At 38.1% G+C, this 72089-nt stretch overlaps 2 long non-coding RNA genes across 2 annotated transcripts; both read left to right on the top strand.

The window, feature by feature from the left end:
* Positions 1-2793: 2793 nt before the first annotated feature.
* LOC113186847 (uncharacterized) lies at positions 2794-39487 on the top strand. The gene is made up of 3 exons (XR_003301337.2): positions 2794-2970; positions 37634-37757; positions 38507-39487. It is a non-coding gene; the product is annotated as an uncharacterized LOC113186847 (long non-coding RNA).
* Positions 39488-42672: 3185 nt separating this feature from the next.
* LOC144255956 (uncharacterized) lies at positions 42673-45951 on the top strand. The gene is made up of 3 exons (XR_013344009.1): positions 42673-43173; positions 43374-43501; positions 45391-45951. It is a non-coding gene; the product is annotated as an uncharacterized LOC144255956 (long non-coding RNA).
* The last annotated feature ends 26138 nt before the right edge of the window (positions 45952-72089 follow it).

The following is a 72089-nucleotide window of genomic DNA, read 5'->3' on the forward strand; positions in this document are numbered from 1 at the left end:
GCCACTGAAGAACTTTCTCGGGGCGCTGACTACTGCAAGCTAGAGGTACTTACCCAAAATAGTTCACATTAGCCGCTAAGCATCGGTTCTATTCTCTCTCAAATCACATCTTTATTATAGAAGGCAAGGATATTTCAGTGCTGGATGAACTTGCTTCATTCCAAGGGATTGTACGGGTGCCTTCTGCAAATGTATTTTTTTCTAAGGCAGAAAGATAGTGTTCAAAATAAACGAATACAAACTCTCCCCAAGGACTCACCTTACTTGCATAGTATTAAAAATGTTATGTCCAAGGTAAATTCTACTATTTAAAACAAGATTTAAATAAGGAATGACGTTCATTCTCCAATGGTCCATCACCCTGAAGAAATTTAAAGTTTTTATTCATGATAAATAAACCCTTGAAAATTTTCAAATTAAAATGTGTAAGATACATTTAACAAAACTGTTTCTCATGCGTTTCATAAGTTAGATTTCTATAATGGAAAGACTTGCACGGGGCCCTAGGTTCGATTCTCTGTACCACAAAAAAAAAAATTAAATAAAGGTAAAATATAAAGACAACAACAATATTTGTCTTTAAGTGCCCAAATTTATTAAGGGAAAGAGAGCAATACTTTGAGCGGTAAAATAGCTAAATCTCTTAGTATCTAAGATGGCTACCCAGGCAGATAATTTTCCTAAAAAGGAAATGTGAATGATTATTAAACTTGTGTTTAGACCTGAAAAAGGTTTTCTTTGGGATTTTTAAACAAACCTTTATATAGCAATTATATATGACATTCAGTATTCTTATTGCCTCCAAACCTTATCGAACTAGTTTATCTTCCAATGAACTGTATTAGTTAGACACTTATAGCTTAACCAGAAGGGAAACTGAGGTGCAAGACAGGTCTTTTAAAAAGGTGCCTGGAGATCAGAGTGTTGGGATGGTGAAGTTTGCACCTGGCAGTTGACCTTCAGAGCAGGAGCCAAGATACCCCCTCCCACACTTGCCAGTTGTGTTTATGTATTTGTATTGTTTTCCACCAGTAACCAACAGGGCCACCTCTGCATACATTTGGGAAAAAGAAAAATCAATATATCAATCTCCAGAATAGATTTTCACAGTTTGCTATGAAGGGGTGATGAAAGTAGTATCAATTACATCCTGGATCTGAGAGGTAAAATGTTATAGCTTTCTGTGTGATATTTCAGTGACAAAGTCATTTATCATGTCTGGCTCATTAAAGGCATCCTTAAAAACACAGGGCTTTTGCTAAATCCTGACCTTTAGTTTCTCTGTCATTGCTTTGTATCAAAAAAAAAAAAAAAAACAAACAAAACGATATACAACTGTTTAAAACCTTTACCAGGGATGTGTGGACTTAGTTCCCTTGGCTCACCTTTCCTTTAGCACCCAGTCCTCCTATAGGGACTGTAAGACTCTAGTTCTAGTTTACAAGTAGCTATGGTTCAAAAAAGAAAAAAATTAATTAATTAATTTGCTTAAAGAAATCATAGTGGAATGTTTTTAATTGATAGTTTAAAGCAGTTTATCTTAAATTTCATGGTGATTTTCCCTTTAAAGTTTTATTTGTTCCAGAAGAAAAAAAAATGGCTTGAAAATAAAGCAAAAATGCATTGGAAATGGTCATAAATAAGGAAACTATAGGAGTAGAAACAGCAATGTTAGCCTATATTCCCAGCTACTCAGGAGGCTGAGAAAATATGGAAAATTTGAAGACAGGGTCAGCAATTTAGGGAGACTCTTTGACTCAAAACAAACAAACAAAAAAAAAGATCTGGAGTTGTACTCACTGGTGAAGCACCCCTGGGTTTGATCCCCAGTATCATAAATTTAAAAAAAAAAAATTTAAAAAAGAGGGACAGCAAAGTTACCAGTTAATCCCTTAGCACCTTGCTCCTTGCTGGTTTTTAAAACACATTGTCTAACTTTTTTTTAGATTGTAATAAATATGTTTTCAAAAATCTCAAAGCAGAATTTTCTCTTAACTGCAAAAGCTTTTATGAACTAAGAGTTTTTTAGAATGGAGACTGAGCCTGTGCTAGAATCCATCTCTAGATTAATCTATTTGACTAATTTCTCCAAAGATAAATTGGAGTATAGAAAATATAATCCAGGTGTGGTTCCAGAAAAAGTACAAGAGCAGTTTTGTCCTTGTTCACCCTCCTGGATCTTAAAGTTGGGAAACTGATGGAAGAAGAAAATCTAAAGGTTTCCATCATTATTTGTACCCGATCCTGGAGAGTAACCAGTGATTTTTGACAGATAAGGTTACTGGGAAAGCAGGTGAGAGAACACATCCCTAAAATGGAGTTGGAGCTTCAGATTTGGGCGCTTTCTTTATTTCTTAACACACCCTCCTTGGGAGTCATAACGTAGCAGTTTACTTAAATTTACCAAAAAAGAATTGTGGTGCCTTTCCAAGACCAGTCGCCTTTTACATACTAGTTACCTAGGTTTGATTTCTTTTCATCATTCTCTTGACATATTTTTGGGGGGGTGCAGGGGAGTACTGGCGACTGCGGCGCCCCAAACTGGTGCGCATTGTGTGCGGACTCGTATTTCAATCTCTTCACTAAACGCAGTGTTAGAAGCCAAGCTCTGGACGTTATCGGAGCCAGCCACAAATGCCACATGTAAAGAAGCAAACATCCGGAGTGGCTTCCTGCAAGCCTTGCTTTTCTCAACCCGAGAGATATACTGGGGCGGGGGTGGGGGCGGGTAGAGGGACAAGTTTCACGAGTGAGAGCCTTGTACACCACCAGCTCTGGAGCCGGCAGTGAACATTTGCAATGCACAGTGCTGGAATTCTGGGCTCCAGGCTACTGATTGCTCTTATACTCCCCGGCTTCGCCGGCCGGACTCCAGTTCCAAAGGCTGGGCGAGGAAGCAACTAATGTAGCAAGAAGCTGTGCCTGTTACCACTTGGGGTCTTTGGCCAGCGGGCGCAGAAATTAATTCGGGTAGGTGACAAACGGTGGCTCAGACCTGGAGGAATCAGGGCCAAGCTTTTCCTAGGGCCTCTGAGTGAACAGGCAAAGGCTGGGTGATTTCCGGTAGTCTTTTGTGTTTTTGATGCTCGGGAAGCGGGAGCCGGACAAAGGACACTCGAGTCATTCGGGAAGGATCCCTGAGCACCCAGGCAGATCTGAGGTGGCTCTAAAGAGCAAGCTCGTGGGGGAGGGGAGGAGAGTGCGCGCAGCAAACCCAGGAAAAACTCAGGTGCGACCCTCGGATGAATAGACATTGGTATCCCTAGGGGGAAAAAAAAAAACATTAAGGCCTTTGCATTTATAAATCGTTCAGGATCGGCTGCCTCCCAGAACCCAGAGGGAGGTGGTCTGCGGCGGCGGAGCACAGTCCAGGGCTCAGCCCAACGACGCCGATGGGCACCTTGTGCCTCGGCGCCCACTGGGGCGGAGGCGCCGCTCCCGCTTGCTACCTTTCGCGTCTCCTCCCTGTCCCGTGGCCAGTACACCGGGGGTCCAGGATGGAGGTCGAAGGTCGCGGGCGGGAGGGGATTGGTGAGGAGGAAGGAGTGGCCGGGAAGATAGCGGTCACCCGTCCAGCCGTGGCCGGCGCCGCGCGCCCCCGGCCCGGGAGGTGCGACCCAGACCTTGCAACTTCTGCTACACCGGCTCTCCTTCCGAAAAGCGAGACTGCGAGAGTGGCTCCGGGACGTTCGTTCTCCGCCACAATGGAACATTAATTTTACTTTCACACCCCCTGTCTTTCCCTCCGCCGGCATCCCTTCCTGGTGCCCAGTACTCCCCTCGTGGCGGTCTCCGAACCCCGCCCTGGTACCCGGCGGCGACTCCTCGTCGGTATCCTCGTTCCCGCTTGGCCCCGCCTGGGGTTTGCACGGGCGAAGCAGGAAATGCGCTGTTCCCGGTCCACTTTCCTGCTCAGAAACTGGTCCGCGGGGGTGTTTCTTAAGATCCCCCACCCCCAACGGTAACCTCCCGGTTGATGGGTGGGCTCCTTCCCGTTATGGCTTGGCGTTTGGAACCTCAGGTTACCTTGGGGGAAGTGGCATTGGGGTGAAGGAGAGGGCTCATCTGTGGAACGCGGGACAAGTTACACATACACACAGCCTTGCTGTCCTGTCCCTTTCATGTCCGCCTCCTACTTTAAAGGGAATTTCAAATACAACTTGGTTTCTATGCAAGGCTGAGGCTACTGCGGCTGATCTACTAGCCCTCGGCATCAACCCACACCCTGGAAGAGGCCAGGGATTCCACGGAGGGTTGTATCTTAGAACTGACCAGTTTTATCAGTAGCAAGTTCCCTGCTAGCAGAACACTTTCACTCCCACCTAAAGGAGAATCGATGCGGCCTCTGCCTCGAAGGAATGTACAATACAGTGTCCTTAGGCTTCTTCCCTGATTTATTAATGTCCAGCTGGGTGTTCTGGGTCTATACCCTGTAATGATTTGTTCCTGGCCTGTGAAGGTGATGCTGATATCAGTACGACAAGTGCTGTGAGGTTTTTTCGTTTTTTTCCCCCCAGTGGAGGTAATAGGTTGCCTTTCCACCCTGAAAACTCTGCCAAGTTTCCCTAGGAAACAGAGCCGGCCTGTGCCAGATGGTTGGTTAGGGCAAGGTGCGCATTCTGTGATCATGGAAGTGATCAAAGTTAAACAGGTCATAAGACAGGCCACTCCTGACAGCACTGATTACCTGCTCTTCTGTGCACTTTAGCCACAGCATATCAGATTTTAAAACAGTACCAGGGTAGCTGAGTTGACTTCCAAAGTTTCTAAACAGGAGGGAAAATACTAGGGATCCTTGCTGGATTCTATTGCTGTTAAGTTTCAGTTGATGTTTGTCATCAAAATTGTATTTTCTGTCCATTTGCTGGACCTTGCTAACAACTTTGCCTTTGTTTCATTTAACAGTAACACAGGGCCTTTGGACCATTTCATTTTTATGTTCCCAGAGCACATACAATTTATAGTCTCTAACAAATGCTTGTGGATAGATAGTATGATGGCTTTCCTTCCAGATTGAATCATTGGGTGCCCTCCCTTCTAGACAAGGCATGGAGAACCATCTCTGTAGACCTCAGCAAAAGATTCTGTTCTTATTGCAAGCATATCTATGTAGACCTATGGTCAGATGCCCTCAAGCCAATAATATTATCTCTCACCCTTTCCTTTCGCCAGGAGTTCAGTATTTCAGCATCTGAAATCCCACCCCTCCCAAGGATTAACTCAAAGTCTGTTGCTTTTCAGAACTTATTTGACTTGGAAGTATAGCCAAGAATGTACATGGGTAATTTTACCTATGGATATAATGCAAAAGCAACTGTCTATCTTCAGAAGTTTTTTCAATATTAATTTCTCCATAGTCATGAAGTATAGTTTACAAAGTGGTTTCTCTGACTCATTTGACTCTCTGAATAGTCCTGTAGGTGAGCTGGACAGCTAGGCCCTCTCTCACTCCTTCTTTTGTTTTTTTTTTTTGGTAGTGGCACTGACTGGAAGTTGAGCCAGGGGAATTACCACTGAGTTATACACCAAGCCCTTTTTATTATTTATTTTGAGATGGGGTCTCACTAAATTGTCTATACTGGAACTTATGATCTGTCTGCCTCAGCCTCCCAAGTAGCTGGGAATAAAGATATGGGCCACTTCACTGCGCTAAAGCCTCATATTTTTGAGGAGCCTGAGACTAAGAGGATCAATGACTCAAGGTCATATGACAAGGTGCTTGGACCATTTATCAGCCCTTGCTGTTAACAAGAGTTGATCTTGTTTTGAATTTCTTCCCTTGCCATGTTTCTAGCTAATAAAGTGGCCCATGGAATTTGTGGGAACTAAATAAAGACAGCAGATAAGTAAGGACTGATCAAGAAACCTTGCCACAGAAACTTCTAATGTTTTCCCTAACTGGGTCATGATAAATTTTTAAGCCAGAGAACTATAAGGAAAAAAAAAAGTCATTTTCATTTATAGTATTTATAATTAGATTATTTTACTGGTACTAGTGATTGGACCCAGGAGCACTTTCCTACTGAGTTACATCCCTAGCTCTTTCTATTTTTGTTTTCTCAATTTTGAGACAGTGTCTTGACGAGTTGCTAAGGGCCTTGAGCTTGAGATCCTCCTGCCTCAGCCTCTGGGATTACAGGAGTGAGCCACCATGCTGAGCTATATGTAGATCTTTTAAGATCACATAATCTAAGCCTTGGATGACATCTCATTTATTCTTTTTTCATAAAACCTTCTAATTTAGCTTTATTTTAATAAAAAGAAAATAATTCAAAGTTAAATGGACATAAAGGTCTAATTTAAGAAAATTTAAGTCTTCAAAGATTTGTCCTTGCACATCATACTCTTTCAGACTGTAAAAACCTTCATTTTCCTAAATTGTTGAGCTCTCTTTCATGCTGTTGGCTGCCTTGATACCCATTATGGACCCAGTCTTGAAAACATAAAATAACCGGCAGGATGACACATACCTGTAATCCCAGTGACTCTGGAGGCTGAGGCTGGAGGATCACATAACCTTGGCAATTTACAAAACCCTGTATCAACATAAAAAAAGGATTGGAGATGGGCTGAGACTGTGGCTCAGTGGCATAGCTAGCGCTTGCCTGCACAGGTGAAGGACTGGGTTTGATCCTCAACACCACATACAAATAAATAAACAAAATAAAGATATTGTGTTCATGTATAACTAAAAAATATTTTTTAAAAAGGGGGATTGGAGGTGTAACTCAGTGGTAAAACGCCCCTGGGTTCAATCCCCAGTACCAAAAAATAAAAATAAAAAATAAAAACATACAGCAGCTAGATAAAGTAAATTCTATTGTTAGGAATAGAAATAAATAGCAAGTATTATAATTCTTTTTTACAAAATGGGAAAATAAGCCACAGAGAAACTGGAAAATTTGCTTAATGCTTTCGAATCATGCTGTGACAAGAGAATAATCTATTCATTTAATCAACAAATAATTAACTGTGAGTGCAAGGCTTAGCACTGCATAGCATGTTGATAATGAGCACAAACTTGGGAGTTGGAATGGGTAAGTTTGAATTCTAGTCACAGCTTATAAGTGGTATTTTTGGACATGTGACTAAACCTCTTTATACCTCATCTGTAAATTGGAGGATAAGAGTAGGAATGACCTAAGAGATTCATGAGGATAAAATGAGTTAACTATTCATAAACTCCTTAATATAGGGCCAGGCACATAGTTAATGCTACATAGATGTTTGATAAATACAATAAAATTTAAGTTGATGCATGTTAGCATATGAAAACATGCTTAAAGAAGAAGTAAGAAAAAGTTACAGTAGTACTGAGGGTAAATACATTTTAACAACTAAACAAACAATTTCGAGACGGTGTTGATATCTATGCTAGTAATAATTAACATTGTTGTACTTTAATCACAATTGTCTGTTACACTTACAAATTGTGTAGGGAGGTTTCTGTAAACTATTGGGCATTTCTGATTACATCTGAATGTGACCATTTTTACTCTGATAGTTTTAAAAAATTTATTTAGTGCATGTTAACCTGAAGTCTTAAGACTAGAAGGGACAAAAATACATGGAATTGTAAAACATTCGGCATTCTTAGAAAATTTTGGGAATACAAAGACACAACTTCCAAGTTAACTTTTACTTGGGTAGGCTAAATTATTTTCCTAAAGATATATAAGCAAAATTTAACTTCAGTAACTGCTTAGTACATTCATATTTCAAAGGAAGAAATACACACACACACACACACACACACCCTCAACTCTAACCAAACTTTTCTGTGTAGAATAGTAGAAAGTTCCTAAACTCTAGTCTTGAGTCCTCAGTAACTTGTTATCAAGAAAACAGCAAGTCAGTTAAACTGCCTAATATTTAATTTTTTCAAAAAAAGTGGGAGGCAGGTATCTGATCTCTTCCCAACTTTTTCAGATAAAGAAATAAACAAATAATTGCTACATTTCTGCAAAGTGAAAGTACTGATAAAATGATACTACTGTGTGTATATGTGACTTTATGTGGCTGTAGGTGTCTGGCATTATATGTTTAGTGCAGATTCTTTGTACATAAAAATAGCCAACTGGGATGAAATGGAATTCAGGGATTATAATGAAGATTTACTGCTTTGGGTTATAATAGAATGTTATTGTATATAGAGGAGAAGCTCTCTCTCTTTTATTTTTATTTTTATTTATTTTATTTATTTTTTAGTTTTAGGTGGACACAACATCGTTATTTTATTTTTATGTGGTACTGAGAATCGAACCCAGTGCCTCACGCATGCTAGGTGAACACTCTACCATTTGAGCCACATCCCCAGCCCCCCCCTTTTTTTTTAGATGGACACAATACCTTTATTTTATTTACTTATTTTTATGTGGTGCTAAGGATCAAACCCAGTGCATGGTACGTGCTAGGCAAGTGCTCTACCACTGAGCTACAACCCCAGTCCCGAGAAGTTTTTGTGTGTGTTTTTTTTTTTTTTAAAGCTGGGAATTGAGTTGAACCTGAGGGAGAGGGGCTTTACCACTGAGCTATATCCCCAGCCCTTTTTATTTTTTATTTGGAGACAGGGTCTGGCTAAGTGGCCCAGACCACCTCAAACTTGGGATCCTCCTTCCTCAGCCTCCCAGATTTCGAAGACTACACACGTGCATCACAGTGGCTGACCAGTTCTTCTTTTAAAATTACTTATTTTAAAATAATTTAAAACTTGCAGAAAAGTTGCAAGAATAAAACAAAGAACTATGTTACCCTCACAGACTCTCTAGTTAGTTAGCATTTTATTTTTTTGACCCAACTCTCCTTACATATATAAACATAAACACTTCCCCACATTTGTGCCATCTGGTTTTCCCTTTCTTAATATATATAAATGTACAGAACAATATAAATATATATTACATTAGTATGTAATACATAGGCTGTCCTATAACATTAGCATATACACATAGATGTATGTAATACAAATACATAGATATATATTGTTATATAGCACAAAATATATTGTTATTATTTTATATATTGTTATGTATAAGGTTGTATAATTGTTATATAAAATAATATATCGTGATTGTAATATATACATAATGTATTGTTATACATTAAGTTGTGTGTATGCTATCAGTCATTTTCTGAACCGTATGACAGCAAGCTTTAGTGCAATGTCTCATCACTCACTTGACTTTCTAAAATTAGGACACTGTTCCAATACCCACCAAATAATCATACAAATCAGGAAAGGAAGCATTACCACCTCATGTCACTACCCTCTTAGCCACATATCAAAGCCTGCAAACTGCTCTGACAGAGGCTGTTTTCTCTTTCTGCTCCAATACTCAGTCTGGGATCACATGTTACTTTTTGCTATCAAAGCTCCTCAATCATTTTCTGTCTCTCTTACAACTTTCACAGCTTTGAAGTGTGCAGGCCTTTCATTCCAAGGATGTCCCCCACAGGGTCAGGCTGGTAGAGCTTACACGTTCTTCACAGAAAACCAACTGTGCTCCTACCAGGGAACCAAGGGAGGCAGGAAGTCACCATCTCATCTTCACTAGTGATGTCAATCTGGATCACCTGGTTGGTTGGTGTCTTAGTGTCTCCATCTGTAAGTTACCACTTTCCCCTTAATAACTGAGAAATATTTTCCCATTATACTAATAATCCTGCTTCTCATCAAACCTCCACTCACCTGCCTTGGCATTCACTGGAGGGATGACATGTGATAAGTGCTGACTTTCCATTCCCATAATTTCTTCTGTATTCATGTATTTTATTTATTATATAGCAGTTTCCCCTTCTTTTATTTGTTGTTTGTTTGTTTATATCAGTATGTACTTATGAGTTCTTTCTCTATCCAGTGGTTTATCTTCCTTAGCTGATATTATGAGTTTGGTGCTCCTATTGCTACAAATTTGGCCACCAGGTCACCTTCAAGTGGCTCCTGTAACCTTTTGATATGTCCTTCCATGCACTTTGGCATAACAAGATATTTAGGCTCACCTTATACCCTCCCTACTTCTGCCCTGTATCTAGCTATTTCTCTGAGGAGGCAGGAGCATCTTTCAGTGGTGTAAGGCATTTAGAAGCAAAGGTTTTGGGCTCTCCTGGATTCTGGGGTATCACAGCTTCTAGGCATCTGCAGCAGACAGAGCTAGGAAATATGTACACAGTGTGTAATGTTGTCCCCCTTATCCATGGTTTCACTTTCCAGTTTCAGTTACCCAAGATCAGTCACAGATTGGAAGTATTAAATGGAAATTTCTAGAAGTAAATAATTTGCACATTTTAAACTTTTATTGTAGTATATTGCTATATTTGTTTTATTTTATTATTAGTTGTGATTGCTAAAATCTCTTACTGTGCCTTCTAATTTATAAATTAAGCTTTATCAAAGGTATGTATCTATAGGAACAATATAGAATATATTATACAGAGTTCAGTACTGTCTTTGGTTTCAGGTGTCCACTGGAGGGTCTTTTAATGTATCCCCTCTAGATAAGGGGGGATGGTCATATATGTGTTCAAGTCCACATACAACCTTGTCTATCAACTTTTTCTACTTACAACTATTTCTACATACACACATGTATAGACACATATATGCCTTGAGCTAACTGAAGATACTTCCAATTGCAATTCAATACCTTACAGTACTTCCTAGCCTGCCACCTTTTCTTATATGTAAATCAATTTTCCGTGGCAAGAAACATGGCTCCTATTCCCCCCAATATATGTGCATATTTTCTCTAATAGATCTTCTAACCACTCTATCTGCCTACTATCACCCTATTTTCTTGGCTTCTAGGTGCTTGAGCACCTCTGTGAAGATCCATGTCTTGTTTCCTCCATGCCCCTAAGCAAGGGAAAGAAAGAGTTACTGTTTTGAATTTATTTTTTAAAAAGTTTTGGTACCAAGGAATAAACCTGGGGGTGCTTAACCACTTAGCAACATCCCCAGCCTAATTTACTTTAAAGTTTGAGACAGGGTCTGGTTACGTTGTTTAAGATCTCAATAAATTGCCAAGGCTGGCTTTGACTTGTTATCCTCCTGCCTCAGCCAAAGGTGTGGAGTCACTGGAATTGCAGGTATTTGCCACCACGCCTGGCTTAAAATTACAGTGTATTACTTTGGGGTATTATTATTATTAGAAAGGGTCACTCATAGTTCTGAAACTGTAATATTGTGCCATTAAAGAACCAAAAAATATTCCTTGGAATTTCAATCCTTACTAAAGCAAAACTTGAGATTGGCTTGACCTCTCAGAATGCCTTTTAATCAAAACTGTAAAAAAGAAAGAAGAATACATATTAAAAAAGATTTTCCAGATGTGTCAATAAATTGGGGGAAGGCAGCTTTCAGAAAATACTTAATAAATAATTTGCCTTTCCCTGCCAACCACCCCCTGCACATACATCACTCTCCATGATCTTAAATGAAGGAAATAATATGCACAACAAGCCAGATTTCATGACTTGCCCCAAGTGCAGAGGTTGGCCAATCTGATTTATACTGCTTCTATGCATGACTGAATTCCCATGAGTCATTGAGGTCTTTACTGTGAGAGAGAAAGTTCAATGCAAAGACATTAAAATGAACTCCAATCACTGTGTCTCCAAAACAGGCTCAACTTCTGTTTGAAATCTGGATCCACTATGAGGTGCTTTCCCTTAGCAGAGCTCCAGAGCTGTGCTTAGGTTGTCCCAGAAGACCTGCCGGTGAAATGGTACAGGTCCAGCTGCTATGGATCACCCAGGGCATGAACGAGGGCTCCTCTTTCCTTGGAGAATCTCTCTCCCTTTCCCAGACCTAAAAGAGGAACATCCAACTGGGTGATGTTTGCAGAAAAACTGATGAGAAAACAACAGAAGGAGCAGCTTCTGATGAAGTAAAGACTCTAGCATGAAGATTTTAATAAATGTTAATCTACATGGTGTTGGGGCTGCAACTCAGCTGGGATTGAACTCAGGGCCTTGTGCATGCTAGGCAAGTGCTCTACCACTGAGCTACACCCCAGTGAAATTTGGGCACATTGTAATAGAGGTGGCCCTTATGCTGTTCAATCCAGATTTATAACATCACAGTCACCAACTCCAGCTCAATCCTGTGTAAGTATCCTATCCACATGGTGACCTTGGTCCACATGAACTGCTTTTTCCATTCTACTACTGTGTGTTTGGACCCTCTGTCTCCATCACAACTGGCTTCTGGGGTTCCTAGAACTTGTCAAGCTCTTTCATTCTCAAAGCCGGTGTTTTCTTCCCTCTGCATGGAACTAAGGGCCCAGTATTTTCCTATGGCTGGTTCCTTTCTTCACCTATTCTGAGACTATCCCATTTATAATAGTCAATTTCCATATCTTCCACATATTGGAGACACTCTGTTCTCTCACCTGCTTTATACAATTTCAAAGCACTTATTACACTTATTACTCAAAAGGCATCATATTTCATCATATTTATTTGTTATCTGTCCCCTGCCATTAGTATACCAGTCCCCTGAGATATTATCTACATTGTTTATTACTGTGCCTACCCGGTGCCCAGTACTGTGGGTGACTAGCACATCCCAGGAACTCTGCATAATTTGTTGGGTGAACAATGGATCACTGAGCCAGAGCACAATTAAAGAATTTCTCTATACCCTCAGTTGGCCCAAAGCTGTGGAAATGTTGACTACATATTTTCACGTCTTGTCTTTTTCTTGAAAACACTCATCCCCTGTAGTGCTCTTATTGCTTTTGCTGCAACCTCATTATGTCACTTTAAGAAGAGGAATGTCCCTAAAGGGATACCCCCACGGGCATGTAGTTCATTAACAGAGTATTATCTCTCAGAGAAACTAAGGACTTCCCAAAGACAGGTGATGCTTATAAGAGCCTCTAAATAATTTTGACTGATTAGGTATCTTAATCCAGTTGCCAGTTAATTGTGTTTGTTTGTGATTAAGAATATGATTTTCACCTACTCCCACCCCCCCAGCTCCCTGTGTTTGGAGAAAGCCAATCTCCCTGCCCACTTCATATCTGCAGCGCACTCTTTGAAGGTGTTTGCTGAGGGGATGAGACCTTAGCTATCACCTGGAGCCAGGAGCTGGGAAGAAGGAATCCCTGTCAAGCCACCTGCAGGTTGGCTAAGAAAGATTCCTACGCCCATGGCAAACAAGATCTGAGGACAGGCGCTCCCTCTCCACCCCTTGCCCTGTCCCAGGTCACTATTTCTAGGGAGGAAAATGACTCCTTTGTTGAAATGCCCATCACAATGAGATGTTCTTTGAAGCTGGGCTTCTCAGAGACCATCAATGTATCAGGTTTTCCCTCCATTTTCCATCTATTACACAGTGATAACTTTTGTTGATTTTTTACAATGGTTTTTAGTTGTAGATGGACACAATACCTTTATTTTATTTTTATTTATTTTTATGTGGTGCTGAGGATCGAACCCGGAGCCTCACACATACTAGGTTAGGCTGAGCCATAACCCCAGCCCCAGTGATACTTTTTAAAAACAGCAAAAATAAATCACTACTAAAGCAAAACAAAGGTGTGCACCATCCAACTTCGCAAGAGCCTCTAAATTCTAGATTGCAAGTTTCCACAGGCATCAAATTACCTACAAAAGACTCCCAAGTTCCCTGGTGCTTGCTTGTGGTTTCTGTCTTCCTGCAGGTGGGGTAAAGACAATTTGAGAACCTCTCATGGAAAGACCAAGGATCCTAAAACAGTAGCCCTCTTTTTATTTTGTAAGTTCGTTATAAATCCTAATTTAAAAGTGAAAAATAAAAAAAGACACTGAACTGATGAAAACTTTTATCACTCATAAGCACTGAATCAACAATAATGTCAACAGATGCAGTGAGCCCCATGTGTATACATTCAGCTTCTCTGCTGGGATAGCTTAGGGGTGGATGGAGGGAGAAGGCTGGAAAGCAAGCTCTGAGGTCAAGAGAAAAGGAACTTCAGGTTAACTTAACCTTCCAATGACCCGCTTCTCAACCACAGATTGGAATTCTTTATTCCACTGCCAAATATGTAAACCTATTTTACTAACCATAGCTACTCCTACACACTAGCCATTTCTCTTTTTTGAAGGAAAGTTTGTAATACTGAGTCAGTTTGGGGAATCTGGTAGCAGAAGCTAAAGGAAAGGGTAGAGTCTTTTACCTGTAGTGTTCACAGCTTCAACAGCGCCTTCTTTGCAGTCTGGGGATGGGTGAGGAATTGGCTTGCCCTCTCCTTCCAAGGTTCTGCTTATTGTTCTAAAGGGATCCAGCTTTTTGATCAAACTCTCTTTTCCTAGAAACTTCAAGGCGTGGCTTCTATCTCATCTTCCAAATGATTGTCACTTCTAACTTTTTAAGTACATTTGGGATCCTGGCTATGGAGAAGCCCCAGGGTTCCCACCTTCCTTTGATTCTCACCACAGCCAAAGAGCTATTGTTGCAAGTTTCCACATACGTAAAATTATAATATAGAAAATGCAGATTTTTTTGGTACCCCTCTTGCCATACCAAGGGCTTTTTTTTCAGACAGAGGGTTTTAAATTATCTTACAAAGCATTGTATTTTCCAAGCAGAATCTGCCATTCCTTTTATTTTAAATTGCAACTAGCTGTAGCCGCAAAGAAGCTTCAACTATGTAGCCATATTCCCTCCATTTTAGATTTCTTTGTAAGTACCTTTCATGAATTCAGATGATCTGTAAATTATATTATTTACATTATATTATGTACATTTTCTCTAAGCCAGATATCCAATAAGCATTCTTAAGTTGAAGTGAGAACTTTCTCTGAAGAGGAGGTGGAAAATTGTGATACTATCAAAATTGCTACATCAGGGAGATACACACAAAGAAGATAGTGATTTCTTTTGAAGATTTATTTTCAGGTCAAATGGACTTGGCAAAATGCAGTTTAAATGGTATATTGCTTTGTGGAAAAAAAAGTTGTTATAATAGTTGGTATAGCTTTGTAACGGAACACAAATTTGGAGAAATGACTTATTGTTTTTGAAAAATACAATAATATTTATATAATACCTGAAGAGTATTTTTGTACACATACTGGATTTACTCTCAAAATAATCCTAACAAGTTAGATGTCTCTACTGCTTCCATTTTTTTTTTTTTGCAAGAGAAAAGAGGAAATGGAGTTCAGAGAGATGAAATGACTCATCCAGCATCATAAACAAGAAGGATTTACTAGTTCCATTCCACAGTTTGTGTTCCACACTGTTAATGGGGTTTTACACATGCAAAATGGACAGTTCCACAATCCTCCTGTGAGCCACTGTATTTTATCTCTGCTACTTGAACGGCTTGATTTCATTACCATGGATGCCCTGGCCGGAGTTGAAGACACATGCCTCCTATTAAATATTTTTGCAAATAATACTCTGTGTCCATAGACTAAGAGTCAATAACAAATATGGTAAAACAGAATGTCCTAAATTTAGCTTATAGACTCTATGGGGAGCATATTTTAAATAGTTTTCCAATCTTCTCCTGACAGAGGTCCTCTCAGTGGATCTGCTGAGGGTCCTGGGAATTTGTATCACAAGCACCCTAGGGGTCCTGTTCCCTAGCCAGGCTGGGACACATTTAACATATTAAAAGTATTAAGCCAAGGGCTAGGGAGGTAGCTCAGTGGCAGAACCCTTGGCTAGCTTTCATGAAGCTCAGTATTTGATTCACAGCACTATTAAAAAAAAAAAAAGGTATTAAGCCATTAATGATACATCTAACAATACATCTGTGCAATATAGATGGAGACTGTAATGTACGCCAGGTTTAAATTCAGGGTAACCTGAGTATTGTTATTTATATTTTTTTTAAAAAAAGCTACCTTAGGGGACTGGGTATATGGCTCAGTGGTAAAATGCTTGCCTAGCATGTGTGAGGCGCTTGGGTTCAAAACCCAGCACCATAAAAAAAAAATAAAAATAAAAAATAAATGAAATTTTTAAGGGTTATCTAAGTTTCCTAGCTTTCTGATTATTTGTAAAATAATAAGAATTCTAGTAAAGGAGCATCTTCACTTGGTTTTATCACTTTTTCCATAAAACATATGTAGTCAGAGTCTTTTGTGATTAAAGAAGTGTGTTTTTCACCGAAATAATTATTTATATCTTTCATAGCTATGTGTTATAGTTTTGCTAGCAGAAATTGCTAGCAGCATATGGCAGTTGGCTGTTTTTGTAAAAACTGACCACCTTTGCATTTTCCTCTTTATGTTCCTTTATTTTCATGTATTCCTTTTATTTTCTTGTATTGTTGAATATTGCTGGGTTCCTCAGAAAAATCATTCTGCCTCTATCAAGTATACATCTTCCTTGCGTTTCCACAGTCCCTGGATTCAAGTCATCTTCAGAAAGTTTCAAAATGGCAATTCATATTATTTATAAGCATTTGAAGTTCCTTCATTACATAAAGTTAACCATTTTTGGTATCTAATTGCTACAGCAATAAATTAAAAACCCTTAGACATTTGATTAATAAGAGATGAATCTAGATAAGGAATGTATGAGGGGTTTTATACAATTTTTATTCTAGAATAGTTATTCTGTAAGTTTGAATCTATTCCCAAATAAAAAGGATTTTTTTTTTTTTTTTAACAAATGCCGAATGTTTTCTCTGATATAAGGAGGCTGACTCATAGTGAGGTAGGGAGGGGGAGCATGGCAGGATTAGATGAGTTCTAGATAGGGAAGAGGGATGTGAGAGAAAGGGAGGGGGCAGGGGATTAGCAAGGACCCTGGAATGTGATGGACATCATTATCCAAAGTACATGTATGAAGACTAGAATTGGGTGTTAACATACTTCATATATAAACGGAGATATGAAAAATTGTGGTATATATATATGTAATAAGAATTGTAATGCAAAAAAAGTACATGTATAAAGGCATGAATTGGTTTGAACACACCCTATATACAAAGATGAAAAATTGTACTCTATATGTGTAATAAGAATTATAATGCATTCCACTGTAATGCATTCGTGTATTTAAAAAAATAAAATCAATAAAACTATTAATAAATAAATAATTCTAAAAAAACCCTTTTGAATTAAACATCAAACCTGGAAAACATGAGTAAAAGAAGCCCATTCACAAAGGACAAATTACATGATTTTATTTATATGAAATGTTCAGAACAGACAGATTTATTGGCAGAAAATAGTGTATGGGTTTCTTGGGGCTGGGGATTACAAAAGGATTAGCATTTATTTGGGAATGATTAAAAATTTTATAAAAATTGTGGTCATGGTGGCAAAACTCCAAATCTATAAACTACGGAATTGAACACTTTAAATGAATGAATTTTACAGTATGTGAATTACATATTAATAATACAGGTTAAAAAAACTACAAGTCAGAGACAACATGGGAAAGACACAGATATTAAAAGTCTTGTTTGAAATTGAAAACGAGTTGAAAGGAACAGCTCCTTTTGATAACACCAATGAGGACCTTATCCCTCCCCACTCCTCCCCCACCCAGAACATTCCACACCAGCAATAAATAGATTATCTCCTCCCCCCAACAAAGGATTTATTTAATAGAAAAAATGTTCTGGAACATGAACTTTTAAGCTAGTACATTAAAATTTTAAACTTTATTTTGTCTTATTTTTAACCCAAATGCATAGATACTTCTGAAAGAACTTTTTTTGCTTAAAGCATTATACAATTCTGTTTCAAAATCCTAAATGAAATGCCCTCTCTCCTATCTTCCTGCCTAAATGGTTAAAATGAGTTTTCACCTTCTCATCCTCTTTCTCTGTCTTATTAAGTGGCAATTAAGGTTTGTGCAGGGATTCTGATCAATTAAAAAAAAAAAAGATAAGTTTACCTTAAGTTAACCAAGTTAAAATGACATGTGGGTAGTTGCAAGAATGGAAGAAAATCTATTTAACATCTAGTTCTTCTTTGTTCTCTTGATATGTATGGGTACTAACCCATTATTATTTTTAATCAAGCATTATCTCCCTTGTTCATTTAGGAACTTAAGGAAATAACTCAGAAGAATTGAACCCGATGTCAGTGATTTTATGTAAGCAAGAGATTGGATAAGCTTGAAAAATATTTGTGTAGGAGAAAATTTTCATTGGTAGTCAATATTTTGTTTTTCTCCATAAAAAATGAAATTATTTTACAAATGAACGTAAAGGCACATATCCATAATCTGTGTGAAGATGCTTTCTTTGGGTGCCTGAGAAGTTATTACAGAGATTCATTTTTTTTCCTACATGCTGAGCTCTATATTAACAAGATTGTTTTCATTTAAGCATGAGTGTCTGTGATAGTATGTGAAAATCAGGGTTGGAGATGTAGTGGTACAGTGCCTGCCTAGCATGAGCAGGTCCTGGGTTCAATCCCTAGCACTGCCAAAATTAAAGGAAAAAAAAAAAACAAAAAAAAAAACAATGGAAATTACTAGAGGTTTTACCTGGGTGCAAAAAAAAAAAAAAAAAAAAAACGGGTCATTTTGTTGCAAACAAAGGCATCTCAGGAGTGCAGGATGTCATTCTACCACGGAGGATTAGCAAATGACTTCATAGCTGCTGCTTAAACTTATTGTCCTTCCTGCCTCAAAGGAAAATATTTTATAAAATTGATTGTAGCAGTTTTTCTGTTTGGAAACATTTGTTAAAAGAGAAAACAAGAGTTCCTGTAATGTTGAGTGATAAACTGAAGACTTACTATTCTGTTTTAAATTCTGTAGATATCTTTTCCTACAAAACAGATAGTATGATGTAGTCAGAATGAAGAGCTTTACTAATTTTTGGTTCTTTTAGTACCCTAAGTTTTAGAGAAATTAATCATTTTTATTTTGGCCAGAAAAAAAAATCAAGAACTGTAGCCTTATAAAAGAATCAGATTTCTTGACAGTAAAAAAAAAAAATCATGATATACATTTATCCACTCTAACCTACTTTTCCAAAATGGAATCCTCTGTTTTATTAAACTGGATAATTTCTAGTATAAATAGAAAATCATTATGAACAAAATTTAAGATTCAATGAAAAACATGGTCCTCAAACATATAAAACCAACAAAAATGACACTGAAAGTTTAAGCTGAAAATTTTGTTGATGCTGTTTTAATTATTCATATATGCTTATGTAAATGCCTCTCCATTTCTGAGTTTGGAAAATTAATCCATGAAGGGCAGCATAATAATTATATTCTCTATTGCATTATTATTCAGATATTTTTTAAAAGCTCATCCATAATTTTGGAAAACAGATTCATAATGCTGTCTGATATCATACTTAATGCAAATGGGGTGAAAGCCAGTAGATGTTGGTTCTGCAATATTGACTATTCTAAATATTTCCATGTTCTTTTTTATAACTCCAGTTTGAACTTTGTTTCATTGAAGGCGAGAGAATTTTATCTAAGAGCCACATCATTGAGTTTTACTTAGAATAACTTCTGAACTTGGTTCCGAACACTTACCTATCTCACAAATCTACCTCAAAGTATTAGTAGAAGGTACCCACAAATATTATATAACAAAATATCATCTTTTACCTAATCTATGATCACCAATTCCATTTGAAAAAAAAATGCCATTTCTTTCAGTGCTAAAAAAAAGAATCTTGAATTTTAAAATGTAATCATTTTGGCCTAATCTTTTTTTAAAAAAATATTTTTCGTTGTAAATGGACACAATCCCTTTGTTTTATTTATTTATTTTTATGTGATGCTGAGGATCAAACCCAGTGCCTCACACATACTAGGCAAGTGCACTACCACTGAGCCATGGCCCTAGCCCTTGGTCTACTCTTTACACAGGAATTACTTTATTAAGTAAGATCAAACACGGGCTCTTTGCCTCAACTAAATGGACATGCTAAACTGGCTCCAAAGCTGATTTGTGGAACTTATTATGGACTTCACAAAGTGGTCAAGGTTACTTTTTCAATTTGTGTCAGCCAGAATCAATAAATCTCTCACCTGGTCTCTTTGCTGTACGTATTGTGCTGGTTAATCATGTATATACACAGCCTAGCACATTAGACTTGGAGAAAGAGTTTTCTGATGGGAGCCAATTTTTAACTACCATACTGTTGGAAATTGAAAACAAAGGAAAACTGTTTCTGTTTATTATTAAGGTGTGATGTGAACCAAAAGCCATAAAAAATCCTGCTGGCCAGTTACCAGGACCAGAAGAAGTAAGGAAAGAGGTAGGGGAAGAAGCTCTCTTCTAAAATTGTTTTGTTGAGGAATCGAAACTTTAGAAAATCCTTAATAGGGAGACACAGTGCTTAACTTAGTCAACTCTTCAAATAGAAAAGTAAACTTTCTTTCTTGCCCACATATATTGAAATGCTTTTATTTTTAATTTTTTTTCTTAACTTATTTTTTTCCCCATTTTTTTGATTGGTGCTTTGTGGTTGTACATAATGGTGGAATTTGTTGTTACATATTTGTACGTGCACACAATATAACAATATAATTTGGCCATATCATTCCCCAGTATTTCCCCTTTCCTCTTCTCCTCCCTTCCCCTGATCCCTTTTCTCTGTTCTACTGATCTTCCTTCAATTTTCACGAGATCTCCTCCTTCACCACCTTTCTTTCCTTTTTCCTCTCTATCTTCCACATATGACAGAATACATATGATCGTTGATTTTCTAAGTTCATCTGATTTTGCTTAACATAATGCTGTCAATTTCCATTCATTTTCCTGCAATGACATAATTTCATTCTTCTTTATGACTGAATAAAACTCAAGTATGTATAAATATCACATTTTCTTTATCCACCGATGAACACCTAGGCTGGTTCCGTAGTTTGGCTATTGTGAATTGTGCTGCTGTATGTGGGCATGCATGTATCACTATACTATGTTGACTTTAATTCTTTAGGAAAAATACTGAGGGTGGTATTGGTTGGATCAGATGGTGGTTCCATTCCCAGTATATTGAAATGCTTTAGAGACCAAGTATAAAACCCCAAATTTATATGCATATGTGGGGAAGAGCTGTGGCAGAAAAATTTTCAAAAATTAATCTCTATGGTAATCCCTCTCTCATTCTAGCTCACCTTTCCCTGTTACACTCTTTATATTTGCAACTAAAATTGGAGGTTCCATCTAAGGGTGGGTGAATGGACGTAGCATGTGCTTCAGTAGTGTCCAGTCAGCCTAATCCTGCCCCAGGTGAGCTGAGGACAGCTCAGTGTATCAAAATACCTAAGCTGCATCTTGTCCAGCTACATCCTGTCCAGTTCCATCTTGTGCTGGTTGCTTAGCTACCCACATGTGGGCAAAACGTCTTGTTTCTTTCTTCACAAAGCAGGGGCTTGCACCAGATGACTCTCAAGTGTTTTCTGGTTTTTACGTTCTAGGTTCTCATCCACTATATGGCAATGAGATTTCTCAACTCCCATCTTTTTGGTGAGGTAGAGAAGTGTCACATTCTTAAATTTACCACATTCTGGTATGCATAAAAAAAATCATTTGGGGGATGTGGTAGGTTTGAGGTTACTTCTCTGAATCTGCCCTTTTCCCTAGCATACAAGGAATTCCAACCCAGATGACACATAAGGTCAGATTTGGGGAAGCCTAGCCTTAGGCTTTCAATGAAGAAAAAGGCTGTGAAAATCAATACTTTTTATTTTTACAAATTTTATCTATCTATCTATCTATCTATCTATCTATCTATCTATCTATCTATCTATCTATCTCTGTGGTGCTAGGATGGAACTCAGGGCCTTGCTATCTATCTATCTATCTATCTATCTATCTATCTATCTATCTATCTATCTATCTATCTATCTATCTCTGTGGTGCTAGGATGGAACTCAGGGCCTTGTGCATGGGAGGCTGGTGCTCTACCACAGAACTATATCCCCAGCCCAAGAATATTTAAATGAGTTGACCTAAGGGTATCTTTACATTCTGAATGAAAATAACAGCTTTTACATTCAGGAAATTAACAAATATAAAAGGCAATTCCAGAAAGAGAAGCAAGAGTCATAGTCTGGAGACAACTTCTAAAACTGAGTCTTTTCATGCAATTTGCTAAAAATCAGAGTATAGGAGATAAAGAGTAAACAATGTGTCTATAATTTTAGCAGAACCTATTTACTGTAACAAAATAAATATTTAAATGTTCTATTATGAATAAATATTTTAAAATTTAAATTCTTATAAGGCCCTGTTCATTTAATCTAAACATTAATAATTTTATATATTGTAATAACCATGGAGAATGTTTAGCATTGCCTTTTTTTCTAGTCTTCCCTGGTCTAAAATGACTTTTTAATTAATGTCACAAGTGAATGACAGTGAATCTCTTGTTGACTCATTCCCTCTTTCAAATAACAGGGTTTTTTTTTTTTTTTGAGATTTAATTCACATATCAGACAATTTTTGTTTCTGCCTTCCCCCACCCCCACCCCCCCTCTCTCTTTCTTTCTAGATGGTCTCTCAAACTCCTGGGCTCAAGCCTTCTTTCTGCCTCAGCCTGCTGAGAACCCAGGACTACAGGCTTGCACTAACTTACCCAGCTTAATTGATTCTTTTACAGGGTACAGTTCAGCAGCCTTGTTTTGTTTTGTTTTTTATATTCACAGATTTCTACAACCGTTGCCATAATCGATTTTAAGGTTTTTTTCTCATCCTTCCAGAAAGCTTCAGCAGTCATTCTCATCCCCCCAGATCTGGCCCTAAAACAGCACTATCCTACTTTCTGTCTGTATAATTTTGTCTGTCTTGAATGTATCCTATGAATGGAGTCATATAAAATAATGTGAGGTCCTATAATCTGTGGTCTTTTGTGGCTGGCCAGTTTTATCAGTGCCCCTCTGTGTTGTAGCATGTATCAGTTCTCCGTCGTCTTCTATGGCTGAACAATATTCCTTTGTGTGAGTATGCCACATTTTATTTGCCCCTCAATCAGCTGAGACATTTGGGTTGTTTTTACTTTTTGGCTATTATGAATAATGCTGCTAGGACCATATGCATACTTTGTTGTTGTTGTTGTTGTTGATTTATGTTTTCAATTCCCTTAGGGTAGAATTACTGGGCCATGGGATAGCACTATGTTTAATCATTTGAGGAACTGCTAGGCTGTTTTCCAAAGTGGCTGTACCATTTTAAAATCTCACCAGCAGTGCATCAGGATTCTAGTTTCCTCTATATCTTCACCGGTACTTAATGCTGTCCTTTATTGTTGTTTTATTTACTGTGACTATTCTAGTGGGTATGAGCTGGTATCTTGTTCTGATTTTTTTTTTAAATCCCAAGCAGCACTATTTTAAAAAATTTCTTTTTAGTTGTAGTTGGACACAATACCTTTATTTTATTTTTATGGGGTGCTGAGTATCAAATCCAGTGCCTCAAGCATGCTAGGCAAGCACTCTACCTCTGAGCCACAACCTCAGCCCCCCAAATCTGGTTTTGATTTGCATTTTTCTAATGACTAATGGTATTGAGCATCTTTGCAGGTACTTATTGGCCATTTGGATTTGTTCTCTGGAGAAATGTTGACTCATGTTTTCCCATTTTAAATTGGGTTATCTTTTCATTATTGAATCGCAAGAATTCTTTATAGTTTACATACAAGTCTCTTACAAAAGGGTTCGTTTTCAAATGGTTTCTCCCTGGTTGTCTTTTTACTCTCTTAGTAATGTCATTGAAAGCACAAAATATTAATTTTGGTCAAGTTAATTTTGTCTTTTTTTTTTTTTTCCTTTGGTTGCTTCGATTTTGGGTGTCAAATCTGAGAAACAATTGCCTAATTCAAGATTATGAAGATGTATGCCTATGTTTTTCTCTATGAATTTTATAATTTTAGCTCTTACATTTAGGGTTTTGATCCATTTTTAAATTTTTGATTTACTATTTATTTATTTTGGAACCAGAGATAGAACCCAGGTGTGCTTAACCACTGAGCTATGTCCCCAGCTCTTTTTTTATTTTATTTTTTGAGAGAGAGAGAGAGAGAGAGAATTTTTCAATATTTATTTTTTAGTTCTCGGCAGACACAACATCTTTATTTTAATTTTATGTGGTGCTGAGGATCGAACCCAGTGCCCCGTGCATGCTAGGCGAGCGGGCTACCGCTTGAGAAACATCCCCAGCCCATCCCCAGCTCTTTTTGATTTTTAATTTTGAAACTGGGTCTCACTAGGTTGCTTAGGGCCTCACTAAGTTGCTGAGGCTGGTTTTGAACTTACAATCCTCCTGCCACAGCCTCCTGAGCCACTGGGATTACAGGTGTGCATCACTGCACCTCACTTAATTTACTTTTTGATTGTGGCAAAATATACATAATATAAAATTAACTATCTTTACCATTTTTAAGTGCACAGTTCAATAGTGTTAATTATATTTACATTATTGTGCAACCATTACCACTGTCTACCTCCAGAATTATTTCATCTTTCCCAACTTAAACTCTGCAAAAATTAAACAGCAATATCCCAATTCCTCCCTCTTCCCCTGACAACCAGCATTCTACTTTCTCTCTCTCTCTGAATTTGGATACTTTATACAAGTGTGATCACACAGTATTTGTCCTATTGTGAACGGCTAATTTCACTTAGCATAAATGCCCCCCCACACCAGGTCCATGCATGGTGTAGCATGTGTCAGAATTTCCTTCCTTTATAAGGCTGAATAATATTCCTTTGTATGGACAGACCATATTTTGTTTAAGTGGTTGATTTATTTTGATTTGTGTCATTTATGATGTAAGGTAGAGGTCCAGTTTTATTCTTTTGCATGTGGAAATCCAGTTGTCTCAGCATAATTTGTGCCCATTCATTCTTAGCACAGATAAGTAACTTAATTTAAATTACTTTATTATTTCAACCTCTTAAGTGTCAAGGGAAAAAAAATCCAAAGCTGTTTCAAAAGATACAGAGAATTATTAGGACACTTTGTATTGTAGGTAACAACATGTACTCAGGACAAGTATAAAAAACATCATGTGATGTTATATTGTTGTTTCTCCCTGTACTTTTCTTTTTATAATTGAAAAGGAGACTGTCATTGCATATACTACTTCAAAGTTATTGTGAACCAATACAAACCATAACGTAGAAGAATTTTATTATTCTTATTTCCAACATTTAAGTATAATAATCTTCATAAAGTGTGCAAATGCACATAAAAATTGGAAGAAAAAGAATAATGAAAATCACTAGTTTCCTCTTTAGGGGGAATGTCAGTCACCAAGAATCGATATATACTTGACTACCAATAGGTGGCGCTAGACATTTAGTCAGGATTACATTCATTTTTACATTGTCTATAATATACATAATAACAAAAATCTGTTAACCGAAAAAATAAGATAACCTCTGGAAAGATACAGAATGACTGGGTGAAAATTGTCTCTTTTCCTCATCCTAATGTAGTCATATACAAATTATCAACAAATGAAGGTGGATAAACTCACACCAACAGGGACCTGTTTACAGATTTGAGATACCCCAACCTCCAAAAACAAAAGAGCTTCTTACCGATGTTCAGGGGGCCCTTGAGGACAAGGACACAATCAGACTCTCTTGGATCCACCAAGAAGTATCTAGAAAAACTAGAGGATTTTTTAAAAATTATTTTAATTCTTGAGATAAAACAAATGAAATCATAGTAGAGAAAGATCCGCTACTGTCTCCAGATGGATTGTTACATAACCAAGTATAAAATGGTTGATAACAGGATTGAATGAAATTTTTTCCATGTATTTTCTGTGTTATTATTACAGTTGCCAATCTTATTTCCTGGTAGATTAAATATATAACATATAAATGCCCATGTCTATGTAGACATAGTCACATACATACATTATTGATTGTTGTTATATTAATATTGAAAAACTGGAATAATTTGAAACTAGTCTTCTATAATAGAAACCTATACCTGAGAACAATATTACATATTGGACATAGTGCTTTGAATCTAATTTTTATTTATGGTGTCTTTTACCATGGAGGGATTGATTATTGGTAACATCTTGCAAAACTACCACTTGCCTTCCAAAGAATATTAGAAGCTCTCAACCCTCAATGATACTGGGAAGACAACTGAATACCTGCCCTGTGACTAAGTTTCCTATAGGAATTTTATTAAAGATTGTTTAATTTTGTTTTCCTTTGGTTGGTTTTTGTTGCTGGTAGTGGTTGCGGGGTGTGGAGAGTTGTTTTCTTTTGTGATGCTGAGGATCAAACCCAGGACCTTGTGCTTGCTAGGCAAGTGCTCTGCCACTCAGCTACATCCCCAGCCCCTTTGCTGTCCTTCTTCTTAAAGTTTTCATTCAATTAAAAAAATGAACTGGTTTGGGCTGTTAATATCTGCAAAAGAACATGTACTCCCCAACCCTTTGCTAGAATGTGTTCAACTCTTTGTAACTTTGGATAAACTTAAGATGATCTAGGAATTGTCTCAGAGTCTTGAACCAAATGTTGACCCTGAAGAGTCTCTGAAACTTCACCTAAGTTCTAGATTCACTTTTGTGGATGTGAACGACAACACTAAAACTTTTCCAGAGAACTTTACTAAAGTTAAAAAAAAAAAAAAGCAAACCAATAACAGAACAATAACAAAAACAGGAGTTTTTGCTTTGTTTGCTTTGTTTTTGTTTTTTCCTTTTTGGTCTTTCCTGAAGTGCAATTTGCTACCAAACTAGATCACCTTTGGAATAACGTCAGGCCTAGCCTCCTACAAGAGATAGGAGCAATATATTTATTCTTACTAAATGGAATATATGTGGATAGGATAAACAAAATATTTTTCATAGATCCAAAAATGCAATAAATGAAGTTTATTCATGAATTTCCCTAGGCATTTCAAAAGAACTCAGTTCCAATTAAATTACATTTATTGATTTATTGAAAATGTTTATTGGATCATTTTAATTCACTTCCAGTCATCTTTAGCAATTTAAGTTTAGTATTTTATTTAGCCATTATAAGAAACTATTGTCTTCACAAGACTCCATTGGTTGGTAAGTATACTTAACATTTTTTATCATACCCCAAGGAACCCCTTGTAGGAAGGGAAGCTAAAGTAAGTTCATTCATATGCTTATAGAGTTTAGGGAAGATACTGTGTTCTGGGATTAGCTTGAGACTTCAATTCTCCTTTTGGATTTCACATGTAAAAACAGAATTCTCAAGCATTTTTCAGAGTAGTTTGCATATCCCAAATATGCAGACCTCAAACATTGTTAGGAATCTACACAATTGTTAGGATTTTCTACACAATTTTAAAGTTTGGGGTTTTTTAGTTGGTTAAAAAAATTAACATAGATATATTCAAATGCAGATAACCACCTCCTAGCCGTACAGTTTGAGTCTCCTGCTGGACTTTGTGTTTGCATACAATGGCTCTTTAACAGCTGGGATTCAGTGAAAAAGAAACTGGGGGAGGGGAAGAGATTTAATAATGCTATTTGGCGGTGGAAATCCTGTTGGTTTGTTTTGTTTTGTTTGCAGTGTTGGGGATCAAAACTCAGGGCCTCACTAGTGCTGCGCACGGGTTCTATGGCTGAGTTACATCCCAGCCCTCAAAACAATTTTTTGTTAGTGAAAGTTATATTTAAGATTTTATATTGAAGGATTTCATGGGCCCTTTGCCCCTGCATAAACAAGTTACAAGATCTTCAATATTTCTTCAAAGACTTGACTTATGTCATTTATTAATTGATAACCCAGATGGGCCTGAGATAGTACCCTGTAAGCAAACATATTAAAACTTTGGCACAAAACATGAATATTCACTCTTATTAGATAAATGAAATTATAAAGAGCCCTCAACATCAGGCTTTCTTCTGCCTAATAAGTTGCAAAAATCACTTTGGTTTTCAGTGTTGGATTTGTTGTTGGTTTGTTTATTTTAGAATCATGATTTTCTTTTTCTTTCTTTCTTTTTTTTTTTTTAGAGAGAGAGAGAATTTTAATATTTATTTTTTAGTTTTTGGAGGACACAACATCTTTGTATGTGGTGCTGAGGATCGAACCCTGGCCGCACGCATGCCAGGCGAGCGCGCTACCACTTGAGCCACATCCCCAGCCCTTGAGCCACATCCCCAGCCCCTAGAATCATGATTTTCATGTTGGATTTGCTATTGCTATTGTTACTAGTGTGTTGGTTTTAGAATTTCAGATGAAGGACTGATGACCTGCAAAACAAAAAAAGGATTTGTCTAGCCCTCATGGTGCTCACAACAGAACACTGGGCATCCATTGCAGAATGAGCTGGCCGTCTTTTGGGTGCTCTTTGGAGTACAGAGGGGGAGGGCTTCTCAGAGGATAGAAGACCAGACAGTATGAACTTTTTAATTCTCTTGCTTAATGTTTATGCACTTGGGCAGGAATGGCCCCAATACTTGCAAGTTTCCCTGAGAGAAACTATGTAGCCCCTGCCTTCTGCCAATCACTGGGAACTATTGATATTTATCAAAAAGAACATCAAATGGTAGATGACCATATGAATGGCAGGTCAATAGACACATGGCAAATGGGTGAAGCCTTCAAACCCATTACTGTGGGGAAGAATATGGGATTGTGAGTCTATTACATTGAATTTTATAGAAGTAACATGCTGATTTAAGCAACTGCAGATCAGCCCAGGCCAGGTTTTTGCTTGTAGTTTAAAGAGCTACCCGGACCTCAGAATAATGGATAAGGAATGATGGACAGGTTCTACCATGCATCAGTCATGTGATTTTTGAGGAAGTTACTTCTCGATGCCTCGGGATGTAGTCACTTATAAATTGAGAAATGATCTATCTTGAGGTCAAAAGCAGTTGCAGTCACATACAATGTCCCAAATTTTTAATTATCCCAAATATGCATCCTTTCAGCCTAGCTACAGCAATCAAAACTGGCTAATTTGTGCAAGAAGGGAATTGATTGGGGTAATGTGGGGCAAGTTAAATTAGGAGGAAAAAGTGGAATCCAGAAAAGAGCAAGTGGGGTTAATATGGAGAATTTGCTTCCATTTTTCCATTGTACGTTGTGGCAGTAAACATTGGGAGCATGGTGGAGCCCTGTTGGCAAAGCTAACTCAGATGTGAGCCCCTAGCCCCAGGGGAAGGGGGGTGCCGCTGTTTGACTGCACTTGGGAACAGGGCGATTCCATCCCCTCTACTCAGACAACTGTGTCCTACAAGAACCCATTCACTTCCTGTGCTTTCCATTCTCAATAAGTAATACATTATAAACTCATGGGGGAAAGAAGCCAGAGAGGAATAAGTATCATTTTCGTAGCATAATGGAGACTAATATTTAAAAGTCTGGTTTCATATCATGGCCCTGCCACTTACTTACGACTTTGGGCAAATCACTTCTAACCTTCCAATTTTAAAGCAGATGAAGTGCTGGCATCCTGGAGTCACTGTGAGATTCGGTGTGATGGTGGATACCAAGCACTTGGACTGCAGTAAAGCCCCGTAGCCTCACCAGTACTGGTATGAAGGTGTGCACCTCTGCACCTGGGCTGATCTGAACATTCATCTATTCCTTGGCAGGTTTCAAACCAAATATCTAACTAAACATGGTAAATCTTCAGGTCCTTCTGTCGTGTATCTCTAGCTACACTTTGGAGGCAACACAGTTCACGGAGGTAAATACAACATCCTGAAGAATGACTAACTCCACGTGGAAGCCACTCCCAAGGAGTAGGTTCACCACAGGTGCTAGGTAGAGTGCACAGAGAGGCTGGCCCAGGGCACATTCTCCCTTTCCTCTCATCTTCTCCCTTCCTTCTTTCAGTTCAGACCATCCTCAAGGACTGGGCAGGCTCACCCATGCTGGGAATGCTGGGGGCTTAGAAGTACAATTCAAATACTTTTTTTTTTTTTTTTTGGTCTGTTTTTAAATTTTTATTTATTTATTTATTTATTACTTGGCTGTACTGGGGTTGAGCCCAGGGGTGCTCTCCCACTGATCTGCACCCCCATCCCTTTTTATTTATTTTTTTTTATTTTGAGTCAGGGACTTGCTAAATTGTGCAGGCTGGTCTTGAACTTGGGATCCTCCTGCCTCAGCCTTCCTCGGAGCTGAGGTTTATAGGCATGCACCACCAAGCCCGGCTTCAAATATTTTTAAGATGATTCCAGTGGAATCCCTCACTTTAAGTATCAGTTATTTCATTACAATAACCCAGAAAATGAGACATACATTTAAATATCTGCTCCTATTATTAAAAAATTTAAAAATACTACACCACAAGACAGAAAAGGGCATGTTCTGAAAACATTCAAATCATGTCTGGTGTATTTGAGCTGATAAGGATAACTGATAGGGAAGCTCACTCCCACTTGTTCCCTGCAGCCTTATTTCTGAAAAGACAATGCAAGTCAGGAGTTGGAGACGATCAAACTAGATAAATTTGGGGATAAAGGAGTCTGGAAAGAGAAAGGAAGAAAATATGGCCACAAAATGGCAGAGTGATTCTCAGAGAGAACAAATCCTTTCCTTTCTGCATGTCCCCATTGCCTACCTGGATTTAGCAGATGCACAGTCTGGGACTGTGTCTGGGTGCCCAGCTCTGCAGTGGGGAGAGCAGAGACAGGGAGGGGGATGCTAGCCATCACCCTGGAGGGTTGGCAGGAAAGTGACAGTGCAAAATGTGACTCCTGAGCCAGGTTTGAAATGAAAGCACAGAATCCAGATCCAAAGTGGAAGACTATCCCGGGAAGGACCTGCTCTACAATGAAAGAATGCTGGCTACCCCATCATGTGTGTGTTCTTTTGGGGGTTAAGGTTTTAACCGCCCGGGGAAACCTAGCCGAGGAGTCTGAGCATCTTAACTTCCCCCCACAAGAATGCTTTCTCCACTATTATGCTATTTACTTTCTCTCAAATAAACCCTCAGAGAGGATCACCAACCTCATCCAGCAAAATTACACTATTCAGTTTCCTGGCTGATAAGGTATCAGGTAAGAGAGACTTTTCTGAACAAAGTAAAATTAAGGACCATCTAAGTGGCCAAGAGGCGTAAGCTGTGGCACTTTGGCTCAGATGGTGACAACAGCAAAGACTAAGAGATGACAAGCCTCAGGACCCATAGGAGTGTGGTAGGTCCCCACAGCAAGAAATGGGAGGACAGTGAATAGAGGTGGTCAGTCTGCCATTCCTTGGGGAAGGGACACTCCTCAGAGGCGAGAAGCTGCTCTTCGTCACACAGTAGAGAGGTTCCTGTTGGGTGGAAAGGGTCAAAGCTAGACCTACACTCTGCCCTTCCCTTAGGATGAGAATAGCTGAGAAGGGAATAGGGAAATCTGGAGAGCCTATGGGGAGAGGAAGGGTGCTGAGAAGAGTCCACTATCATGACAAGGAGGTAGAGTCCAGTACTGAGCATCAGTAATTTGCTGTCTCTGCTGATCGGTTCTAAAGGCAGGCCAGATAGAAATAGTCCTATTCACTATCATTGATCACCCAAAGTAAATCAGAAGTATGGAAGTACGGCCTGCCTCTGGCAGAAGCACGTCCCAAACATCTCATAAAAGATTACAAAGAGCACCACCTTTTCTTCCAACTATTCTATTACCTTTTCCTCTAGTATATGACCTTTGATTTGACCTGTACACACTGTAAGCATGTTGATACCCTGTCCTTTAGAGTTTTAGTCTCCACAATTCACACATGAGTAGACTCACTTTGACTCAATATCCAAAGAGAAGAGACCAGTTCCGTTGTTTTCTCAGAACTGCTGGTCATGGCCTCTGAAATGAGGCTTTGAGGTGCATTCCGTTTTTTATATGTATTATTACTAATGTGACACTTTTTATATGTATTATTACTGATGTGAGACTTTGGTTATATTTATGAAAGGAAAGCCAAACTGATTGTCATTGAACTATGCAACAAAAATAATTCCTGATGTGAAAGGGGGCGTTTATTGGTTCCTGATCTAGCTCAAAAGGGATGGTCAACTTAGAGCATGGGGAAAAAATGCTTAAATTTCCCAAATTAGTTTGCTACAAAATCCATTTTTAGTTTTAACAATACACCAAATATCCTTTCCTGTTTTGGAAAGATCTTCTTTAATAACTTTGAGAATGAAAAATGATAGAACCTACAACTTAAATTAAGAATTTGTGATAATTAAGCTTCATTTAGAGATAATCCACAGACTTTTTTATATGAATAAGTAGTTAAGTACATAAAATATACAGTTCTTATTAATATAAATAAGGCTTTTAGTAATTTACTTTTCTGATGAATAGAGGATTTCTGTCTGTCTGTCTGTTGGGAGGGGGTACTAGGGATTGAATCCAGGAGCACTTTACCACTGAGCTACATCCACATCCATTTTTAAAATTTTTTATTTTGAGACAGGGTCTTGCTAATTGCTGAGGTTGGTCTCAAACTTGCAATCATCCTGCTTCAACCTTCCAGGTAACTGAAATTACAGGCATGCACCACTGTGAATTTTTTCTTTCAAGATGATTGGCTAATAGACATAAATAAATTGGCTGGACACCAAGATGGTTATGTCCAATACAAAAAAAAATCTAAATATCATGCTTTGCATTATGTGCTTAAAAGTAGCTGTGGATATTTAAGCTTAAAATTCTTGGTACATTATCTTACCAAAAATTTAGTAAGAAATTAAGAAAAAAGGGTGACCCTGTGCTATACCTGTTTCCTACTAAAAACAATTCTTAGATATTGATGGAGACCAAAATTTTGAATCAAAATGTTTGATCTGGTTTCCATGGAGACACTGACAATGTGTATCCTACAACACATACTGCTTGGAACTCAGGTGTGGAAGTGTGATGGACTGTGGGGACATTCTCTGGTGGAGAATTCCCTGGCAAGGTGGCCCAAAGCATCTTCAGGAAAGCTGCTCCTATTAGGAGATAAGCCTTTTCAGGCAAACATGTCTTTATCCAGCACTGGAATGCCTCCAAAGAAAACAAGAAAGGCTCTGACATCAGAAAACACCTGTTGACTTTGGAGCATCCATATCGATAACAGCAAAACACGTGGCAGATGTGCTGGTGTGGAGCCTCCTCTGCAGGAGCAAAAGGAATGTTAACTATGAAAAAAATCAAAAGGAAATGGAGACAGGAACTTCCAAATTCTTCTACCCATTTGTCTACATGCCATTAAAAAATTTGTCCTCAAAAACAATTTTCAGATGACAGTCTCAGCTTTCCAGTTCCTTAAACAAAATATGATTTTAGATATTTAAAAAGATCAATAGTTATAAGACCTCCAAACCCATCCAAGACACTTTCCTTGAACTGTTTGTGTTCAATGACATGCTAGATGTCTAAAATTTAATATTTCAACAACGGAACTAATATACCCTCAAAATCTACAGAGCTAATAAATAAATTTAGCAGGTTGCAGGATATAAAATCAGCTTTTGATAGTTTTTTTTCCTTATTTTTTTTTTTTTTTGTAACTGAGAGTTGATCCCAGGGTTTTAACACATGTATAGCAAGTGCTCTAAATTTTATTTTGAGACAAGGCCTCACTAAATTGCCAAGGCTGGCCTCAAATTCATGATTGTCCTACCTCAGCCTCCTGAGTAGCCGAGATTACAGGCATGTGCCACCATGCCCCTCATGAGATCAGTTTTTTAAGAATCAATTGTATGTCTACACAATAACAATGAATAATCCTGAAAGGAAATTATCTATTTAGAATATCCTCTCCATAACAATAAGAAATTTGAGTCAATTTAACAAAAAAGAAGTGCAAGTACAGTGAAAATGTTATTGAATAAAATTAATTAAGTAATGGGAAGATAACTCATATTCATGAATCAAAAGACCATATTGTTAAGAATGGCAATATCCCCAAAACGGATTCAACACAACCCCTCTCAAAATCTCAGCTCACTTATTGGTACAAGCTGATCCTAAAATTCATGGGAAATCCACAGAATCCAGATTAGCCAAAACAATCTTTTTTAAAAAATTAGTAAAGTTGGAGGACTCACACATCTGAATTTTAAAACTTACTAGAAAGCTTTAGTAATCAAGACCATATAGCACTGGCACTAGTATAGACATACAGCTAAATGGAGAAAAATAGAGAATCCAAAATCAATTGATTTTGGGCAACAGTGTCAGGACAATTCAATGGGGGAAAGAATAATTATTTCCAACAAAATGATACCAATATACACATGCCAAAGAATGGAGTTATACTCTTCTTCACATTATATATAGAAATTAGTCCAGAATTAATTAGAAACCTAAAAGCAAGATTTAAATCTGCAACACTTCTGGAAAAAAACATAGGCATAGATATTCATGATCTTTGATTTGGCAGTAATTTCCTAGAAGTGATACCAAAAGCACAAGCAACAGAAGAAAAATAGAAATATTGAATTTCATTGAGATTTTCTTTGAAAATATTATGCTGTGAAGGACACAAAAAAGAAAATAAAAAGATAATTCACAAAGTCGGAAGGTATTTGCAAATTATATATCTGATAAGGGTCCAGTATTCAGAATTTATAAAGAATTTTTACAGCTCAATAACAAAAATAATTCCATTTGAAAATAGGCCCACATATAAATTTGTTTGCTTTGCTTGAGAATGCATTTACTTAACAATAAAAGCAATCCAGGTATTAAAAGACACTTTTACTTGAAGATAAAAGCAATCTAAAAATTAGATAGAAGCCATCTATCCTATGACTTTAAAGTTTCTTTGGCTATTTCACACAGTAATTCAAATATTGATAAATGAGAGTTAGCAGCACATTACTGTGATAATTTTATATTTTTCAGAAAAATAATAGAGCAAATTCCTGTTATTTATTTTCCCCTTTTGTATTATCATGATTGCCTTTTGGTATTTTATTGTTACTGAAGTTCTATTTTTAGAATAAAATTTTGTTCTCTAAAAAATTCATAGAATCTGGTTTGACATGTTTTTTTTTCTTTTTTTTTTTTTTTAGCTACACATGACATTACAATGATCTTGGCAATTCATACATTTGAATAAGACATGTTTTTTAAAGAAGATACACAAATAGCACAAAATTCATGAGAGTATGCTGAGCATCATCAGTCTAGGGAAATGCAAATCAAAACCACAATGAGATAACCAGTTGACATTTGCTAGAATGGCTGTCACCAAAACAAAAGAACATAACAAGTGTTGATTCGGGTTTTTGAAACTTTGTAAATTGTTAATAGGAATGTAGGGAGATGCAGCCAATTTGGAAAATGATCTGTCAGTTTTTCCGAAAGTTAAAAATGGAGATCTGGGGATATAGTTCATTGATAGAACATTTGCCTATCATAAACAAGGCCCTGGGTTCAATCCTCAGTACTATAGGGGAACCAAAGTTAAACGTAGAGATATTATATAACCTAGAAAATCTACACCTAGGCATTTGTCCAAGAGAATTGAAAATACATGTCTACAAAAACTCTTGCACATAAAATGTTCATAAAAGTATTATTCATAATAGTCAAAGGATGGAAACAACCAAGTGTTCATCAACTGACGAATGAATGAATGAATAAATTGTGATATATCTATACAATGTAAATAATTTTAGCCACAAAAATACACAAAGTAAAAAGATAGGGATAATACTTAGAGTCATACTAAGTGAAGGAGTCTGGACACAAATAGACACATATTGTATGATTCTATTTACATGAAATGTCCAGAAGAAGCAAATATATGCAGACATAAAATAGATCAGTTATAATCAGAGGCTGGGGGAGATGGTACCATGGGAAGTGCTTGCTAATATGGGCTTGGGATTTTTTTTTGAGAAATGTTCTGGAATTATATAATGGTTATGGTTATCTTGTGAATATATTACAAGTCCCTTGAATTGTATATTTTAAAAGGGTGAATATTATTGTATAAAAACCACACTTCAACTTTAACTTAGGAAAAAAAAAAAGCAGAACTTTCCCTAACTTCAAAATTCTTTCTTCTGTGTTTCCTGCCTCCTGAAACCTTAAGTCACTGGACTTCTCTCTTCTCTTTACCCTACATTGTCTCAATATCTGATGCTTATTATCTTGACTATCTCAAATCTATTGCCTCCTCTCCATCCTCACACTCACAGTACTGTGGGTCATTCATCATGCCAGAATTTCTTGCCTACATGACTTAAACAGTCTTCAGGTTTCCAAACCTGTCTTTGCCTCAGACCTTTGTGATTTACCCAAAGCAAGTGATCTTTCTAAATATGTGAATCATGTTTTCCATTAAACTGAGAAAATCACTTCTCTTTTCTCTTTCTTTGAGGCTTTAATCATTGCTTCAGACATGTGTGTGAATACACGTGGTTCTGGAGATACATCTATGAACAGACTGGTCCCGCTCTATGGGTTCCCAGAGAGAGTGCCCAGAAAGCAAACAGCAATCAGGAAGGAATATGATAAGTGTTATGACAGAGCTGTGAGCAGAGAGCCTGGAGCAGTCAGGAGAAGCTTATTGGAGGTAGCAAAATTTTAGCTGGTTCTTGAAGAATGAACAGGAAGTACTTAGTGCAAAAGTCTCAAGGGAAAAAGAAAAAGACAGGGAGAAGCCTAATCCTTAAGGATCTTACATGGCCATAAATAGAAATCAAGTCTCTTTTGTTCTCAAGTTAAAAAAAAAGTCAACTCAAATTGATTTAAACAAAAAAGGGTCTGAAAAACTGAAATAAACTAGAGGTGAAGTGGTTTGAGCAAGCCCAGTCCCACAGACTGACATGTCAGAGCCTGTGTGACACATCTCCTCTGTCAGCCTATCTCCAGCAAGGCCTGGTGCCCACCATGTCCAGATGGCGGCCAGCAGCCAGGCTTGAAGTCCACTGGTTTGTAAACCCCACAGAAGCTGTTCCTCACCAGTGGTTCCTAAGACTGTTTTTTCCACTGGGCTGACAAAGACAAATGACCAAGCCTGAATCAATCATTGGGCCAAAGGTACAACATTTCCTCATCTCCAGTCTCTGGAGCTGGCCAAGTCAGAGAGGGTAGAGAAGGATGGCAGAGATCAAAGAAAAATGAAAGAGGGTGCCAATTTCCCCGTAGAAAATCAGGCACTGTGCCCAGAGGTGGGAGAAATGGTTGATAGCCATGGTGAACTAGCAGCAGCCATCTGTGGAGACATTCTAAGACTGCCAGGCTCCTTCACACGGCGACAAGTGAAGGATATGCAAGATATGAACCCTCACGGAGACCATGATGCAGGGGCACTGAGGACAAGGACGCTGATCTGGAAGCTGTTATATTAATTTAGTAACATATTATCCTTGCTGAAATTAAGGTAATGTCAGTACATATCAAGAATACTTAATAAATTTGAATACTTTCTTAGGTCTTAGGTTTCTAATTAAAGGTGGATGCTATGTGGATGGGGGGGAGGGCTCTAGTGAGGTGGAAACTGAGAATGACCCTGGGTTTAAGGCTTGGGTGACCAAATGAATAGGAGCTTGTTGACCAGAGACCACGGAGCAGGAGTAGCTGGGGACAGGGGCAGGAGAGCTAGGTGATTTTAATGTGCCCGTTGAACATCTGTTATCCAAAATGCTTGGGACAAGAAGTGTTTCAGATTTCAGACTCTGGAATATATGCATATCTATAATAAGATATCTTTGGGATGGGAACCAAGTCTAAACGCAAAATTCATTTGTTTCATGTATACCTTATTATAGACACTGCCTGAAAATAACCTTATATCTTATTTTTAGTGCACCTGCATTTTGACTGCCACCCATCCCCATGGGGTCAGAGGTGGAACTTCCCATTTGCAGCCTCATGTTAGTGCCGATTGGATTTTGAATTTGGGATCATTTTGGATTTTTGAGTTTTAAGGTAAGAATACTCAACCTGTATTTGTGTGATATCCAAGTGCTGCTAGTTAGTAGGTAGCCAGGGTTCTTAGTCTGAACTTAGGGAAGGACCCAGTTGTATGTCCTGCTCCTGGGCACACATTCCTTTCCGAAGGAGACCTACTAAGTGATGGAATGGGGAAAATCATGTATTTCTCACTCTCGAGGCTCATAAGTCACAAGGGACGAAGGCCGTGTGTACAAATGTCAGACCGCGTCTAAAACGTGGATGAACTCCAGACCCCCTCCTACACAACTTTGGACTCACCTCTGAAACCAGGACAGACTCTTCTCAGGGTGAAACCCTGAAGTAGAGTCTTACAGAATAAGACAGAAGCAAAACACTTCAGGAAACTCTGAGAATAAATTAACTTGCTAAATGTAACAGTATATTGAAAAATCTTTCTTTTCCTTTTGAAATTGGTCTACCTATACAACTAAGTATAGGTAGCAGTAGATCCCTGTCACAGGAGGTAGGAGCCAGCACCGGCCAGGCAGGACTGTGTCTCTACCAGGTGACCAAGGGACAGTACTGGACACCACACGAGGCAGCTACATCTGACAGTCTGGGCTTCAGGAGTGCCATGTCCTTATCCATTCTACATGAAAAGCCAGAAAATATTCTAACAGGCTTGAGTCTTATTAGACAAAAGGGCTCATTTCATCAGAGACCCTGAAAAGCAAGTCACCCCCAAAACTCACCCCTAAATTAAGCCTACTTTTTTCTTTCAGATTTTCACAGAAGATTAAAACTATCAGAGTGATTGTGAAAGCTGGTCCGTGGCTGGCAGTAGAAATGATGTGGCAGGTCTTTGTCATGTGACTCTGCATGAAGCCCATTGGCCAAAAGGGTCTGGGTGAATCAAAAGGCAAAGCACTTGAACACACTGCAGCCACGTGTAGCTTGATCTCGTCCCTGAGCTCCACAGTAATCTTTTTTTCTTTTCCTTCTACAAAAAAAAGTGTCAGTCTAGGGCTTATTAGATATGTCTTCACATAACCTAGGAAGAAATTTTTAAAACAACACTTATTTCAGGACTGAAAGCTATCCGGAAAACTGGAGAAACGCTGACTGTCACTGTAAGGAAATGAAAAACAGGAGGTGACATGTTTGTGTTGGGCAGATGGGAAGTGGCTTTCTGTATTTCCATAGGTAATTATGACATCATCAAGGAAATGTGAGAAAGCCATTAGCATTGCACAGATGCCTGCTGATCTGTTTCTGAACGTTGTTCGGTTGAACTCAACCACAGTTGCACGTCTACTTTTTCAAAGTATGTGTGATGTTTTAGTTTTGTTAATTTGTTTTGAGTTAAAATATGTGATCCCTCTTAAATATTCCATTTCTAAATCACTTCTAAAATTAAGACTAAAGTAATGAATTCACGTAATGCTGACATTTCAGAAAATAGCTATCCTATTGTTAATAGTGGAATTACGAGAAATAAGTCCTTCTGTAATAAGCAGTACCTATTGTCAATATTTATTTGAATAGCTAACTGACTATCTGGAGGATGTGTGTTTTCTTGCAAGCCTAGGATGCTAGAAATATAAGGAAGCGTTATGCTTCCTTTCTCTGGCAAGAGCAGTATATTTGCTCTCTGTGGGGACCTGTTGGTCACTGAGCAAATCACTGTTCTACGTATAACCTTGATGATTTACATGATTCTCTAAAAAGCACACACTCAGGGTTTTGTTCCAAAAGCATAATATTAGCAAACAACCTGTCTAATAAACTTGAAATGTTGTCCCAGAAAATGCAGAGAAAGGGAAGATATATGGATAATTTAGGTAGTTTTTCTCCTTGAATTTGGAGTCCTTCTGTTTCAACTCTGCTTGAAGGTTAGAATCTTGTTCTTAGGTTCAATTAATGAATGCATGAATGGGAATGAGGTCATTCCTCCCCCTAGCTTTTTAGAGACATAGGTGAATTACTCTTGAGGTAGTCTGTGTGGGTTAAATGAGTTTGCTCCTTTAGCCCTAAACAAAACAAAACAAAACAAAACAAAACTTAGGTTCTATTTCCATATGGATCTCTAAGGGTCACATTAAAAAATGCAATTTAATGGTACCTGCATAACCTGGCTGGGTGGTATAGAGAACACTCCAAGAGAAAGAGATGATGAAAAGACCAAGAACTTTACAGGTGAGTGACTTCACATGACACCTTTACGTGCCACCAAATTGTATACAGGGCTCTTTCTACAATAGCTAGCATGTATGTGCTTACCAAGTGCCAGGTCCAGTTATAAATACTTTAGCTCATCAAGTCATCACAGAAAACCCACAACAGAGGCTAGAGAGGTCAAGTCACTGGCCCCAAATCACACAGTAGTTGGCATAAGGTACAGCTGGAGGAGGAAGCCAGGCAATATAAAGCCAAGTCCTTGCTCATGAAAATGCTAAATTTGGGATGGGCTTGTGACTCAATGGTAGAGCACTAGCCCAGCACTTGTGAGGCCCTGGGTTCAAACAAATAAATAAAGTTATTGTTTCCAACTACAACTAAAAAAATAAATGTTTAAAAAATAATGCTAAACTCAGTTGCTTCTATGCCAGACCACCTTACTCTTGTTCATCTACTCCTTCTCTCTCCTTTATTACTTGTACACATAGACAAATGATTGTTGAGTAGTTCATTCTATCGCAGGGAACCAGCACCAGGTCTCATAAACCATATTGGTTCCTGCATCTGAACATGCGTATCCCAGACTTTGGAGAATGTCAGTCATACAATCTTTGCATTGGACAGTGAGTCCTGGGACAAAGTGATGGGATGGGATGTGACAGAGGTGGCCAGAGCTGGAAGCCTGGGTTCCAACCTGGACTCTTCTCCAGGTGAGTTGGTGATCATAGGCAATTCAGGAGCTGACACATCTCTCTGTTCCCTTCAGTCTCAAACACTCTATAATCCCATGGTACAAGGTTTGAGAGACTTGCACACAGTATTTAAAAAAAAGCAGGTGGCAGATAAGGAAGAATGAGCACTATATTTGACAGCAAAGTTATGTTTCCGCCTGTTTCCTGACTGCAAATCCATCTCCCCCCCGTGGATGATCATTGGGCCGAACTGGTGAAATCTTATTTGAGTGATAGAACTTGGGAAACTCTTATTAAATGCTTGGTGATTATTTTGGTATTTGAAGAACACTAAAAAGAAAGATAAAAATTAATAAGTCTGACTTGAGGATTTATACATGAAAGACTTTCTTATAGGCCTTAATAATAGATGGATCAGTACTTTGAAAATAAAGGTTTTAGCTGGTTGTTGTAGCTCACATCTGTAATCCCAGCAATTTGGGAGGCCGAGGCAGGAGGATCACAAGTATGAGACCAACCTATGCAACTTGTTAAGACCCTGTCTCAAAATAAAAAATAAAAATAAAGTAAAAAAAAATTGAAAAATAAAAGGTGTGGGTGTGTAGCTCAGTGATAGAGTATCCCAGGGTTCAATCCACAATACTGATTAAAAAAAAAAAAAAAAAGAAAAGAAAGAAAGAAAATGTGGTTGTTAAACCATATCTTTGTAAACTATTTAGCTTCTGTAATTCTTCTGATTTTAAAATGATTAAATGTGACATTATCTTTCAATACCAGGCAAATATTACAGTAGTTTCAATAAGAGAACATATTTTACCTTTAAACATTACCACATGACACTCATTCATCTATTTATTTTTGGGGGGGATAGTGGGAATTGAACCCAGGGGTGCTTAACCATAGATCCACATCCCCAGCTCTTTTAATTTTTTTTTTTTTTTTTTTGAGACAGGGTCTTGCTAAGTTGCTTAGGGCCCCACTAAATTGATGAGACTGGCTTTGAACTCACAATCCTCTTGCCTGAGCTTCCCAAGCCGCTGGGATTACAGGTGTGTGCCACCATGCCCAGCTCTTCTTAAGTTTTGAGTCCACTTCATTCAGTATGCAACTTATTACTAAACCAATAAGTTCCAATTCTGGAGAAAGCAATCATTAAAAAAAAAATTAGGGAACTATACATTCAATTCTTACATTCTGGTGCAGTTCTAAAGATATGATTAAATTTATAGTTCTATTACTCTTTAACTCACAAGCTTACCAGCTACAGCCATGGTCTCTTATTGTTCTTCAAATAAAAATTACTTACGATTTTAACATCAAAGAGTATTAAATTTACAAATGAGAATAACTTTTAAAACAAGTATTGAATTTTGGTATAGAATCTTATTAAAATCCTACACAAAAGCACCAGATGGAAGAATTTGAATATAACAGTTGGGGTCTCTGGGCGTCTCATCAATATCTGAAACTGCACTCATCATTATTGGAACAGTTTCATCAAATGATTGGGGTGTGAGCTGGTTTTATTCCTAAGATGGTACCTATATCCTGAAAAGACAAGTTTCTTCTAATGTAGAGGCTCTGGCCTTTTGACCCAAAAATTCCTTTCAGAGAAAGCATACATGGATCTGAGCGTCAGGGTGAACACATAGTTTGGAGACAATGTCCAGGAGCCTGCCTGAGCTTGAACTCTGAAAAGAATTGTGAAGCTGCATCCTGTCAGAGCTTCCTCTCATTCCTGTATTTCTTTTTCCCCCGTTGCGCCTTATTGGCAGCAAATGGACTATTCTTTGGTACTGTTTCTCTACGTTCTTTCCCACAATCTTTTTTTTTTTTCCTTCTTATTCTATCTCCCTCATCGACTTTGGTACCTTTTTTTCCAAGGCACTCACCTGACTTTTCCTTCTCCCCATGAGTCTGTTCATCCCAACATCTCTTTTGTTCCTAATCTATGAAAAGAAGCAAATAACAAGACTGCAAGAAATAATTCCTGGTCCCTCTGTGAGAGGGAAGCTTTGCTTCATCTGTATCATCGGATGGTTATTGGATGTGCACTTTTCTGCACGGTGAAGCAAGTCAGTATTCACATCTGATTTAACTGTGGAGAGAAATCATGTCTCCGCAGCTGATTCAGAGAGAAAGCAAAGGAGCGTCTTCTGACTTTCCCACCCAACTAATCCACTGGCACACACACACACAGTGGACTTGGACACTGGTTAGGCACAGAGGAGACAGCCCTACAGCCAAAGTCTAGTGGGGAATTAGAGATGCAAACAAATATCAACAGTTCAATGAGATATGATAAGGGCTGATGAGCATTGATTTGAGAATTTGCAAAAGAAAGCAAGCAAATATGTTTCTTTGCTGAGAGGAGATGATTTCAGAAAAGCGATGACCTTTAAGAAGAGACTTGGAAAAAACAACAAAGAAGAAACCCGTAGAAGGAGCTCTGCTGACAGAAAGATATGGACACCTAGAAACTATGCATGGGTAACCAGATGCAGTGGTGCATGCCTTAATCCCAGCTACTTGGGAGACTGAGACAGGAGGATTGCAAGTTCAAGGCCAACCTATGAAACGTAAGCCTTTTCTCAAAAATAAAAGGGAAAGGGCTGGGATATACCCCATCAGTAGAGGGTCCGTGGGTTGAATGCCTCAAAGGCACAAGTCATGGCTGGGAGATAGGGTATAATTTGGGGTGGCAAGAGACAAAGCTGAAAAACATGGCAAACAGGACTTCATATGTTTTTTGCCTGCTGATGTGTATATTATCCTATAGGTGGGAAGAAAGCACGGGAGAATTTTAAACACTCAAAATACAATGGACAAACTTGTGTATGCTTGGAAAAAGAAAACTCTGTCAAGCCACTGGGAGGAAAATTAGAGATACACTGATCTCCTGTGAAGGTAAAAGATGGTGTGAGCATAAATAAAAGGATCAAAAACAAGGAATAAACATGAGAGGTGGTTTGAAAATAGAATGGTTTTGGAGATCTAACGCATATTGGAGGAGGGGCCTCAGAAGAGAAAGTGTCAAAGATAACCTCACAAGTTATTTTTTTTTTAACGATTGTCTTGCGTTTCCAAATAAATGGATAATAATATTACAAAAATATGCATACAAGTAAAAAAAAAAAAGTGAGTTTGGCAAGGGAAAGTTATATATGAGTTTCAGTTACACATCTTCCCTTAGGGATGTCTATCTGGACATGGGTACCCATGTAGAAATAAGTGATATCAAGTTCAGGGAAGAAATGCAGATTTTGGAATCACTGGATAGAGGCAGCAAGGGAAGTTACAAATTTGAAGAAGACACCCCAGGGAAAATACCTAGACTAGAGAGAAACAAAAACCTAAGTTGAAACCTTGAGAAATGGCCAATATGTCAGGGCAAGGATCAAGCAAAGGGGATTAGAAAGACAGAAAGATAGGAAGAGACATTGAGGTGGGGTGGTATTGCAACATCAAAGGGAGAAAGATTTTTGGGAAGGGAGTGGACAACAATGTTAGAGGCTTAAGGGCGGTCAAATAAGATAAGGAATGCAAATGTCAAGTGGATTTCAAAATTGGGAATTTATGGGTAACCTTACCAGGATGAGCTCCAGAAAAGTTGGTGGAGAGAAATATCAGAGGGCTGAAGAAAGTGTGGGACTTGAAGCCAAGGTGATTCGGATGTATTCCTTTTGAGAATTCCCTTGAGAACCCCTACACTCTACAAATTACTGAGAACCCCAAGAAGATTTTGTTTATGTGGGTTACATCTGTTAACATTAACCATAGAATTAAAACCGAGAACTTACTGTTTTATCCATTTAAAATAAATCTATTATACTCAACATAAATACCATTTTTTGTGTGTGGGTGAAAATACCTGTTTTCCAACACAAAATTGGTATTTGCAATGCTACAGGCTCAGTTTATTAAGCACGTTGCTAATGTATAGGTAATTGTGCATCGACCCTTTTCATGATATGAAACCTAAACAATCCGCTCAGGTATCTCAATCCATCTTCTGCCCAGTTGTGTTAGGGCAATGGTTAGGCTGCAGAAAAGCCAAAGAAAGTGCCCAGAGACAGCATGGGAGACTTATGGTTTAATGGGGAAAGCTACCAGAGATGAGAGACTGCCCCAAGAGGAGTTCAGTGGTAACAGGCAACAGACAGCACCTCTGTCCCTCACGGTGCTTTGCTGAACAGCACCTCTTCTCCCTCCCTGTGTTTTATCTAGTGGGAACCCAAAGGACGAGTGACACATATGCTTTCCACGGTGCCCCGAGTTCCACGTGCATCCCCACTCAAAGAGGGGCTGTACATGTCAGGCTGCAGAAGCAGTGACTTCATCAACGTCAGCTTGATTAGAGTCCCAAGGAGCAACTGTCCTGGTGTGCATGCAAGGAAGTAGCTTTCTACAGATAACACTCCCTTGCCCTAGTGCCCTGTGCACAGAGAAAGCCATTGTCCTTTAAGATAATACATATCTGGACTTTCCAGCTCAGACTTGCTCTCATTGTTCCTTTAACTTATGTAGGTTTTGGGGGAATAGAAAGAAGATATTCAGGTATCTTACTGTCCCTCTTTGCTGTAGGGATGATACAAGGCTGGTGCGGGAATTGACTGCAAATAGTCACCAGGAAACACTTTGGGTGATGCAAATGTTTTGCAGCTGAATGGTGGTGATATTTGGATAACCATGCACATTTACAAAAAAGTTATTGAATAATACTCTTCAAATGGATGTACTTTATGACATAAAAATAATAATGCAATTAACTTGTTTTTGTTTTGTTTTTTTTTAAGGGAAGGAAGCCTGGAGATGTGGCTGAGCAGTAGAGCACTTGCCTCACATGTGCAAAACCCTGGGTTCAGTCTTCAGTACTGCAAAAAAGAAAGAGGTGGGGAGGGAGAGAGAGAGAGGAGAGAAAGAAAGGATAATAAAATTATATGATACCATTTTTTCCCACAGAGAAAAAAATGGCAACTCTTGATTTCAAGAAAAAATAGCCTCAATTTTTAAACTTATATTCACAAATATGAGAGAAGAGAGAGCAAACAATTAAGTATAATCGCTTGATAAGCATTTACAACTTGGTACTTTCATCATCTCATGAACATATCTCAAGCACCCCATGCTTATTATTTTTTAAATTATTTTTAAAAATTAAATTCACAGACCACACAGTTCATCTATTTGAAGAATACAATTCAGTGTTCTTTAGTGTACTTGGAATTGTGTAGCCATCACTGCAGTCTATAACTGTATCCGTTACTGGCTTATTTGGGAACTCTATGTTTAACTGTTGAGGAGCTTCTTGGACCATTTTCTGAAATGATCCCACCCTTTTATATTCCCATCAGAAGTACAGGATGGTTACAATTTCTTCGTATCCCTCTCAACATGTTATCTGTCTTCTTGATTAAAGCCATCTTAGGGGGCTGGGCCTGTGGCTCAAGCCGTAGCCTCTTGCCTGGCATGTGTGCTGCCTGGGTTCGATCCTCAGCACCACATAAAAGATGTTAGTGTCCTCTGAAAAGTAAAAATAAATAAATATTTATTAAAAAAAAAAACATCTTAAGGACTGGGCCTGTGGCTCAGTAGTAGGGCACTCACCTAGTCTCCATGAGGCCCTGATTTCGATCCTCAGCACCACATAAAAATAAATAAAACAAAGGTATTGTGTCCATCTACAATTAAAAAATAAAATAAAATATTTAAAATACACATCTTAGTGGGTGTGAACAGGTATCTTGTGATGGTTTTGATGTTCATTTCCTCAGTGACTAATGATTGTGAACATCATTCATGTATTTGTTGGCCATTTGTGTATGTGTGTGTGTGTGTGGGGGGGGTGTGTATGTATACTGGGGATTGAATCCAAGGGTGCTTCGCCACTACTTACATCCCCAGAATTCCCCTTTTCCCCCCATTTTTAATTTTGAGACAGAGTTTTACTAAGTTGCTTGGGGCTTCCCTAAATTGCTGAGGCTGACCTCAAACTTGCAATCCTCCTGTTTCAGCCTCCTTAGTCCTTGGGATTCCAGGTGTATGTCACTGCACCTGGCTTTATAATTTCCTTAGCGAAATATATATTCATATCTTCTGCCTGATTTTTAGTCGGGTTCTTTGTCTTTTTATTATGTTTTAATTCATTCTTTCATTGTGTCAAATGTGTGTGTGTGTGTGTGTGTATATATATATATATATATATATATATATACAGATTTATATATAATAAAAATTTAGCATTTTTATTATCTTTTAAAGTATGCAGTTCTGTGGAATTAAGGGCATTCACAATGTTACTTAAATAATAGCCATCTTCAGAAATTTTTCATCTTTCCCAACTGAAATTCTGTATTCATTAAATACTAACTCCCCTTAATCCCTCTACCCAGTTCCTGGCAACCAACATTGCACTTTCTGTTTCTCTGCATGTGATTACTCTATGTACCACATATAAGCAGAATTTTATATATTTGCCCTTTTGTGACTGTTTATTTCACTTAGTGTAATGTCCTAAAAGTTCAACCATGTTGTAGCATGTGTCCACATTTCCTTTCTTTATAAGGTTGAATAATATTTCATTCTATGGGAATAGAGAGACACATTTTGAGTATCCATTCATCCATCAACAGACATTTGGGTTACTTCCACCTTTTTGGCTATTATGAATAATGCTGCTATGCAGATCGGTGTACAAATATCTGTTTAAATCCCTGCTTTCACTTTTTTTTAGTATGCCTAGAAGTGAAGCTACTGGATTAGGCGGTAATCTTATGATTAATTTTTTGAGAAATCATCATACCATTCTCCATAGTGGCTGCACCATTTTACCTTCCCACCACCGGGGCACAAGGGTTTCAGTTTCTCTGCATCCTGATGAATGTATGTTACTATCTAGTTTTTGTTTTTTGTTTTTTATACTACTCACCCAAATAAATGTGAATTGGCATCTCATTATGATTTGTGTTTGCATTTCCCTAATTATCAGTGATGTTAAGCATTTGTGTGTGGAGGAGGTGGCTACTGAGGATAGAACCCAGGGACTCAGGCATGCTGAACATGTGCTTGATCACTGAGCTAGACCTCCAGCCCTTTAAACATTTCTTCATGTACATATTGACCATTTCTGCATCTTTTTTGGAGAAATATTTGTTTTAATAATTTGTCCATTTTTAAATTGGGTTTTTAGAGTTTTTTCTTGTTGTTGAATCATCTTTTTATTATGTAATTGTAAGTATTCTTTATATATTCTAGATGCCATTATCTTGTCAGTTATTTGATTTGCAAAAATATTTCTTCTATTTTGTGGGTTTACTCCCTTTTTTACTCCCACGACCTTTGAAATACAATTTTTTTTGTAATACATTTTTTTAAAAAATTTTTGATGTGACCCAGTTTGTAATTTTTCATTGGTTGCTTGTGCTTTTGGCATCATCTTTAAGAACTATTGCCTCATCCAAGGTCATGAAGATTTACACCTATGCTTTCTCTTAAATATTTTTATAATTTAGCTCTTACATTTAGGACTGTGAGTTAATTTGGAGTGTACTGGAGACTGAACCCAGAGGCACTTTGCCACTGAGCTACATCCCCAGTCCTTTTTATTTTATTTTGAAATGGCCTCACTAAGTTGCTGAGGCTGGTCCCAAACTTGCTTTCCTCCCAGCCTCCCAAGTCACTGGGATTGTAGGCATGCGCTATTGCACCTGACTTGAATTAATTTTGTGTGTGACATGATGTAAGAGTCCAAAATAATTTTTTTTGCAGGTAGACATGAAGTTCTCTCACCACTGTTTATTGAAAATACTATTCCATGCCCAAGACAAAATAAGTTGAAGAATAAAAATAAAAGATAATCTTATAGTTTCCCCCAATGAATTATCCTGGCACTTTTGTCCCAAACCAATTGACCCTAAATGTGAAGACTTATTTCTGAACTCTCAATTATATTCTTTGACATAAATGTCTAGCCTTATGCCCTCATTATACCATCCTGAAAACCATTGCTTTGTAATAAGTTTGAAAATTTGGAAGCTAATTTTATTCTCTAATCTTATTCCTACTTTCAAGAATGTTTTGCCGTTCTCAGTCCCTTAAATTTCTACTTGAATTTTAGAATCAGCTTTGTAAATTTCTGCAAATAACTCAGCTGGAGATCTGAAAGAGAATGAGTTGGAGCTACAGATCAATCAGAAGAGTGTTCCTATTCTCACACTACTAAATCTTCTGATCCATGAACATAAAATCATGAACATAAAACTAGTCAGCTTTTTTGCTATTGTGACCAAAAGACCTGACAAGAACATTTTAGAAAAGGAAAAGCTTATTTGGGGCTCACAGTTTCAGAGGTCTTAGTCCACACATTGATCTGGGCCCAGGTGACGCAGGACATCATGGTGGAAGAGTATGGGAGAGAAAGCAGCTCAGGACATGGTCAAAAGAAGCACAAAGAGAGCACTGTGCTCACCAGGTACAAGATATATGCCCCCAAGGCCCTCCCTCAGTGACTTATCTTCTCCAGCTGCATCCTGGTCGCCTACATTACCACCCAATGAATTTAAGCGGATAAATGTACTGATTGGGTTAAGGATCTTGTAACCCAGTCATTTGACCTCCAAACTTTATTGCTTTGTCTTACACATGAGCTTTCAGGGGACATTTCATATAATAAACCATAACAGATGTCTTTTTGTTTATTTAGAACTTTAAAATTTTCTTTCAACTGTTTTATAGTTTTCAGGATACAAATTTTGCACTTCTTACATTATACTTAAAAAAAAATTTATGCTATACTAAGTGGAACCATTTTCTGAGTTCAGTTACACACTCCACAACAGCCATCTCCATATTATATGGGTTTAACTTCTGGCTTAAGAAAGAAAGCTTCAAATGAGTAAATCTCCATTCATTCTGAGGTTCTTATGTCTGACTAAAAAATAAAACTACAAATTGATTCAATCTCTTCTAAAAATCTCAGATGATAAGTCTAGAACACATTTGGTTACATTTTTTTTAAGTACATGCATCTAATATTAGAAGAAGAAATAGGAATACACTACTATTATGGTATGACTTCCTAAAAGTTCTGTGGAAAAGCTACAGAAATCAACAAGGTCATGAGGTCACAGGGTGGGCCCAGCGGCCAACACCCTGCCCCACAGGAATGAGCTTGGGGAAGGGCCTCATCTCTGATCATTTTCAAACAGGAAAAAATAACCGTTTGTGCAGTGTTTGCAGACCGGTCCTCAAACTCAGGTGTCCATATCCCAGTAATAGACAGTCTACTGTCACATGAGAGAAGAAAGTACAAGAATTTCTGAGCTGGGATGTAGCTCCATTGTAGAAATTTTTTTGCAAGTCAAATATCTGACAAGGTACTTGCATGCACAAGGCCCTAGATTTGATCCTTAGCCCCCAAAACAGAATCAAAAAGAAAAAGAGAGAAAGAAAAAGATTAAAAACTTCTATTTATATGTATGTCACTCCTTTCATTTTCATTTTTGCTTATATTAATACAATAATATGATGGCATATTTTATATTAAATTAGCAAACACGACTTGTTGGTTCTCATTCAAATAATTTTATACTGATGGAGACCTGGCTTAACTCGCTGCTTGACACATGGAAAGTACTCTGTAAATGTTAGCTATTATCAAAAAAATATTTATGGGGCTGAGGGTACAGCTCACTGGTAGAACATGTACTTAATAGCATACTTAAGGCCCTGGGTTCAATCTTCATCACATAAACCAAAAATTGTAATTGCCATGGAATCATTATGACTACATCCAAAAAGTATTAATAATACCTTTTTGGTGTTTTGTTTTGTTTTTGTTTTGCTACTACTGATGAGATTATGAAGCACACAGAAGTCAAAGATCAAAATCATCAAAGTGACTGGCACATCAACTCAACCACAAAAGTAGTCCTTTATGTTATTATCATTCAAAAGCATGGGAAAAATTTCAAGGTCTGAAAGAAAAGAGAATATTTTAATTTCTATGTCCTTAGTGTATGAACACTAAGTGCCCTAAAAATATTTGCTATCGGACTGGAATTAATTTGTGCAGAACCAATTTGCTTTTCTTCTGTTTTTAATTATTTTGTTATTATTATTATTATTATTAATTTTTTAAATAGTGCTACGGATGGATCCCAGGGCCTCACACATGCTAGGCAAGTGTCCTACCACTGAGCTACACCCTTAACCCTTCTTCTGTTTTTAAAACCCTGCTCATTGGATGTACGAGATCCCTGAATTGTGGGAATTCCAGCCATCTGGGTTCCTCCAAGCAGCTATGTCCAAGATTGAGGCATCTGATCTGGGACTGGTCCTTCAAGCCCGGCCAGCTTCCCTGCCATTCTTTGCAAGGACTGTGTGTATGGCACTGGACTTACTTTCCCAGAAGTGCTTCTGGGACCAAAGCCTGCACAAAGGAGCCGTTAAATGTGTTTCCCTCCCTTCTGGCTCCGCTGGCTCCTGAGCCTCAGGTCACATACAGCTCATAGTTCCTATCAACTTTTCCCAGAGGACCCCTGGGCTCCTGAAGGAGCCAGTACTTCCCTGGAACAGGAAGCTCTATTTACACTGTCTTGGAGCCTGGTGCTCATCCATAAAAGGGAAAAGAGTCCTTTAGGAAAAGGGCAGGGTGCTTGGAAACTCTTTAAAAGTGAAAGCTTCCCAACTGGTTTCTGTTGTTTTATTCTGTTGCTTGATACAGTTTTTCAGAACATAAAAACACATGCTGTTTGGACTAGCTGAGCAGCATATCTGAAAGCTGACATCCAATAAACAAAACAAAACAAAACAAAAATATGGAGAAAATGTCATGGGAACCTTCCAGATTGCACACCTAGGACAAATTTTCTTTCGTTAGCCTTTTACAACATTAATTCCAGACAGCCATGTTGGTTTGTATTAAAGAACCCAACTGAACTTTAAATAAGGAAGTAGGGCTATCTAGATTTTGGAATACTGTGATTTAGGTCTGTGGGTGGTGCATGCACTTTCCCATACCGGCATCTGTCATGTAAATTCTGTTTCATCAGCTAACAGACCCACTTGATGGAGCAATGTATGTCCCAAATAAGCAAAACGTAAGCCTTCAAATGAATGCAATTTGGGGTATAAGAAAGGGCATTAGGAATCAGAGCTCTTGGGCGAATTGGGTCATAATGCTCAGTAATTATTTTATCATAATTTAAATTACTAGTAATAGTGTTCATCATTTGTTAATGGTAATTATGAACAATTACTGTGAATTATTACAAGGCCTTGGCCTAGCTAGGTACCTTGTACATATAAAGTCATTTTACCCTCCTGGTAATCTTGCGAGTTCGTTACCATCAGAATTCCCACTGTCCAGATGACACAAAGAGGTTTAAGAAATGTGTACAAAGTCATAGTAAATAGTGAGAAGCTGGGATAGGAACCTGGGTATTGGTCTCCCTAGAGTGATGTCCTAACCATTTTGCTTCACTGCCTCTTATATTCTCTGCCTGTGTTCTAAGCACTTTAATTGCATTTGCACTTTTAATTTAAATAACATAAATAATGTGGTAGAGTTTAATAAGCTAAAATAATCATTCATCTACTCTTCATTTGCTTAGCACCCAGGACTATACCTTGGTTAAACATAGATATTCTGGTTTCCCTGGGACTGGATAAGTAGGTCAGAGGCCAGGATTCTAGCACTGTGCCTTCTAGCAGAGGGACTTCAGGTTGAAGGATGGCTTTTGTTATTGTCTGTCCAAATGTTGCTGCAATTGTTAAGATGATGGATACATGAAATAGTTAAGTAAAAGGCAGAGAATATTAAGGAATGGGTAGAGAGGAAGAGGAGAAAGACAGAGAGAATAATTGAGAGCTTCAGATTTTAGAGATAGTAGTAAGTCATTTCCTCTATTCATTATCAAATTTATCAAACACCATGTCTGAAACTGTTTTGTTTCTTCACTTTCTAGTTCCTTCTCATCTCATTTTGGTGTGACTTTTTTTTTTTTTTTGAGGGGGGTACTGGAGATTGAACCTAGGGCTGCTCTAACACTGAGTCTTTTAAATTTTATTTTCACACAGGGTCTCTCTAAGTTTTGCAGACCGGCCTCCAACTTGTGATCCCTCTGCCTCAGTCTCCCAAGTAGCTGGAATTACAGACCTGCACCACCATGCCTGGTTCAGTATGACTTTCGTTAAGATTACCAATGGAGGGGCTGGGGATGTGGCTCAAGTGGTGGTGTGCTCGCCTATCATGTGTGAGGCACTGGGTTCGATTCTCAGCACCACATAAAAATAAAATAAAGATATTGTGTCCACTTAAAATTTAAAAAATAAATATTTTTTTTTTTTAAAAAAAAAGATCACCAGTGGAGCTAGAAATGTGGCTCATTGGTAGAGCAATTGTCTAACATGCACAAGGTCCTGAATTCTGTCCCCAATATTGGGGGCAAAAAAAAAAAAACCACTAATGACTTCTATTTTGCTGGAATCATAAAACCACTTCTGAGTATGTTAGATCCAAGCAGGATGGAAGATGAGTCTTATCTTAGAGGGGGAGCAGGCACCCTGTGTTAACAAAAGGATTTGAGAAGAAAACTGAGGCAGATGCAGATTGTGCTGTAGATTTGGGAGCACAAAGTTGAGGGATGTCTGGGATTTCTATTTTTTATGATACAAGAAGTCAAGTCAAGAGGGGAAGTGAGACATTAGAAACTAAAGTAGATAGAAAATGTAAGCATAGAGTAAGGGAATCAGGATTGTTGTGAGATAGTCAACAGAACTGAATACACCAGGTACCTGGTAATCAAGCTTGTAGTGATCTCCATCCGCCTGGTGACTGCCACTCCACAGCAGTCCTCAGCTGCCTAATGCAAGACTAGATAATGAGTGTAATTGGCTCATTCAGATTTCAAGTTTTCCAGGCATGTGCCCCAGAAACAGGGCACAGGAGCTTGGAGTGCTTGCAAGAAAGTGGTTGATGCCATGGGCCACAGAATCCAACCTGAACATCAAGACAGTTCGTAGAGGGTCCACAAATGTGGAAAGGAAAAGGTGGAGGAAGTAGAAGTAACTCAGAGGTAGGAGAATGGCTAGGTGGTGGGGATACCTGAAAGAGAAGCTGCAGGGTCAGGGTTTAGGGTCATCCAAAAAGATGTTTGAATCAGCAATTATAGAGGTGGAACAACATGGTTTGGATTTCAGATTCCATCAAGACAATGGAAAACTATGGCTGAGCAAAGAAAAAGGTCCTTGGTTAAGGAGCTAAGAGGTCACAGAGACACATGAACTTAAAATGAAGGCAAACATGAGGATGGAAAGAAGAATGAGGTTCTGAGGTTCCATGAACCAGCAGCGAGTGTCAAGGAGACACCTTAGCAAAGCTCCCCATCCTTCTCACGTTTAAAGCCTCACTGTTAGTGAGGGAGCTGTGATGGAGCAGGTCAAGCTTAAACAGCCTACATCATCGATTTCCCAATTAAGGTACATACACCTGAAAAAATTATCAGCTAAACATGTGCTGTTTATTGGTGCCACAAAAAGATGGAAAACTCTAGTGTAAACAGTGGATTCTTGGTGATAATAACACAGTAGTGTAAGATCATCACAAGTAGACCAGTCTTTGGGGGATGTTCATGGCAGGGAGCCACACATCTGTAGGGGATGGGAGGATAAAGGAAGCATCTGTACCCTCAACTTTTCTGTGAACCTAAAACTGCTCTAATAATAAAAGATTTAAGACAAAAGATGTTAGGAAAACACCAAAGAAGTTGGTAGGAAATTAGACTAAGATGGAAATGTATTCATATCACAATCCCAAGAGGATCCAGCTTCAAAGATGTGGGAGAAAAGGTACACTCCTGCATTATTGGTGGGACTGAAAATTAGTACGACCACTTTGGAAAGCACTAAGAAGATGGCTAAAAAAAAAAAAAAAAAATAGGAAGAGATGACCCAGCTATCCCACTTCTCGGTATTTATCCCAAAAACTAAAATCATCAAACTATAGTGATCATTATTTATAGAGGTACAATTCGCCCAAATTCTGGAACCAGCCCAGGTGCCTGTTAGCCAAAGAATGGATAAATAAAATGTGGTATATATACACAATGGAGTTTTACTCTGCCATAAGGAGGAGTGAAATTTTGGCATTTGCCAGTAAATGGATGGAACTGGAAAACATCATGCTAAATGAAATTAACCAGGCTTAGAAAATCCTGGATGTTTTTTTTATTATATGCAGAAGCTAGATGGAAATAAGGGGGCAAAAGAGAGGGTCAGATCTTATAAGGGTAGAGGGAGGATTAAGGAGAAAGGACAGGAAAGGGAGGGAAATGTGGAATGGATTTGGTAAAATTATGCCATCTATATGTATAAATATACCACAGTAAATTTCAACTTTGGTATATCTATAAAGCACCAATTAAAAATAAATAGAAGGCATATTGGTAAAGTAGAAGAAGGGAATAGTGGACAGTAGGAGGGGAAGAAATGAGCAAACGCTGGGAACTGAAACAGAGCAAATTAAATTCCACACGTATGATCATGTCAGAACCAACCCAGCTATTACATATGATGCACTAATAAGACATTTTTTTAAAATAAATGTCACTCTCTGTTTTCTCCTTACTTTTTTTTCTGCATAGAGCTAACCATAAAAGAATTCTGACCTACATTTCCTAAAGGTGGGTTCTAAGACCCCCTTATGATGGGTATCTTGCCCTTTGCTCAGAGGAGAAATGAAGACATAGATATATAAAGAAGAATTTGAACAAATCGGCCTTGTCTTCATCTGTTTTCTGTTAACATAAAAGAATACCTGAAACTGAATAATTTATAAAGGAAAGAAGTTTCTTTCTTAGGATGAAAGTCTAAGATCAGGCAACTGAGCTAATCCTTACAATCCTACAAAGTTACTCTTAACATTTCCATGATGCAAAGAAACTGAAGTTCATAGAGGTAAGTATCCAAGGCTATAACAAATAGTAGCAAAACCAGGATTGGACACTTGCCTTGGAAACCTGTGCTCTGTTTTTACTATCTTAATTTATTTCTTGTAATTCTCTTAACTGTGAGAAATGGTTGTTCCATTTTTTTTTTTTTAAGCCAATGGAGCAGGGTTTTGGTGGTTTTTTTTTTTTTTTTTTTTTCTGTTTAAAACCACAAAACACACCACTATAAAACTAGATCAGTGAAAGAGAAACTGAGAGTGGATTTAGTGCTGGGATGAAGGTGATTTGGGTAGCATAGAGAGAGAGGAGAGACTTTCTAGCTCCAGTGACTCAGCTCCAAGGGGGGCCCGGTACAGAAAGGCTGCTCTTTCCTGAGCATGCTCTGTCTCGGAAAACTAGCTTGAGTGACAGATGCTCAGTGGTGACTCTACCATTTTTCAGCCAGCATCAAATTAAGAATTAAGCCAGTTTTGTTTTTTGTTTTGTTTTGTTTTTATGGTCCAACTAGGAGATTAAAGAAAAATCTTCAATTTGATTTTATATCACTTCAGAGTCACTCAATTCCCAGATTTCTTACACGATGAAATAGGTGTTTCCCCACAACTTTTTTTTATCTGAAAAAGTCACAATTTCTTAGTAAAGATTACTCAGCTGGTCCTTACCATAACCTCTGAAGACAGTCTGTATTTTTAGTTTCATCTTCACATCAAGGAAATACACTCATGGTTGGAAAATGATTTTCCTAAAATCATGAGTCAGTCCCAGGACCCTATTGGACAAATTAGGCATCCAGGTCTCAGTTACTAAGCTTCAAGTACCTACTAATAATCTGAGACAAAGAAAAGCAATCTTATAGTATCTTCTGAAAATAATTTGAATGTCAAGTTCTGTTGTATGTCGAGGTTAAGCAACATTCTTTCTAACTGAAAAACTCCACTCAGTATCGCCATAGCCATGACATGAGGTGATAAAGTGCTGAGAATAACACCTAAGATATAGTAACTTCTCAGTAAAAACATCTCTTGTGCATCTGTAAGAAATCTGTGTCATTTTCCTCTTGTTCTGAATTTGAAGAAATAAGAGCTATGCCTACTAATTCCCCAACATCTGTATTTGTAAATTATTTGTATACCTACTTGCAATATTATATACCTTTTTAAATAATTAAATTGTGAGGTCTTTTGCATCTACATCAGGAAATGTGATTTGAATAAAGCTAGAAATTTAAAAGATTAATGTCGGGTACAAATAGAATCATGCTCAGCCAGGTAACTCCACTGGTTAACTTCAGTTTCACAAACACAAACAAACTGAATTGAGTTCATTAGTTATCATCATATTCTCAAATAGGGCTTGGAAGTTGTAAAAATGGCTTCTATTTAATATTCTTAAACATATGACAAACACAAATGAAAAAATTAAAAATTGTCATTTAAAATTTTAAAATAATTTGTGATTTCATAGTCCCCAAATCAACATCTTAAATATTTTATTCAAATTTGAATTTCTTCCATTTTTATTTTTGCTGTAAATACAGTTATGAATAGTCTGTTTAATATTTTTGCCTGTTATTATAAATTTCTATCTTTTCTGTTGAATCTTAATTTAAGTTAAAGAAAACATAGATTTAGGGTCTTAAATTAGTTCTCATGGCTGTGTAGCTCTTTACATGACCAGTTATAGCATGCTTTATTAGATTTGAGGAGACCATCACAGAATAACCCACTTCAGATATTCTGGAAATTGGCACAGAATTCAAATTGAATTCTGAATTCTTTTACAGCTGAACTTTTTTTGCAGTCTACACTAAATGAATGTGTGTTTAATCCTCAAAATTTAGATTTTGGCATCCAAATAAAAATCACAAATATTGGAATAAGAAAAATACACTTTTACCTACTAGTACTTAGCTGTGTTTTTAAAAGAAGAAAAACTTTGCTTGTTTACTTGTATATCTACTCGCAATATTATAATTTTTTTCCTAATTAAATAGTGAGGTCTTTTGCATCTAGACCAGGAAATGTGATTTGAGTAAAGTTAGAAATTTAAAAATAATTTCACCTGAAATCCCAGCTGCTCAGGAAGCTGAGGCAGGAGGATTGCAAGTTCAAGGCCAGCCTGGGCAATTTAGCGAGACCCTGTCTGAGAATAAAAAATAAAAAGGGTAGAGCACCCCTGGGTCTAATCCCCAGTATTGGGAGGAAAAAAAAAACAGAGAAAAGAAACTTTCTGGCAGGTTGATATCGTGACACTTCCCTCATTTTCCAAAGTCTCAGACAGAGAAGTTAAATGACTTGTCCAAGGGTAAACAGCTTCCAAGGCAGAAAGCTCAACTTTTAAAACAGACTTGCATTTATAAATATCTTCAGAGCACTAATTCAGCTCCACTCATTTGAACAAGAATGTATCGTAATTGACAGTTGCTGGGCATTGTGCTGGGTTTCAAGGTTATTCAGATGCCCAGGGGCCTGTCCCCAGGGGTAATGTCTTGTCAACAAATAATTTTTCTGGAACGTGGAGCACACAGGTGCAAACGCACCAAGCACATGGAAGGAAGGCTTCTTGTGAAAAAGGTTGCCCCACCAGTCACAAAAATGGGAATCAATTGAATAAAGGCAGGCTAAATTAAGACACTTATCCAGATAATTGAAGAGTAAAATGAAGGAGTGAATAATACTCTAAGCGATTGAAATGAATCTGCAAGCTATTTCTGTGTCCCTAGACTTGTCCCAGAACATAGAAAACGATAGAAGTGCATAAGACCGTCTACCAAAGCTCCATTTTCATAAGACATATAGTTACTATTGTCCTTTATTTTTAAACTCAGTTTGACCAATGAATGCGTTGAAGTAGAACTACATTGAGTCTACATCCAACTGAATGCACCAAAATGGTCTGCAAACTTTTCTTTGGCACCTAGGCTAAAGCCTAATATGTAAGATAGATAAAACCTAATATGTAAGATAGATAAAATGCACAGTGTCTCCAACTGGGAAAGAGGTAGAAGTCTTCCCTCCCCTCCTTGGCTAAGGACGCGGTTACTCCAGATCATACTAGCATACTGGATACTGGTTGGAAGTAGGGGATATGGGGTTCTCTTTGGATCTGGCAATGCTGAGTCTCTTGATTAGGGTGCTGGTTATGTAGGTGTGTTGGATTCAATAAAATTCACCAAGATGATCCCTTTAAAGATATAGTGAGTGAAATAAGTTCTTCACAAAAGGACAAAATTGTATGATCCCACTTATGTGAAGTCCCTAGGGTAGACAAATTCGTAGACACAGAAGGTAGAATGGTGGTTCCCTTGGGATTGCAGGGATGGAGAATTAAGTGTTTAAGAGAAATGGGGCTCCAGATAGGAAGATGGAAATTTTCTGAGATGGATGGATGGTGGTAGTTGTGCAATAGTGTGAATGCACTTAGTGCCAGTGAACTGTGCACCCAAAATGGTTAGAATTTTCTGTTATAGGTATTTAATCACAATTTTTTAAAAGAAGAAAAAATTGATGGAGCTGCATATTTGTGATTTGTAGACTTTTCTACATGTAAAAACTGTGTGTGTGTGTGTGTGTGTGTGTGTGTGTGTTTTAAAGAAGCCTACCCAAATCCTAGCTTTGTCATCATTCTCTAGAAACTCTTGAAGCATGATGCTTATTCTGTGAAGGACCAAAGAATAGTTCCTGCTATTTCATCTCATCTCCAAAATCAAACAAACCAAGATTTGACAACCTCAGTGACTCCCCTCAGTGCTATTTTCTGAAATGTGTCTGAGGCTCTTTGTGCTTCTGTCTGGCCTTCCTTCTGCCCAAGTGGTCGGCGAAGGCAGGCGTGCCCTTCAGTGATGGGGAGACTCATAGCCCAGGCTTCCTCTGCCCTCCACAAGGGAACCCTGGGGTTAGATCTAACCGAGTGATGTCCAGCCCAAGCCTTCAACAAATTCAGTGATTCTCAGGAAACTTTGGCTGAATGACTTTTTTTAAACTTCCCTGGCATCAGAAATAATCCTCCTGAAATAAATTATTCACTTTGGGCCTGAAAATCAAGGGAAAATGTTAGAAAATATTTATCTAAGATAATAACTGATGACTTATCACTCTAATTTACTTAGTGAACATTTATGAGTCACTTTTATTTGAATAGAAAAATTACTTGCTTTTGAACAGTGTGAGTTTTGGTGACTTCATAATTATTACTATTCTTTACAATAGTGGTTATTATTAAAGAGAATTATTATAGAGAATAAATTGTTGAGAGAAAACAGATTTGGTGCAATTATGATCTGAAATGGCACTATCTAAACATGCTGATTTGGAGGGTTGTGTGTATATGCAACTAATTCTCTTTGTTGATTAAAAAACTAAAAAACTAAAAACAAAAAAACAAAAAACAGGCACAGTGGTGCACTCCTGAAATCCCAGCAGCTCAGGAGGCTGAAACAGGAGGATCTCGAGTTCAAAGCTAGCCTCAGCAACTTAGCTTGACACTTAGCAACTCAGTGAGACCCTGTCTCTAAATAAAATATAAAATGGGGATGTGGTTCAGTGGTGAAGTTGCCCCTGGGTTCAATCCTTAGAATCAAAAAAATACATAAAATAAATAAATTCATTATAAGTTATTTAAAACCCTGCTTACTTAAATATAGATTTGATTGTTTCTTAACTGTATAACTATGTGTGTGTGTGTGTGTGTGTGTGTGTGTGTGTGTGTGCAGATATATCTCCAGTAAGTTAAAAATTCAGACAGTCAAAAGATGAACTCCCTGTACTTTGCAAAACAAATTTTTGGATAGCTTGTTGTGTTAAAATAGTAGCCTGGATGTTTTCTAGTTTTTATATTTAAGTGAATATATCTGTGTCCACGTATGTATCCTGAAAACTATTCAGATTTATAAGAGTTTCTACTAAAACTACATTTTTATATGATTTGTAAAATTACTCTTTTTCTTTATTTTTAACTTCAATTTGACCATGATTGGGAAGATCTACATCAATTCTGCATCAAGTGTAATGCATCTAAATGAACTCTAAAAATTTTGAAGATTTATTCAAACAACTTTTGGGATACATCAAAGACTAATTTATTTTCCCCCTTACTTTATTTAGCATTCTCTTGTTTTCTAAGCACTGTTACTGTGCTTTCCATGTTTAATCCCATTTTATCCCCACCAGAACCCCTGTGGGTAATGCTATTATCATCGTCAACTTACAGACAAGGGAATTGAAGCACACACACGCACACACACACACAAAAAAATAGATAACAGGGCTATGTGACAGAGCTAAAATGCTAAACAGATCTAAACCTGGTCACTCCTTAATTTCATAACTGCCTGAGAGACAGATACCACCAGCAGGTGCTGAACCAGCAATGCCTACAAAGAAGGGCATTTTCATTCTTAGCCAATTTTGAACTTGTTCCCACATGGTGTGCCAATTCCACATCTGCCCAGCTCTGCATCCACTCTCATTTGCTACGAACCCTATGAAACCGCTGGATAAGCACAAGACTGGGAACAGGGGTCTGATCCTGTCTCCATGCCCAACATCTCTTAGTTTGAGGTGCTTTTAATCAGCAAAGTTCCAACAGCTACACAAGGTAGCCCTGAGCTCCACCCAGAGAGATCAGAAAGAGTTGAGGCCAAGAAAATGTGGTCCAACCTGGAATTGGAATAATTTTCAATGAACAATCACTTTGGGGCTAAATTTTCAACTTTCATCACTTCTATGTAGACTTTGACAGAGCATCTTCATTCTCCCTGAATTTTACTCTGGAGGAGAACACTCCATCTTTAATTAAATGAAAGTACCCACCATCTTTAATTAAACTCCCAAACTTTTTTGGCTTTTGGAGACTTCTGGGAGGGAGGTATCCAAAGACTCTAACATTTATTCTCAGAGCCTAAACTAATATAACCATCTCTGTCTGTAGAAGTTTCTGGAATACAGCTAAGCTGGGATGTGTGAGGTAGTGTCTGTCTTCAAGGTTCCAGGTGAGGAGTAAATGAAAAGCTGAGCACAGAGCTTGAGGCTGTGAGAGTCACATCTGTCACAATACAATAAAATAATTTTGTGTAAATTAAGGAATACAACATTGATATATATTCCTCAAAGTTCTTACTATTGTTCTCTTCATGTGGGGATTTTTAAAGGTATGATTCTGTGTTACAAATAACAAAACAATCCCAGTGACTCATCTGTCCTTCCAAAACATGCAAAGCTTAACAGTTACAAGGTTACATCTTAAAGCAAAACAAAACAAAACAAAAAAAAAGAGTTCTTATTTCAGGCCCCTCTAAATAACAATAAATCTCAACCACGACCCATTTTTAGAAAGTATGTCTTACACTGAGATTCCTTTTTTAAAAATATTTATTTCTTTTTTGTTATAGTTAGACACAACACCTCCATTCCACTTATTCATTTTTATGTGTGCTGAGGATTGAACCCAGGGCCCTGCATGCACTAGGTGAATGTTCCACTTCTGAGCCACAACCTCAGCCCTATAATGAGATTTCTAACACACCTCTGGTAAAAAAAGAAAAATAATCTGACCATATTTAATAAACTTGTACATAGACATTCTCCAAAGTTCTGGTATTTCACTCCTAGGTGTTTACCTGACAGACATTTGAGAATGTGCCCCCCAGGAACATGAACAAGAATTTTCATGGTGGCATTGTTTGTCATAGCCAAAATACTGGAACCAGTCCACATTGTCACTGACAGGATAATGGATCAATAAATAAACCAACAGTGTCCATACTATTGAACATTATACACGGTTAAAATTGGTGAAAGTTAATATACTCATGTTCCATGTTTTTACTTGCAAGATTCTAAAAGTTTATCAACATAAGAAAAATTTCAGATGGGTTATGTACAGCACAGAGCACCATCAAAAAAGTGAAAAGATAGCCCACAAAATGGGAGAGAATATTTGTAAGTCATCTACACAATCAAGGATGTATATCTAAAATATATAAAAATTATTATACCTCAATAATAAAGATAAGTTGTTCTGATAGATGAAGGTTCTGAATACACATTTCTCCAAACAATACACAAATAGCCAAGAAGCTAGTGAAACTATGTTCAGTATCATCAGTCATTATGGAAATGCAAATCAAAATCATCACATCTACTAAGGTGAATATAATCAAAAAGGCAGATATAAATGTTGGTGAATACATAGGCAAATCAGAATCTTCATACACTACTGGTGGGAATATAAAATGATGCTACTTCTTTGGAAAACAGTCTAGCAAGTTCTCAAAAGATTAGACATAGAGTTGTCATATGATCAAGCAATTCTACATCTAGATTCATACCCAAAAGTATCAAAACATGTATTCACACAAACTCATGCAGAAATGCTGATAAAATATTATTCATAATGGCCCCAAAGTGGGAACAATATAAATATCCATCAAAGGATGAATAAATAAATAAAATCAAGCAATAAATGAAATGTGGCACTTCCATACTAGGGAATATTATCTGGCAATAAAAACGAAGGAAGTACCGAAACATGCTACAACATGCATGAGTTATTATAAAAAAAAAACTATGTTAAGTGCAAGAAGCCAGACAGACTCAAAAGGATCTGTATATATTATAGATCTGTCTATATACATATCGTATGATCCATTTATATGAAATGACCAGACTTTGCCACTGTCTAGAGATAGAAAGTATGTTAGTGGTTGCTTGAGTCTGGAAGTGGGAATGAGAAGTGACTGTTAATTGGTGCAGATGGGTTTTTATGGCAGAGGCAGTGGGTGGTATTAATGAAAATTTTCTAAAATTTTGATGGCTGCAACTCTGTGCATATATTAAAAACCTTGAATTGTATAAATTAGTAAATGAATAGTATGGCATGTAAACTATATCCTAATAAAACATAACTAACAGATTTGTACAATATAATATGATTTTTATTTAAAATTTAAACATGCAAAATAATGTCATCTATTACATATGAAAACATATGTTTGGAAACATGGGCAAGAGTGCTATCTAACATATTTAGTCTGGATCTGGACTGGAGCTATAGCTAAATGGTAGAGCACTGGCCTGGCACTCACAAGGCCCTGGGTTCCATCTCCATACCACTCCTAACACACAAAGACACACACACACACAACACAGAGTTTTATTTCAACATGCTGGTAGAGAAAAGATAAATGCCAAAATTTCCAGGTAATCACCTCTGTGCAGGGAGACAGGGGCCCAAAAGACTGTTTTTTTCAAAAAAAAAAAAAAAGAAGAAGAAGGAACCATCACAAAGCTTTCAGATTTAATAAATTTTGGTTGGTGAATACATATTGTATTGTGCTCTGTATTTTCTGCAGATTTGAGATATTTCAAAAAATTTTTTAAAATTCTACATTTTTAGCCCCCTTTCCCCCCGATGAAAGCCCAGGGCAAAGGTCTCCAAGCAGGATTGTTTGTTTCAGAGAACTGATCATTAAACACTTGCCTGAGTACTATCTCCTAGAGGCTAAAACAGTCAGCTTGCTTGAGTGTGAGGGGGTAAATCTATCTGGGCACATTCAAGATCAATCAAGGGCCACATTAATTTTTTTTATTTATTTTTATGGTACTAGGGGTTGAACCCAGGTCCTCCAGCAATGCAGACTCTCTACCATTGAGCTCCACCTCTGCCCTATTTATATTTATCTATGTATTTATTTTATTTTATTTTTAATTGGTTCTTCTTAGTTACATGTGACAGCAGAATCCATTTTGATAGAATTATACAAGCATGGAATATATCTTATTCAGCCCTATTTATTTATTTTTGAGATGAGGTTTCGCATGTTGCCCAGGCTGGTCTTGAACTCCTGGGCTCAAACAATCCTTCTGCCTCAGCCTCCCCAGTAGCTAGCCATGTTCCATCGTACCCTAGGGCCACTTTATTTTAAGCAACTGTCATTGCTGTATTGAAAATTGTGTTTGCACTATACTAGCAGAAATTCCTAGGAAGTACAAAGGGGTGATTTCAGCTGGAGAGCCCTGGCTTCCCCCTGAAGTCAGCCCTTAACACCACCGCACAAGTCCACTCTCAGGTAAACAGTGGCAAGCACTCTACCAACCGAGCTATATCCCCAGTCCAAACATTTCTAATATCTGAATTTTGAATCCAATTATACTTTCTTGTTGTTGTTGTTATTGGTGTTTTTTTGTTTTGTTTGTTTGTTTGTGTGTGTGTGTGTGTGTGTGTGTGTATTGCTGGGGATTGAACCTAGGGTCTGGTACATGAAAAGCAAGCACTCTACCAACTGAGCTATGTCCCCAGTGTGACTCTACTTTATGTACAACCAGAGAAATGAAAAATTGTGCTCCATTTGTGTACTATGAATTGAAATGCATTCTGCTGTCATGTATAACAAATTAGAACTAATTAATTAATTAAAAAAAAAAAACAGTGGCCTGCCAAAAACTTCCTGACCTGAAAGCAGAAGGTTTAAGAGCATTTCTGGTAACTGTTGGATTAAACTCTTAACTTCTGGGAGCAAGTGGCTAAAAAAGTTCTAAACTTTCTGGCATAGGCACATAGTTTGAAATATTCAGTTAGATGCTCCATACCCTAGTTGAAATATTCCAATGCCAGGAATATCAAATAAACCCATTTTAAAAAAGTAACTTATTCTCAATCATCTTTTTTGACACTTCGGTAGTACCATGCTTTAAAGACCTCTTATTTTTATTTATTCATTTTTTTTTTGGTAGTTTAATCCAATGGTTCTGTTTGAGAGTACCAGAAATTTAATTCAAATACAGCTGTGGGTATAGCTTGGCAGTAGAGCAGTTGCATACCAGGGTCAAGGTCCTGAGTTTCACCCCCCACCCCAGTCCAGTAGTAGTAGTAGTAGTAGTAGTAGTAGGAAGAAGAAGGAGAAGGAGTGTGTTTAAAGTAGTTTATTAGAGATCAACAACAGCAAGCTTTCACATTCACCTAGATTGTCCTGTCTATTGCAAGTCTCCTTGTTTTCCTGTACAAAAAAAAAAGCCAGAGATTCAAAAATGAGAAAGAGAATAAGACCACAGACCCGCAGAATTAGATATTGTGCGATGCTAACGGGACTTTAAAGACCTTTTTGCTCTTCCTTCTGCCAGAAGCTTTGGGCATCCCATTACATAAACTGCTTTGGGAGTTAATGCCTTTTCTCCGTGTGACTCATGATTGTGCAAGGTCCTTCCAGAAGGGATAAAAATACAATGGATTACAGCATTGCAGCGTCTGCAATTCCCAAGGAAGAAGTGGCTCTAGACATTTATACCCCGAGCCTGGCGGCTGAGAGCGGCCGAGTGTGTCCGAAAAGCAGTTGGAAGCCGGACAGTTTGTGCCGCGAGGCCAGGACAGGAAGCCCTGCGCGTTTCTGCAGCCGTGGTTGGCTTGAGATAATACCATTGTATACCCAGCCCCGCGACCGCTCCCACTGCTGAGAGCCGGGGCCTGGCGTCTGGCTCCTTGGCTGCGGGCCAGGCTGAGGTCCTGCCGTCTGAAGGCTGGGTGTGCGTCCCCTCCCAGGCGGTCCACACACACAGTGCCGGCCACACCTCACCTTCCAGAGGAAATCTGGCCAGAAAGCCAGACTTCGTGACTTCTCCTTTATGAGCTTTACCCACCCCCCAGCCCCTTCCCGGTTTTTTTTTTTTTTTTTTTTTTTTTTTTTTTTTTGCTTTCCGCTCGGGTGCAGTGGGGGTAGGTCTGCACGCTGCGCTCCGATGCCGATTTCACGTCCCAGACCGCAAAAGGAGCCGATGACAGCGATGACAGGGTTATTGGAGAGATACAGTATCTCGCTGAGCCCTGCTGCTTCGACGGGCAGCGCCCCGGTTCTCTCTCCTCCAAGTGGCCGGGGCTCTCATCACCTCTCCAAACGCCCATCTCCTGGAGCCTTCCAGGCAGAAGCCCTCACCAAGGACTCTTTTAGACGTATTTAGCAGCAATATTGTTTGATTTTTAACTGGACATTGTTCTAAATACACAAAAGAGTTCAAGGATGTGGCTGTTGGGTTTTGTTCTTCTTCTCCCGCCCCCCTTCCCTTCTGTCCAAGCTGTCAGGTTTCTCTGGGAAAATGGGATGAACCGGTTTGGGGAAATTTTCACTTTAAAACACTCTTAAAAAAAAAAAGAAATATATATATATCTTTAAAGATTTCCTTTCTAGACATTCTAACTCAAATCTACAGAAGTCAGGAAATTCCAAATTTATGTTGACACTTTTCCCTTAAAACCTTCATCAGATGACAGTGCAACAATTCTGTGCCTCTGCAAGCATTCCCAGTATGACCCTGGGTGCCAGATTCTCCCCTTGAGAAGATGTTTCAGGGTAAGAAGGAAGAATGGCCCTTTTAAGAAGCAAGTATCATCTTTCAGGCCAGTATTTTTCTAAATGATTTCTTAATATAGAAAGTGGATTTTTTAAAAAATTTGTTCTTTTTAGATAAACATGAGACTAGAGTGTATTTTGACATATTATACATAGATGGGATATAACTTATTCTAATTAGGATCCCATTCTTGTGATTATACAGGATGTGGATTTACTGGTGGTGTATTCATATATGAGCATAGGAAAGTTATGTATAATACAGAAAGTTGTTTCTTGATTTTTTTTTCACAAATGGAAAAAATACAGAAATAAATAAAAATGTGGTGGCATTTATGTATCCACAAAATCTTTGGTTTTGAAGGTAGAAGCTATGCCAGCTGCCAGTGGTAGAACAAGGACAAATTATTTGATGTGTTTAAGATTAAATGTTATTGTCTATAAAGAGGAGGAAGAGGAGATAGAAGCTATCTTCCATCCTTTGAGATGAAATGAGATAATGCATGCTCTCCTAAGTTAATGTTTCCAGAAATTCTCCCAGAGTAGAAATGATCACCTAGATAAAGACATTCATGGTGTTACAGAAAATAAGTATACTTGGCATGAACTACAGAAAGCATATTTCAACATGCTTTAGGTATAAGCAGAAAGAACCACTGAAAAGAAAATCTCAGGAATCAAGTCTGACAAGGAAAATATAATGTACCTTTTTTTTTTTCCTTTTTTTCCAGTGCTGGGAATGGAAATCAGAGTATTGCACATGCTAAGCAAGCCCTCTTCATCCCAAGTACACTGAGGTGTACTCACTGCTTCTTTGGTACTGGGGACAGAACCCAGGGCACTCTACTACTGAGCTGCATTACCAGCCCTTTTAAAATTCATTTTATTTTACATTTTTTTTGAGTCAAGATCTCACTAAGTTCCCAAAGCTGGCCTCAAACTTAGGATCCTCTTGCCTCAGCCTCCAGAGTTGCTGGGATTATAGGTGTGCACCACATTACCCAGCCTGGAATGTACTTTTTTTCTTAACCTAATAATTTTTTTTTATTAGAGCATTATACCTATTCATAGTATTTGAGTTCCTTTTGACGTAATTACTCATACGAGGAATTTTATTTCCATCCCCATTCCCCTCCCTTTTCCTCCCTCCCTCCCCTTTTCTCCCCTGGAATGTACTTTTAATAGACATTTCTAAGATCACAGAAATTATACGAACAGAGAAAGACAGTGATATAAGCAAGATATCAACCTGCTGTCCAGGATTTGTAAAAACCCTTCGGGCTCCAGATAAAAAAAGAAATAACATGTGGTTTTCAAGTCATAGTCAAATAACCAAACCACCAACACAGATGAGCCTTTTAGGAGGTGAGAGAAAAGACCTGCAAATTTTAGAACAGCAGACAACACTGCAAGCCGAGAGCAAGGGTCATGTTGGGCAGAGATGAGACTGGCTCCCATTCTTCTCACCCAACTTGGTAAAATCATGAGCTCTGAGTCGAGAGGAGTTTGAATATTCCCAACCCAGAGAAATGATAAATGTCTGAGATGATGGATATGCCAACTACCCTGGTCGGATCATTACACACCATATACATGTATTGAAATGTCACACTGTACCTCATAAATATGCACAATCGCTATGTGTCAATTAAAAATAAAAATATATTTTAAAAAAAGACAATGAGTTGAGATTAGTTAACTCAAGGCCTAGAACCAGGAAGAAGGGAAGTCAGCAACGTGTAGAACCTAGACCCCACAGCCTCCCAACACAGTCAGATTACCCAGGGAAGTGAAGATACTTTTTTTAAAAATGATAAGAAAGTCTTAGAGGACTGCAAAAGACAAATTCATTATTGCCTCCAGTTAAAATGGAAAAAAAAAAAAAGAAGAAGACAGTTCTGGATGTTAAATAGAGCCATCAGCTTAATTTTCATATCTGTAAGGATATAATATATAAAAGGCATCTATCAATATGCAGCCAAGAAGACTGTGGGAAGAGGAAACCATTCCAGACCAATTTCATTTCCGTCTATGATAGACAGTGAGACTGAGTAATAAAAGCAAAACAATAGATGTGAAATCTGCTCCCAGGGCTGGGGCTAGGGAAGCCCTGAGCCCAGGCTGGCCTTCCTGGCTGCCTTTCTCAGGCTGACTCTTCACCCTGTCTACCTGCCAGTGGGAGCTGCTTCTCCCCCAAGCTCACTGGCCTGGTGCTGTTTGCTTTTCGATTTGTTTCTAGAGCCACGTGTTTGGCTTCCAGGCTTTATGTGGCAGTAAAGATTCTGTAGGGATGTGTCAGTAGGATTTGGGGTCAGAACAATAAAGGATGCCTGGTTGTCATTCACTGTCATGTGTATTCATGTGGGTCATGGTCCTTTCTGGCTTTGATGTCTTCTTCAGTCAAATGAGGATCACAGTACCAGCCTCTCATGATAACTATGGGGATGGAAGCCAATGGCTGCCATGGTGTGGGGGTCAGCCCACGTTTCACTGATTGCTAACTCAGGACTGCACATCTTCTCCAGCTCCAGGCTTCCTCTGGTCCTAGACTCTTTCTGATGGGTATGTTTTTAGGCTTCCAAAGGTGACCTAAATTATTTGATGTGTTCGGGTTTTTTTTATTCTCTCCATAGGCTTCTGCCACTCCCACGTTGTGGGTTGGAACAGGTGACCAAGCTCCAACCCAGGGGCCCTAGAAGGTCAAGGCTCATCTCTCAATGAGCCATCCACCTGAGGAGACTCTCTTCCCTTTTCCTCTATATTCTTCTTTTTTTTCTTCTCCTTTTGCTTTATTTTCTCATTTCTAGGCCTTGATGTTAACAATAAGGAAATTCCTGGAGGCCACAAACTTATCCCTGCTATCATCCTTACTTTCCAGCCTGATTTCCTGGGGGACAAACTGTCAACAGTATTTCAACACCTGTTAGAATAAACCTGGAGTCTCAAGGAGCTAACCCCTCTCCCCGTCTCTGCTATTGGCTGCCCCTCACATCTGACCCCAGGTTGACTTGGCCACACGTCGCAGTTTGCCTGTTTAATAGTGATATACCCGGATGTGCGTAGAGCTGGTAAATATTTGCCTGTGCAGGAGGGAGGCATTGGTGATGCTACACAGAGTGGGTGATGAGGCAGCTCATCTCTCTGTGTCAATAGTGTAAAACAAACAGTGGCAACATGCAAAGAGGACAGAGTGTCCATTAGGCTCAGAGAAGGGGCCTGCCAATGACCATGACCGCCAGTCTCCATCTTGTGCCTTCTAGAGTAACCAGCTCAGAGCAGGCTGCTTTCTACCCCAGGTGTCAGCTCTTGACTTCATTAAACCACCATCCACCCCTGAAGGAGCTGCCTTTCAATTTTTTTCCAAGAGGGATTTAAGATTAAATATATATCCGTTGTTTTCTCATTATTCTCAGTCTGCTTTTACCTCCAAACTATAACACACTTGCAAAAATAAAAGAGAATGCAGAAGAGATGTTCAGATGAATAGATCAAAAAGCAGATGTGCTCAGGAAGAAGCAAGGCTAGGCTTCTGGAAAACGCAGAAGTGTCCAACACAAAGTTTAGGAAACTGCTCACAAACAGGTAAGATAACTTTTGCTACTGAAGAAAAAGAAAACAGGGACAATTTCCAATAAACCAGTATGATTTCATGGATTAACTACCCAGATTTCTGTTCCACTGTCCCTTGCAGTTTGAGTAAATAGCATCTCAAAATATAAATGGAATTGTCACAGTGAACTCTCCGCACATCTGATGGAATCACTCCTCTCTCAGGCATTTGAAGATTCATAGGATACCATAATATTAATTTGTAAAAAAAAATGAATTCTGATGGAAAGAGAAAATACAAGTAAGCATTACTAAATGTGGCTAGTTGACATGAAAAAATAAAACTAAATAAATAACAGTGCTTTGTCCCAACCAAAATGTGCATTACAATATAGATGGGCTTGTCTCAAAATTAACAATATGTAAAGGTGATTTTTTTTTACAATTATAGCATGAGGAAGGAGGCAAGGAAAGGTGAGGACAAAAATAATGTTCCAATAATGCCAAGTATTAGATCTATTCCAATGAAAAATTCATAAGCTCATTGGTGACTTTAATTATTATTTATGCAACAATCTCACTAGCACACTTTTGTTACTTGTCTTTGACTTGATATGTCCTCCTAGAAGGTAGTATAGAATGGAGGAAGTCTCCAGAATAGTGATTGGGCTTGTGGGCTGCGTGATGAGAAACTATGGCTTAGAATACTAGCTCTGCTACTTTGCCACTTACTAGCTGTGTGACTTTGGGTCAGTTACTTAATCTCTCTGTGTGCGTGTTGGATGGAATAGGTAATGGCATTTTCTTCACAAGGGAGTCATGAGAATTAAGCACTGTCAGTCAGGCCAATCATTGAACACAGTCTTTTTACATAGAAGACGGAAAAGTTGAATAATAATAACAACATATTATTAAATGAAATTATTCAAATGAAAACCAATTATACCACGCACAATTCTATTTGCAAATCAGCTATGTTTATAATCATTATTAATAATTTATTGAATGCATGCCACATATAAGGCAAATTCCCAGGTTCAGAGGAATAAATAACTCAAGAGAGACTTACATTAAAAAAATAAACAACAAACTGGGTTGTGGCTCAGTGGTAAAGCACTTGCTAGCATGCAAGAGGCACTGGGTTCAATTCTCGGCACCACATTAAAAAAACTAAATAAACAAAATAAAGGTATTATGTCCATCTACAACTAAAAAAATTTAAAAAATATAAATACAACAGTATGATGGTTCCTCAAAAAATAAATAAATAAATGCCGCAGTCTGGCTGGGCACAAAATCACAAGCCACTCAAGCAGGAACAAACTTTATTTTTGAAACTGCCACCAATGCCCCATACACTCCCCGGAAATATTGCCGACCAACACACGCGGCGTTCTCCCAGACCCTCCAACAGGAAGTCCCTCCTCCGGAATTCCCTCCTACCGCACTTCCCCAACCAATGGGAACTCTCCAGGAGTCCCGTAGCAGGCCGAGGTGGACAGCAGGGGTCTAATATCCATATGAATGCAAATCTTAACATAATCATATCATCTCAATGGCTTGCTGGTGTCACCTTTTAACCAAAAATGCCATGCATCATACTACTTGGCTGTGGCTCTTAGCAAATAAACAGAATTAGCACATTACCCAGCAATTTTAT

This window comes from Urocitellus parryii, chromosome 7, assembly GCF_045843805.1.
Source record: "Urocitellus parryii isolate mUroPar1 chromosome 7, mUroPar1.hap1, whole genome shotgun sequence".
Taxonomy (NCBI): domain Eukaryota; kingdom Metazoa; phylum Chordata; class Mammalia; order Rodentia; family Sciuridae; genus Urocitellus; species Urocitellus parryii.